The sequence below is a fragment of the Mytilus trossulus genome, chromosome 13, assembly GCF_036588685.1.
Source record: "Mytilus trossulus isolate FHL-02 chromosome 13, PNRI_Mtr1.1.1.hap1, whole genome shotgun sequence".
NCBI lineage: Eukaryota > Metazoa > Mollusca > Bivalvia > Mytilida > Mytilidae > Mytilus > Mytilus trossulus.
The window spans coordinates 14,262,123-14,334,211 of NC_086385.1; the positions used below are offsets into that span (position 1 = coordinate 14,262,123).

The following is a 72,089-nucleotide window of genomic DNA, read 5'->3' on the forward strand; positions in this document are numbered from 1 at the left end:
CATCAGTTTTAAATTTATCTTTTGATTTGAGCTGATCAAGCAGTTTCCAGTATTCTTTTGGATTTGTATTGTACAAAGTGCCCAGTCTATTTATAATCTCTTGGCGGTATTTGCGAGACTTTAGTTTTCTAAGCTTCCTATATTGCTTATTAAGTGTACTAAAATATAAAGATCTAACATTTGGGTCACTACCATATATAGAGCTACAAAAAGCGTTGTATTTTCCGGGACTGACAGACTTGGTTTTTTTTACTGGAAGAAACTGTGGGAATTTAAATAATATCTTTTTGGCTGTCATTACAGGAGCTTAATCGTCAATCATAATGGACAAATTTGTTAATTATATAAAAAAAAAACTTGTAAGTAGGGATATGCCAGAGGGATCAAAGTGCCAGACACGAATGAGCAGGAGCGGATCCAGCCATTTGAAAAGGGGGGGTCCAAACCCAGGGCAAAGGTGGGCTTCCACTAGTCAAAATAATTATGACGTCTGGCAATGCTATCTAATTTTTTTCTGGGACGCCTTCCTATTCAAATGTATTGATCGTCCAAAAAAAGGGGGATGTTCCAACCCTATATAACCCTCCCCTGGATCAGCCACTGATACGCCACAATATAAACCATTTGTAAACACTCATAGTTTTAGGAACAAGGAACAGTATGTCAATATATATGTTCCTGATGGAAACAATCAATTGGAACCAACTGCCAGATAAGGTCATGCATGCTGCTTCTGTAGGGTATCGGGTCCATTTTACCCCAAATATACTTTCACACTCTTCACGTTCGTACCTGGCATGTTCGCACCCAAGGTCTGTTTGCACCCAATTTTAAATCAAATTCCAGTTGAATAATTAGAAAATTAGAATGCAGTTTTAAATACACCTTATCGCCAATCCCGGCTGACCCGGCTGCTTGTACTTTTGACACATACAACAATCTCTTTTCCATTGTGGCGTAAGATATTTTGTTTTATGACGTCAAAATTTAACAGTAACCTGTGTAATATCCAGTAGTGGCGGACAAATAGCGATAAGGTGTATTGCTTTGATGTAAATACTGCATGTATTTAGCTTTGTATGAGTAACATGCACGTTGAAGATTTAAATGAAAAACACGAAAGATAATTGTTTTTAACAGCTTACTTGGCCGCTTTGATGACAACAAAAAATGATAACAATACATAATACACTAACCAAACATGATTAAAATTTATTCAACAAGTCAGAATCTCACTTTATTTTGAAACAATGATTTTTTAAACATGACCATGATGACTAACCAAAGATTTATCAGCCCAAAAAAAATGTTTTCATGATCACTTCAATTTGAGACAATGACAACAAAAATATTTATAGCAATGAACTTGCCAAAACTTGATTACAAAGTTATTAGACACAAAACCAATATAAAAAGGGTGCGAAAGTACAAGGTGGGGAATGTGTATGGGCGCGAACATGTTTTTGGGCGAACGGACCTGGATTCCTTTTGTAGCGGCATTCAATACCGCTCTACAGACACACTGCCCATAACAACAGGGCTCTATATTTGGTGTATGGAAATATTTTATGATCTATATGTCGGTAACGCAGGTTTTATTTGACCTTCACCTTATTTTCACGGTCCATTGCTAAGTTTTAAGTGTTTGTGTTTTGGTCTGTTTTTCTTTATTTATAAGCAATCAATAAGTCAACTATATTTGTTGTATTGAAGAATTGTTAGCTGTACATGTCTGCCTGGCATGGTTCATCGGACTTTGACCTCATTTTTATGGTTCATTGATCAATGTTTCATTTTCTTGGTTAATGTTGAGTTTATGTGACTGTTGAAATAAAGCTTTATATTTAGGTCTATCAAGATAGTATCAAGGATAAGTAAAGAAGGCGAGACATTTCAGTGTGTGCACTCTTGTTTGAAATAGAAATTAGGTCCGAAATATTTGTATGGTTCGTCCGAAAAAAATATTGATTGCGATTTTTTTTCTACGCCGATGAGTTTTAGAAATTATATCCATTATGTTAACAGAATCTGCTCTTGTTATATTACCAATTCCCACGATACTATCATTAAGACCGAGAGGGAAGACTGGATAAATGTCGTCCAGTTTCACCTACGTACTGAATACCGCAACCCAGTTTGTTTCATGTGAGTGAATGAACAATACTGGGGTTTTTTTCAAGTTATATCAGTTTAAAAACTTAAAGAAAATGTGCGACCATTAACCGTGGATCTTACCGTATTGTTATTGGAAAGACAGTATTTTTTTTTTTGGCATGACATGCACTTCGATATAGAATAACATTGAGAATGGAAATGGGGAATGTGTCAAAGAGACAACAATCCGACCAAATAAAAAAAAAACAGCAGAAGGTCACCAACAGGTCTTCAATGTAGCGAGAAATTCCCGCACCCGGAGGCGTCCTTCAGCTTGCCCCTTGACAAATATATACTAATTCAGTGATAATGAACGCCATACTAATTTCCAAATTGTACACAAGAAACTAAAATTAAAATAATACAAGACTAACAAAGGCCAGAGGCTCCTGACTTGGGACAGGCGCAAAAAATGCGGCGGGGTAAAACATGTTTGTGAGATCTCAACCCTTCCCCTATACCTCTAACCAATGTAGAAAAGTAAACGCATAACAATACGCACATAAAAATTTTAAAGGATTTTTATTGTTAAAAGAGTTCGCGATGGTAGTATTTTTAGATAAGCGACTTTGAGGATTCAGACGTGTAGATAGTATACCCTTTGAACGAGTTTAGTATTTAAAATATTTTTCCATTTCTAAGCTTCATATTTCTTTTTTGTTATGTGGATTTTATTGGAAAGGAGCAAAGACTGGCGTTTAGAATATGAATCGGCACGCAATACATTGAATTATGTGAAAATGATAAAACTGTTCGGCTAAAGACGTCAAACGCTTTCCGTCATAAATTACCGATAGGGTATATCAGGGTAGCGACTAAATAGTAGAATGGGGCTGAATATTGAAATACTACCTTTTGATAAATATTCCTAAAGTAATGAACATAGAGAAGTTCTCGCTCGGACACACACTCCATAACTATAATTAGTATATTATAAGAGCAAAAACCTGAAGCTAGGGGAGATACTCTTCTGTCTCCACACGGCATAAAGACAAACTCTGTAAAAAATAAAATTGAGAATGGAAATGGGGAATATATCAAAGAGACAGCAACCCGACCATAGAGCAGACAACAGCCGAAGGCCATCAATGCAGCGAGAAACTCCCGCACCGGAGGCGTCTTTCAGCTGGCCCTAAATAAATATGTATACAGAAGTTCAATTTTCAGGTATATTACCTATAATCAAAATGATATTAAACAATTAACAATAAATAGATACTAGACAAGGAGGCGATACAAATGCCCTGTTGGCAGTTCATACGAAAATGGCCAGTCTTTCAATAACTATTATATAAATAAATTAAAAAGGCAAATATGCAATTCCTATGTCGCATCTAGGGGAATTGTGTATTTTGTTTGCCTTCTGATCATGTACAGTTGAACAGAGTCTTCTTTGAAACTCTGCCTTTTCTGTTTTTTAAATCGGAACTGTAACCGTAGTTATACTAGTATATATAGAGTATAGAAAAATTACTTATAAAAAATTCGTCCAAATTTGACCTTGCATATTGAATTTTCATGTTAAATAACTTTATCTCATCTTCTTTGTTAAGTTTTCTGCTAAATTCCTTTAATACATGTCACCTTCCCATTTTGTAAAAAAATCACATTTTAAGCATTTTTTACCTTAAAATAACGAAGCTGCCAACGGCAAATTGACAAAGCAATATCATCAGGACCTAAAAGTTACGGTTTCGTAGCTAAGACTTGCACAACTTAAGTTGAAAATATCTACAAAAGGTAAGTTCTAAAAAGTTATGGAGTGCTTCGATTTATCAAAAATTATATCAACATGTAGAAACTATTCGCCGTTTCTGAATCTAGATATATAATGGACTTTGGGTCTGTCCTGGCCTGGCAAAACCTGGAGACTGTTTTTCAGTGGTTGTCGCTTGTTGCTAGATCATGTAAATATCCTATTTGTTTTTAGTCCTATAAACTGAAAGCAAATGATTTTGTTTTAATATTAAGATTATCTCCCGTGGTACAGTTGCCGTCAATAATACACTTTTACGTGAAATATTAGGATTGTTTTATATCTTATTTCTGAATTTTGCTTTTCAGGATATAAAACCTCTTGGTATCCTAGACCTTTGCTCTCAGGACAATTTCGGTTATCTTTTAAATAGGTCGAGAACTCTAGATTTTTTGACGTCAGAATATATTTGCATAGTAATTTCCAAAACACAAGGCCTTGAAAAACTGACCAATCGACTCAATGAACTACAATGCATTGTGGGCTACTACGAGTAAACTACTACTAGTACTTAAAACACGTGGAAATAGTGGGAAAACAGTCAACTAATATATTGTCTGGGACTTTTATTTTCAATGTTTTTATTCTGCAAATATATTTAATGTAAAATATATAACGTAATCCTCAATTTGCATGCTCAGATTAAAAAAATATTGTCATTTGTTAACTGGCTTCAAGATTCGACTTTCTTTTTCGCCTTGCAAAAGTAGTTGACTGACCGGTTTTGTGCATTGTTATGAATTGAACCTGCATTAATTTCACGACATGAAACAGTGAATTATCCAATGAAGTGACCACTGTCAAGTAAGAAAATCATTTGAGCTCTTTTAAACCGGTATAATGTCATTCCAAAATCATTTCTGCCTAGAAAACACGAAAACTTTCATTGAAACACTTCTTTCTGTACTGAATGTGTAATTTTTTTTTTATCAGGACCTGAACTAAAAGTAAGAACATCATAATATTCAGTATGCTAAAAATAAGTGTTATGAAAGCGGCAGAGGCGGATCCAGCCATTTTAAAAAAAGGGAGGGGGTTCCAACTACATGTCCCCATTCAAATGCACTGATCGCTCAAAAAAAAGGGGTCCATCCCCCCGGAACCCCCACCCTCCTGGAGCGGGTACGGTATATAGCTCAATTCATTTTTTATGTTTCATCCATTGATAATATCCATTTGTTTCTAATTTCATCACAAAATATACCTTAGAGTTTTTTTTTAGCGTTCGGCTGCTGTCCTGTTGACATATGTAAAATATCTCCAATATCAAAAGTTTCTGGACCATAGTGGGTGCCATATTACCTATTATTTTTTTTCTAAAACGTGCTTTGTATATAGAAATAAGAAGATGAGGTATGAGTGCCAAAATGAGACATCTTTCCAACAATGACATAATTCAGTATATAAGCAGTCATAGGTTCAATACTGAAAAATTAAGTAAGCTATAAATGACAAAAAAATAACTTGTGTAAAACAATCCAAACAACAACAAACAAAAAACCGGCCCAATTAAAGATATCAAAGGAGAAGAAATCTATCCCATCAAAAAAAAATATTGTATAGGAGCCTGTATTTCAGTGGTTATCGTTTGTTTAAGTGTTAATATTTGTTTTTCGTTCAATTTTTTGTTTGTTATATAATTAAGGCCGTTAGTTTTCTCGTTTGCAATTGAATTGTTTTACATTGTCATATCGGGGCCTTTTATAGCTGACTATGCGGTATGGCATTTGCTCTTTGTTGAAGGCCGTACGGTGATCTATAAAATTTATAGATCACCGTACGGCCTTCAACAAAGAGCAAATGCCATACCGCATAGTCAGCTATAAAATGTTAATTTCTGTGTCATTTTGGTCTCTTAAAAAATTGTGGACGGCTGTCTCAATGGCAATCATACCACATCTTCTTTTTTTTTATCATAGGTCCAACGCTGCAATTTTCACAAAACATATAAAATTTTCCACCTTGTCGCACATACATATGGATAACATTATTACAGCGTATTTCCTAATATATGTAGACCAAAACTTTGGTTAGCTTGCTTGCTTTGTTTGTATATTGTACAAAATATAAAATCTACAAGTTAAACTATGCCTATATATATATGATATATTGTTTAAAGATGTCAATATTTATTTAGTTTTAAGCTTGTATAAACAACTATACAAACAAAGCAAGCAAGCCAACCAAAGTTCTACTTTGCAGGTATAAGAAATCAGCTGTAATGATTTTTTTTTTTAAAGTACGAGCCTGTTAAAAAACGAACAAACTGAAACTACAGTTGCTGACTTCACTACCTTGAAAACAACGGGAACAGCTGACAAAAATAAATACTTCTTCGCCTTTTTTTACGAACACAAAATTCAAGGATCACACATTTGCCTTTAATTATCTATACGAAAATTGCTGTACTCGTGAATATTGGCACTGGCTGTTATCGACGGCTTATTCTAACACTAGTAAGTTTTTCTTATGGGTAATTGTGCTTTTCGCTGTTGTTTCGTTGCTCTCTGGTAGACGAATACATGAAATCGCTGTGCCATCATCAGACATGTTAATGGCTATATATCGGGTATTTCAAACCCTGTTTTCTTCGCACAGAAACAACTCTTCGTTAATCTGAGCATGGAAGTAATACTTTATATCACGAACTATAAATGAGGATACACAAAATGAAAAACTGAGCGAAATTGTGATTCCCGCATTGCACGACAAAATGTGTTGTATTTCAGTAAATAACACGTGTTCTTGGTTGATCCATCATGCAATGTTACTCATTTAGTGGATTGGTCAAAAACCTAGGTAAAAATAAATTGCGTCACATGTAAATAAACAATAACATGTGCGAGAACATAAGTATGCTAATTTATGCATTTCTATATAAGGTAGTGGTCCTGACCTGTTTATACCGTTAAAGTATCTTCTTTAAATGTTTGATAGAAATACCAAAACTTTGCAAAAAATATTTGCTATTTTGAGCTATCTTTTACTGTAATCTTTGTTCTGTCTAAGAAGAAATAACATCAAAATTTGGTGCACACTGAGTAATCGGTGTAGCATGATATTTAAAAGTGTGCACCACAAATTTTTTTTTTTTTTGAATTGGACAAAGAGAGTCTAAGAGCTGATAGACAAAACACTGTCAACAAATCAGACGCGGTACATCCAAAATTAAGTAATTCGTTGAAAACTAATTTTGGTCATCTGTCGCAATTATTCAAGAAAAAATATTTGGTCCACACATGATGCTGTGCTGCTGTTGATATTTTATCCCTTTTTTCATTTAATTTACTATTATGTGAAATTAATTCCGAGTAAAATAACTTTCTTTTTCGTTTTTATTTTCACAAATTGTAAATAATTGAGAAGGAGATTTCTTTTCTTTATTCACTGTTACAACCCTAATGAAATTTTAAAACAGAAAAGAATAGCTGACATTAGACTTTTTCTGTAAAATTGTCATTTGAATGCTGAATGAATCTTAGTGCCATAAAATATAAAATATTCCTGAAAAAAGTAACACAACTTTTTTTCTCTGACTGAAAATAAAGAACAACAAAATCATGATGTATCTTTTAAGTAAGTGTTTTCTTCCTTTTTAATCATTGTTGTATTTAAAATTGGTCAACTTTCAGACAGCTATACACTTTTGAAGGGTCAAAATTGAATGTCACTTGTACTGACTCGTCCGTAATTATTTCATGATGTTTCCGAAAGTTGACTTACATTTACTATCTTCTTCGTTACTTTCCCCTCTTTTGTAATTTCCCCATATTTACATGCTCACGTTGATGATTCAGCATCATTTATTGATATATCTGCCAGATTCCGGCACAGTGTAAGTTTGTAGCATATTGACAATCTAAAGAACTTTTTATTGTAAACATATATAACATGTATAGAGATTTGATGACGTATAAAACGTTGGGTAAATGACAATGATGACAAAATATGCCACGTCACCAGATTATTTGTTTTATTGTTTCACAACCGTTTGTTATTACTTGTAAACACATAGAGACAACATTTACACTATAAAAATGTTCTATAAACATTAAAATACCCTTTTTGGTATTTTTTGTATGATTCATAGCACCCCCTCATTTCGATATTTTTAAAGTATGGAAAGCAATTCGTGTCATTATTTACATACATAATTTTTGATACTTGTCGAGTTTTCAACACATTAAAAGCTGTACACACCAGTTTCGACTCGCAGTTATGTTACAAACTTGATATATTGTTAATACTTGTATTTTTATGTGAATGTATGGAACACAATTAGTGTCATAAGCCAACTTTGTATTTTTGTATGTTATGGCAAATCTTTTTGATTGATAGGTTTTATATTGAGTTTTTATTTGTTCTTTCAGCTTTTTACCGTTTGATGTTCACGTTCAGTTTGGAGTTATACTTACCTGTCAACATTTGTAATCATTCATTGAGCACCAGCATACCTTTGTTATTCATGCTACATTGTGTTAATAGAGTGGATTATATGACAATAAATAAAACGGTTATCTTTAATGAAGTCCATTATTTAATGCCCGCAAAGAATAGATGGGAGTCATTACAGTAAAAAGACTAAGGAGATTTATTTGGCTAGTGATATAACTTACCCGGCATTCAAGATGGCTGGTATAGAAGACAATATTGACTCTGCGTCAAGTACTACATCCGAGATGATCAACACTGCGGATACCGATAAAAGATTACGCACACTTACAGAGAGTGGTAAAGAACTTTTTGAAAACAAACAAAGAAAATTTCTGTTAAGAATGCAAATCGTAAAAAGTGACCTTCAGCTTTTAGCAAGAAACATTGAACCGTATTCAAATGAGTTAACATCATTACAGGAGTTAAAAACAGAATTCATGAGTGGAACTGTACGTTATGACACAATTTGTAAAGCATACTTAGATTTTCTTTCGAGGACTAACACTGCTGAAGGCATGGATGAAGTTAATAAACTATCAGGTGAAATGCAAGATTTTACGCAATTTGTGGAAACAGAAAGTAAACGAATGAACACATTCATTAATGAGTTACGTGCTATAGAGAGAGATAATTCCTTAGCTAGCAGAAGTACTAGGAGAAGCCACTCATCCAGAAAAACACATAGTTCCTCCTCTTCATCAGTTCTTGCAAGAGCAAGGGCCAAAGCTGAAGCTGCAAAGGTTAAAGTTCATTTTGCAGAGAAAGAAACTTTATTATTGAAGGAGAAGGCTCTTATAGAAGAGAAAAGGTCGATAGAATCAGCAAAAGTAGAACGCAAGAAGGCCGACATTGAAGCCGATTTAGACCTGCTTTCTCGACAGAAGGAAGCAGCAGCAGTTGAAGCGGAGGCTAATGCTTTGCAAAATGAATGCGATGAAAATATGTCACAAGTGTTGCCTGATCAACCACCGCTTGATTCGAAATCAAAAACTGCCGCATATATTAATCATGTTCAGAAACAAATTAGTTCAATTGAGATCGACAAAGAAAACACTGATGCATTTCATATCGATAAAGAAAACAAACATTCAACTCATATCGATCAAGAAAACACACATGTTAGTGGAACATTAGACCCACACGCAAACTCGTTCATTCCAAGAAAAAATGTTATTGCAGATACGCATGTGTCAGGCAATCATCCTTATCCGAGTGATAGAACTCTTGCTACTGATTTCACACGTTTCTTGCTAAAACGTGATCTCTTAATGTCAAGGTTCAATATTTTTAATGACAAACCCGAGTATTATCCATCTTGGAAGGACAGTTTCATGAAAATAGTCAAAGAGATTGATGCAGATTCAAGTGAGGAAATAGACCTATTGTTAAAGTGGACTGGTCCTAGTTCTAAAACACAAGTTCAAAGTATCAAAGCTGCGAATACTAACAATCCGTCAAGAGCTCTCAAACTTATCTGGGAGAGATTAAATGAAAGGTATGGTAGCCCAGAGCTTATCGATAGTGCACTCAAGACAAAACTAGCAGCTTTTCCGCGCATTACAAACAAAGATTATTTTAAGTTGTATGATCTGTCAGACATCTTGTCAGAGATATCATCTGTGAAAGAAAATGACAATTACAAGGTTATATTTTCCTATTTTGACTCATCAGTTGGTGTAACGCCAATCGTAGCTAAGCTTCCATATCAACTTCAAGAACGATGGACTAGTATGGCCGTTAATTATAACGATAAAAACAAAACAATATATCCGCCATTTCATGTATTTGCTCAGTTTATTCAGCAACAAAGTAAGGTAAAGAACAATCCAAGTTTTTTATATGACAGTCAACAGGCAAACACTGGTTTTAAGGATAAACTACCAACAACAAAAGGGAAACTTAATGACGTTCGTACCAGGAAAACAGACTTCGCTGAAACAAAAAATGAGAGGAGTCAAAGTGTCGATCCTCGTGAGAAATGTTTGATTCATGGTACAAACCATACACTTAATGATTGTAGAACATTCAAGTCAAAGCCAATACAAGAACGTAGACAATTTTTGAAGTTGAACAAATTATGTTTCGGATGTTGCTTGTCAGCATCACATTTCAAACGGAACTGTCCTAACGCAATCAAATGTGGGGAGTGTGGAAAAACAGATCATCCTACAGCACTGCACATAAAAAATCGAGATCAACAGTCTACAGAGCCATCAGGTCATGGCGGGGAGCCTGTTGATGTGGAACATGAAGTTCAAACTCCTATACAATCAGCATGCACACAGATTTGCATGGATAAATTTGGTGGCAAATCATGCGCAAAGATAATACCGGTAGAAGTGTATCGTAGTGACAATCCTGATAGAAGGCTAAAAGTATATGCTTTAATGGACGATCAATCGAATAGGACTTTAGGAAAATCGGAACTCTTCGATTACTTTGGATCAACGAGTGTCTCTGATTTTACCTTGTCAACATGTTCCGGAAAATCTCAAGCATCTGGTCGAAAGCTTAGTGGTTTAGTCGTCGAGTCATTAGATAAACAAACTCAATTACATGTGCCTGACATTTTAGAGTGTAACCTCATTCCAGATTCTAAAGACGAAATACCTACTCAAGAAGTTGTTTTGTTTCATAATCATCTCAGTGATCTCGTGGAATTTATCGAACCTCTTGACGAAGAGTCCGAAATCTTGCTCTTAATTGGACGTGATCTCATTTCTGCTCATCACGTGCTTGATCAAAGAATTGGATCTGGGAATGCGCCTAATGCACAAAAACTTCCTCTGGGATGGACAGTTATTGGTGAAACTTGTCTCGGAAAACTGCACTATCCAGACGAAACTCGTGTTAAAAAGACATACTTACTTTCTTCCGATAGAATATCGATATTTCCACCGTGTACAAGTGAACTTAAAATTGATGAAGTGCGTACACTTGAAGTTAATGAAAGTGCATACGACAACATTGGCAAAGATGTGTTTATTCGCCGTCCTGATGATGATAAACCTGGACTGTCTCGTGATGACAGAGAATTTATAGAATCTATGGATACAAACTTTTGGAAGGACTCAAGTGGTAATTGGTCCGCCCCATTACCGTTTCGACAAGATCGTCAAGTTCTACCAAATAACAGAAATCTAGCATGGAAAAGAGCCAAAGGTCTAGATGCAAATCTTCGCAAAGATCTTCAGAAGCGTGAACATTTCTTCACTTTCATGAATACAATTCTAGAAAAGGGTCATGCTGAGAAGGCCCCACATATCAACGATGATCAGGAACAATGGTATTTGCCAATATTCGGGGTTTATCACCCCAAGAAACCTGGGAAACTTCGTGCTGTGTTTGATTCCTCTGCACAATTTGATGGCGTGTCTCTTAACAATGTGTTGCTTAGTGGACCAGATTTGACGAATAATCTAATCGGTGTTTTGCTCCGCTTCCGTAGGGAGCAAGTGGCCATCATGGGCGATATAGAACAAATGTTTTACAGTTTTAAAGTTGATGAAAAACACAGAGACTATCTACGATTTTTCTGGTACACCGACAATGATTTTGACAAACCTCTAACAGTGTATCGCATGTGTGTGCACGTATTCGGCAATAGTCCTAGTCCTGCTATTGCGTCATACGGACTTAGAAAAACTGCCATGGAAGGAGAAAATGAGTTTGGCTCCGATATGCTTGATTTTGTCACTAGAGATTTCTACGTTGATGATGGTTTAACTTCGAAACCTTCTAGCGCCGAAGCAATTGATCTCATGAAGAGAACTAAGTCAGCTTTAAAATCTATTGGTAACATTCGACTACACAAGATATCTTCAAATGTTGAGGAAGTTATGCATTCGTTTGATAATGAAGATCTTGCAAAGAGTCTTAAGGATCTCGACCTTAGTTCCGATATTCTTCCAATACAACATAGCCTTGGTATGAACTGGGACCTTGAAACTGATACTTTCATGTACTACATCGATAGAGATGTCAAACCGTATACTCGTCGAGGATTATTGTCAACTATAAACAGTATATTTGATCCTCTTGGATACTTAGCGCCAGTAACTATTAAAGGAAAATTACTGCTCAGATCAGTTATGACAGGACAGATCATGTGGGATGAACCGTTACCGGAAGAGGTTTACAACGAGTGGGAATCTTGGAGAACGTCACTATTTGATTTGGAAACAGTAAAATTCAAAAGGATGTTTGTACCTACTTCATTTACTTTAGCGAAAACAAGGAAGATACACATTTATTCAGACGCATCAGAGAAGGCAATAGCCGCAGTTGGTTACATACAACTAGATGACGATAAGAATTTTGGTTTTATTATGGGAAAGGCAAAGGTTGCACCCAGTCACAGTCATACGATTCCACGCTTAGAACTATGTGGAGCTTTGCTAGCAACAGAAATAGGACAAACAATATCCGACCAGTTAGATATACCTTTGTCTGATATTCAGTATTATACCGACAGTAAAGTTGTACTAGGGTACATCTTCAATTCATCACGACGATTTTACAATTATGTTTCAAACCGTGTTGCGAAAATCCACACAGTGTCAAATTCCGAGCAATGGTCTTATGTGCATACAGATGGCAACCCAGCCGATCTGGCAACTCGATCAATAATTCCTTCGAAATTAGAAAATAGTATATGGCTATCTGGTCCGGTGATAAAAAAGGATGCCGATCAAACTATTGAAAGATTTTCTCTCATCAATCCTGACACAGATAAAGAAATACGTCCTGACATTACAACTAGAAAAACAACGAGTCTCGAGAAACTCTCCTTAGGATCACAACGATTCGAAAGATTTGGAAACTGGAAGTCACTTGTTAGATCAATTGCGCTGATAAAGAACTTTCTTGTTAATAGAATCTCAAAGGAAACTAGGTGTCGATTCAGGGATGCAGAGATGTTCGTTGTTGGAGTTGTGCAAAACGAGTTTTTTTCAGACGAAATCGATTGTATTAAAAATGGCAAGCCACTACATGGAAATAGTGCACTGTTGCAGTTAAGTCCATTTATCGACAATGAAGGCATTCTGCGTGTTGGTGGGCGTATCAAAATGGCAAATGTACAACCCGATGAAAGGAATCCAATCTTAATACCTAGTAAACATTGGATTGCAACTTTGATAATTCGTTACTTTCATCAAAGGATAAAACACCAAGGAAGACAATTTACATCAGGAGCAATACGAACAGGAGGATACTGGATATTAGGTGAAAAGCGTCTTGTTTCATCAATAATTTACAAGTGTATAACTTGCCGCAAGCTTCGAAGGCATACCGAACAACAAAAAATGGCTGACTTGCCTGAAGACCGTGTGATCCCTGAAACACCATTTACATCTATAGGGATTGACACCTTTGGACCTTGGTCCGTCATAAGCCGACGCACTAGAGGTGGCGTTGCGAATTCAAAGCGTTGGGCCGTCATTTTTACATGTCTAGTCACAAGAGGTGTTCACCTAGAAGTAGTGGAGGAAATGACTTCCTCGTCGTTTATTAACGCCTTTAAACGTTTCATAGCTATTCGAGGGGAAGTAAAACTAATTAGGTCTGACAGAGGTACTAATTTCGTCGGAGCCACTGACCAACTTGGTATTGATAGTATCAATGTAGAAGATGGACCAATAAAGAAACATTTATATGATAATGGCATAGAGTGGCATTTTAATTCACCTCATTCATCTCATATGGGAGGTATATGGGAAAGAATGATAAAAACAACGCGATCAATCCTCGACTCTATGTTATCTGAACTTCCTGGAAAAGAACTATCACATGAAGTGTTAGTAACATTGTTAGCGGAAGTGTCTGCGATAATTAACTCCAGGCCTTTAACATGTGTACCTACGGACTCTGATGACCCATTACCTCTCACACCTAATCTTATCATCACTCAAAAGCCTAGTGTATTAATTCCAAAGGATGTGTCATTCGATTGTAAAGACATGTATTATGCACAGTGGAAGCGTGTACAATACCTTTCGAACGTTTTCTGGAAACGTTGGCGAGTGGAATACTTGCAAACTTTACAAGTTCGACAGAAATGGACTCAAGAAAGAGAAAACATTCAAGAAGGAGATGTCGTGTTGCTTAAGGACAACCAAGTTAATCGCTTAAGTTGGCCAATGGGAATAGTCACTAAAACATTCCCTAGTGCTGACAATTTAGTACGTAAGGTAGAAATTCGTATAGTGCGTACTGTGGACAAAGACTGTGTGAAACCAGCTTTCTTCATTAGACCAGTGACAGAACTTGTGCTATTGTCAAGGACTTATGAATAGTGTAGTGGCATAAATAGCATGCCAGACGGGGAGTGTACTGACTCGTCCGTAATTATTTCATGATGTTTCCGAAAGTTGACTTACATTTACTATCTTCTTCGTTACTTTCCCCTCTTTTGTAATTTCCCCATATTTACATGCTCACGTTGATGATTCAGCATCATTTATTGATATATCTGCCAGATTCCGGCACAGTGTAAGTTTGTAGCATATTGACAATCTAAAGAACTTTTTATTGTAAACATATATAACATGTATAGAGATTTGATGACGTATAAAACGTTGGGTAAATGACAATGATGACAAAATATGCCACGTCACCAGATTATTTGTTTTATTGTTTCACAACCGTTTGTTATTACTTGTAAACACATAGAGACAACATTTACACTATAAAAATGTTCTATAAACATTAAAATACCCTTTTTGGTATTTTTTGTATGATTCATAGCACCCCCCTCATTTCGATATTTTTAAAGTATGGAAAGCAATTCGTGTCATTATTTACATACATAATTTTTGATACTTGTCGAGTTTTCAACACATTAAAAGCTGTACACACCAGTTTCGACTCGCAGTTATGTTACAAACTTGATATATTGTTAATACTTGTATTTTTATGTGAATGTATGGAACACAATTAGTGTCATAAGCCAACTTTGTATTTTTGTATGTTATGGCAAATCTTTTTGATTGATAGGTTTTATATTGAGTTTTTATTTGTTCTTTCAGCTTTTTACCGTTTGATGTTCACGTTCAGTTTGGAGTTATACTTACCTGTCAACATTTGTAATCATTCATTGAGCACCAGCATACCTTTGTTATTCATGCTACATTGTGTTAATAGAGTGGATTATATGACAATAAATAAAACGGTTATCTTTAATGAAGTCCATTATTTAATGCCCGCAAAGAATAGATGGGAGTCATTACATCACTAATTAAACAACAGTGTGCACATGGTCTGGTTAAAATATCATACATCATATCAATGGCAGATCCAGTCGTTTTTAAGGTTCATCATAAGGAATTGAAAAATATGGCCGTGTTTACACCTCAAAAATTACTATGAGTACAGCCAAACTGGTACATTCAGGAAAGTTTTAAGGCATGGCAGGAACTAGATATATAAAAGTTATATGAAGTCTACGTTTCAGAAAATGAAAAACTTACCTGCATTTTGATGTGCATTTTTTTCCAGTCTGCAGAAGATAGCAAAATAAACAAACACCCGAGTTTCATTTGAGACGGTCCACTCAGTTACACAGTTTAAACCTGTTAAATCACCTATTGTTTACAGGTGTCTATTGTCCATCTATTGTCCATTTAAATCAATACTACTCACAACATTGATTATATGAGGGGAGCTTCTCAATCGTTTTCACTACTTAGTTAATTTTTGCACCTTCTGCAGGAACGAAAAAAAAATGGATAGCAAAATCTAGAAAAGTTACTAATTTTCTGTAACATAAAATGCATTTAAAATTTATATATCTAGTTCCTGTCATCCCTTAAAACTGTTGCAGGTGTATAGGTTAGTCTGTACTCAGAGTAAAATTTGGGGTGTAAATACGGCCATTTTAGCCAAAAGGTTATGATGAACCTTAAAAGGGGTGTTCCTTACCAAGGATAAAAAGGGGGTTCATAACCCAGGATAAAAGGAACGCTCCAACCATATGTCCCCATTCAAAAGCGGGGGATCCCAACCCCCGTAACCCAACCTCCCTGGACTCGCTACTGCATACAACGCGTACGATTTGACATATATACAGGAACTAACATGCATTTCGTTTCGTCAAGTTTCTTTGTCATTTACACAAAATCTTCTTTTATTCATCAACAGCTGGTAACCTATAGTCCAGTCAAACTAAGATTTAACCTCAAACTAATTGCAACAGAAAATGTTTGAGTTCTAATCTATAGTATTATGCCCTTTATATACACAGAAAAAAGTCCCATAAAATCTAACCTGCGGAAAACTCAAAATCAGCATTTTAAATTTCCTATGGAAATTAACATTGGGAGGGGAGATAACTCTTGCAAAAATTAGCCTTTTTTTGTCAGTTTTTGGTAGTTTTTCTTGAAATTTATGTATAGCATGATACTTTGATGTGGTTATAAGTTTGTATTTGACTAAATTATATAATCTTCTGCTCATGAAATGTACAAAACCGAAGTGTTATGGGTAGTTTAATTTTTTTTTTGGTACATTTTTTATTAAAGAAATTGCAAATTTGAAGCTTTGTAACCATTTTGAAAAAATAATGTGAAAATTTGGTATTGTTTATCTCTGTATATTATATTTTTTCAGCAACTTACTTATCTTAAGAAACTTTAAAACACAAAAAGAAGAATACATGCTTAATTATTTTTATCAAATTTGAGATTCTTTACCTTGACATGTTGGAAAATTCAATAAATGGTCAACTAATAAATTACGAAATCTAGATTATAGCTTGATAAAATATATGAAAACACCTTTAGAGTTGTTTGTTATACTCTAAAGACCGCTTAGAAATCAAGAATCAATACATTCTGATGAATAGAAGCGATAAAGTTATAATTTTGTATCAATTTTTATTGATATTTCTGCCTTTTTACAAGAGTTATTTCCCTTTTCAATGCAAATCTCCATAGGAATTCTAAATGGTGATTTTTTTAGTTTTCCTCAAGTTAGTTTTTATGGGACTTTTTTCTGTGTATATTTGGGGTATAATGCTAAAGATCAAAACTTAAAAATCTTCTGTTGCAATTACTTTCAGGTTAGGGTCAAATTTATGCTAGATTGACTGGACTACTATGACACATATTTCAAATCTCCATACCAAAGCTTCTTCTTCTATTTCATGGATATCCTTCCGATTATGGAACACCACATAGAATTCAGTTCCACAGGCACTTGTATCAGGAAAAGAAATACTTATGTAAAACAATCCAACCGAGAAAACTACGTAACGGTATAATGTGTGTACAAAAAAATGAACGCAAAGCAATAGTGTGACATAGCGCATCTTTTGTATGTATTTGGCAGGTGCGTGTTTTTTTTCTTTCTTTCTTTACTTTTATAAAATCTATAAAAACAAAATAAATTATACAACAAAGAACCGTACCTTCCCCGAACAAAACAAGAGATGAGTGTCAGTACCATCTGACGGACAAAAGATTACTTCCATGATTCTCTATAAGACCTATAATCCATTGAGGTGTAGAGACAATTTCAAAGTTTCATAATGGAAGTTAAATTTTTAACCGATCTTTAATTAGTATCATTATTTAAACCAAGAAAATGAACTATAATCTTATCAAATATTAAATTAATTGTCTATACTTATGTAACTATGGTATATTTTTTACCCCCTCCCCCCTTTTCCATGAGAGACGAAAGATGGCAACTGCATATTCAAACTAATGAGGCAAACAGTTCATATCATATACATTCATCAGTCACGTCTCAGTCATTACAGCTGAACGGACGTGCTGGGTCAGCTCTCCTTTACCCGCTATCTTCGATGAGGGTTTATTGTTAGATGTTCAACGACTTACTACTTAAGATGACAGAAATCAATCCATGCCGTACAGATAGACGTAGAAGTTGGCGTACCCGTGTTAACATGCACCCCAAAATCATTGTATCATGGGGAGTGTTATGCCGAATAACGTCCGAGGGCTGTATCCTAGGCTGTTGGGTGATACGACCTTCATTTCACTGCCTCACGGCTTTGGTCCTGATAACGCTTCCTGTCATCTTTAGAACTACGTCCACGATTCATCTACCAGTACTCCATCATCTAGGCTAGCGGGCTGCCAAGCTGACCAAAATAGCCCTGAAAGCAGCCGTTAGTGAAGACGTAACACCAAAATAGTAAACAAACAAAATCAACTCAACAAAACCAAGATGGCGGCCTCCATTCGGCGCCCTTTGCTACCTGTTCCTGACCCACGGCACAAAATATTTAAACGCTCACCAATCGCTTTTACAAATGTTTTACATTGTCATGCCTTTTATAGCTGAATGTGCGGTATGAGCTTTTCATATTATTGAAGGCCGTACGGTGACCTATAGTTGTTAATGTCTGTGTCATTTTGGTCTCTTGTGGACAGTTGTATCATTTGCAATCATACCACATCTTCTTTTTTATATGATAAAGCGGCAAAAGCAAAAAGTAATCAAAATACCAACAATAATAGAAAATTAAATACCAACCCAGAGCAAGAAAGTCTCAGTGTTAGGCAATAACAAGCCAACTGTTCAATAGTAACTACCAACATCATTCGCAGTTACATAAAGTTTCGTAAATTGGTTTGTTTAAGAAATAATTCATGGGGGCTTGAATATATCGTGATTTTACCACGGGTTGGCCCTTTATGACAAATATTTTACCCTGAGCGATAGCGAGGGGTAAAATATCGGCATAAAGGGACAACCCGTGGTAAAATCTAGATATATTCAAGCCCCCATGAATTATTTCGATTCTAATAGGACAAATACGGCAATTCTTTTGGATAGAAGCGCTCTAGGTAGAGGCTGATATTTGCCGTTCCCATAAATAAACGCACCATTCAATTGGCGTAAAAGAACGGAACAAACTGAGTTAGTGACATGCTAAACTATTTACAATTATGTTTTTAGATAGTTTTGGGTGAATTTAATGATAATTTACTTATAAGTCTTATATATTATTTTAAAAATTGGCTTATATCACATTTTAGCATCGTTTGTTTACGTTTTCTAGTTGTGAAGATTTTCGGTTTCAAAAACGTGTTTTTTCCCGTAAAATGCTTATATTCTGACGTCGTTGTTCTATGACGTCGGATAGTTCCTTCATTAAAATACATATGACGTGGGAGTACAATAGGAACAGCCCTATCAATATATTCATATTTTACCACGGGTGTGTACTCAAAGCGTTCGAGGGACGTCATGTTAGAATATAAATTAGGTCGTGTCTTTTGTTAAATTTGGAGTTGCTGTTTGTTGCTGTATATCATATTTGTCAAATTTGTTTTTGTTCATTGTTTTATACAATCACCAGGCTGTCTGTTTTCTCGTTTGAATTGTTTAACATTTGTCATTTCGAAGCTTTTTCTGTCCGACTATGCGGTATATGGGAGATGCTCATTGTTGAAGATCGTACGGTTATCTATTATAGGTGTTAACTTCTATGTCATTTGGTCTCTGGTGGAGAGTTTTTTCATTGGCAATCATACCACACTTTCTTACTTATATATATGTGAGAGAGAGAAAAAACGACATTACATGAATTGCAATGATTTTTGAAGGTCGTACAGTAACCTTTAGTTCACTAACTTCTATGTTCTTCGGTCTCTGATGGAGAATCGTATCATTGGCACTCCTACCGCATCTTCTCATGTTTATATCATAAACAACATTGATAGATTATAAAACATTCTACAGTAAACTGCAGTGCATGGCTAGAGGTATAGGGGAAGGGTTGAGATATCAAAATACTTTTTCCATCCCCACCGCATTTTTTCGCCTGTACCAATTCAGGACCCTCTGGCCTTTGTTAGTTTTGTATGATATTTAGTTTTAGTTCATTTATATTTCAGAGTTTAGTATGACGTCCATTATCACTGAACTAGTACACATGTTTGTTTGTTAAGGGGCCTGCTGAATCACGACTCTGGATACGGTCACTTTTCGCTGTGTTGAAGACATATTGGTGGCCTTCGTTTTTTTTGGTTTTTTTATTTGCTCTTTGGTCGGGTTGTTGAGACATTCCCCATTTCCATGCTAAATTTTATTTCTTAACTTCTTTGTCCTTCGGTATCTGATGGTCGTATCATTGACAATCATACCACATCTTCTTATTTCTATATCATGAACAATGATGAAGGAAATTCGAAAAAAAAAGATAAAATTTTATTTTAAATTTAAAAGTCTAAACATTCTACAGCTAGGCATGTATACACAATAATTTCAAAATGGTCCATCTACCGTAACTCCTACACTCCAAATTGCATATTAAAAAAATTCTCATATACATTTAATTAGAATTTTAGTAAAGTAAACTAAGTAGTTCATTTTCTCTGCATTGGTTCCTTCTTTGTTTCGTCTGCTTTAATGTATCTGTAAACATGAACCGTGGCATTTCCTCCTCCGATCCAAAGAAATCCATCTTCATCTATAGCTATGGATGTTGGTCCAAACATTCCATCTGCATCTGTCAGTAGTAGTCGAAGAAATCGTCCAGAATGGTCCAATAGATGTACAGAATTACTGTTATAGTCCGCAACGAGAACGTGCCCAAATCGGTCACATGCTATTCCTCTGGGATCAAAAGGGCTCATTTCAGTTTCAGGGTCTGGTATAGCTCTTGCAATCGGTGTTCCTTTTGATGACCTGCCTGATCGAGCAGATATAATTGGCTCTTCGAAATCGTCATCGGAACCCCTCGCGGATATAACTTCTTCGTTACCATTGTTTCTAGAAACACGCAGTTGCGATCTACCTGTGTTTTGTGCTGATTCCCTTCCCAGATCGTCTGTTGACTTTTGTCCATAATAGATGGAGTTTATTTTCCCGCTCTTTTCAAATATGGTGACACTGTGACGAAGATTATCGGACACGCATATGTCACCGTAGTGATTCATAGCTACTCTAATTGGATAAACGAACAAATCACCTGATTCGCCGTAATTGATTGCGTCAGCTGTATCCGGGTTTATCTGTCTCACTATGTTGACATGCGCAGGAGAGTACTCGAAATATGTCTTCGATTTCGGTAAACAAACAAGTAAACTTCCTGTCGTAGTTATTGCAAGACCTCGTGGAAATCCATCAAAAACAATAGATTCCACTATTTCCATTTCTTGATTAATTTTCCGAATGCATTTTTCGGCTCGGCACGAGACGTATAATAGCTCGTTCTTGTCACGTGCAATGAAATCTATATCGGAACTTATAAAACATGACTTAATTGTTACACCGGTTCTGTTAATCAGCCTTATCTCTGAGGTCCAGCCAATGGTGACCCAAGCTTCTCCATTAGAAGTCGGGCAAATACAATTAACAACATCGTCACCGTCTGATAGGCGGAATGATATTACTTCCTCAGTCCGAATATAGTCCGGTGATTGTACTCTACTATTTAACATGCCAAATAGTCCCTCCAAGTCTTCGTCAACGACGACACTCGGAATATAATCAATCTCCAGTCTATTTGGTTTGATGAATGTCACAGACGGGTTAATTATTCTCTGCATACGGGCATTTAACTTGCCAGTAGCTTGGACTATCTCAACATCTGATCCACATTCAACTATTTGATTTGCCGCCCGAATCCGCGCTTTGCAGGATGTAATGGCATTTTCAAGTTCTCGGGTCCTTGATTCGATGTAATGTTGTTCGGAATAGGTTTCCTCTTCGACGAAGTAAGACAACCGAACCGACATTTCATCGATGTGTTTATGAAGCCTCTGCGTCTGCGTTACAAGATTTGCCAAAACCTGACCTTTCATAATGGCAATGTTTTTGCTATAATTTTTGTAATCATTATACTGATTATGGAGTGCTGTCGCTGTGTGTTCTGCGTCTTTCAGAGTATTTTTCAAAACTTGCCTCGTTTTCGTAGCACTGTCGGCTAAATCTTCCGTTAGATGATTTTCGTGCACTGTCAGACGACATTTCAAGCATATAGATTGCTGGCACTGAATGCAGAAAAATGTAATTTCTTCTGATTGGTGTTTTGTACAGAAAGCTTTTGACGTTAGATACACGCGTCCTTCAGGGTCTGTCATATTTGCAAGATGATGACTTCTCGTTGATTTGATTTTAAGATGATTTTTACTGCATCCTTGACACATGTTTTGTGCGCATTCAACGCATCTGTTCACTGCTGGATCTTTTGTCTCGCAAATATCACAGTCTGGTCTTTGAAAAACAGCAGAAACAGCTCGCGTGGCTGCCACGTGGATATTTGTGTCAAATCCGTTGGCGCCTTTTTCTGGAATATCTATAGATTCCGTACACAATGGGCAAGGGAACGTGTGTCCTGTTCGTTTGGCATCCATGTAGACCGCTATACAATCCTTGCAGAAACTATCAAAACATGGTAACATTCTTGGTTCCCGAAAGGTTTTTAGACATAACCCACATCTTTCGAGATGATCAATCGGATATTTAAAATCCTGAGGGCTGGTAGCCATTTTGATTGATTGTTACTAGTATTTGATTAACGTCCAGTGGTCATTTCGATGTATTCCCTTATGGCGATCACACGTTGAATGTCTCACACCTAATAAAACATGATTGTCTTTTTTAAAACACGTTTTTACATTTTCACTTATGACTAGAATGAATTTTAAAAATGACTTTCATATATCAGATTTCATATTATATCTTTTTAACGTATATTTAAAACAAAATAAAAGAAATTAATAAGCCTTAATGCGTGCAATTTTTAACAAAGGACCTGAAGTTTGGCGATACAAATGTTTAAGTGCATTGTGAATCAGTTACTTAAGATATATAGATCCGACATATATTCTTTATATGTTTAATGATCATTCTATAGTTTTAAAGACGTCTTTGTACGCGAGCATTTTAAGCAATTTTAGAACTTTTTGATTTTTTAACCTCGGAAATGAAAATTACCCTTTCGAGGCACTTTCTGTCACAGAATTATACAGTGTAACTTGCAAAACCGAACTCTTCGGGACTTTTTTTTTTTTTTTTTTTAACTTTTTTACATGAAAAACCAACTGCCTAATTCATACAATTAGTAAAGACAGCAACTTCTTTTTGTGTAAGTGGTGTTAAACTCCCTCTAATCTAAAACATTGGTGTGTCTTGGAAAAACTATAAATTGACTCGTATAGAAATGGCGGGACTCATTAGCTACACAAAGCATAAACAGGATTACACTGACAGCAATACATGTATGTTCAATACACTTCAGCGGTTAGCAAAAAATATGCATTATTACACTGTGATATTGCTTACTGTTCAGTCACTTAAATGCATTAAAATACACCTCAGGGGTAGGAAGAGTTAAACAAATACCATGAACTGTAAACGGGTAAGGTTAAAGTTGTCTGTATAATTCGATACAAACATGGGATGCTTTATTCATTATTAATCACAAGCTTAGCAAAATATTGTCAATTTCAAGTTTTTTTTTAAAATCATCGTTTCAACCATTTGAACGACAAAATGCATAAGAATATTTTCGGTTTACAGCTAAATTCCTAATGCATGTAAAGCAAAACTTTGGTTAGCTTGCTTGCTTTGCTTGAATATTGTACAATAATTGTAGCTGGTATAACGTTTAATCAAACTTACATAACATCAGGAGCCTGTAATTCAGTGGTTGTCGTTTGCTTATGTGTTACATATTTGTTTTTCGTTCATTTTTTTACATAATAAGTCCGTTAGTTTTCTCGTTTGAATTGTTTTACATTGTCTTATCGGGGACTTTTTATAGCTGACTATATGCGGTATGGGCTATGTTCATTGTTGAAGGCCGTACGGTGACCTATAATTGTTGATGTTTGTGTCATTTTGGTCTTTTGTGGATAGTTGTCTCATTGGCAATCATACCACATCTTCTTTTTTATATATACATGTTAAATTATGCTTATATATATTGTTTGAAGATGTCAATGTTTACTACAAAGCTTGAATTAACGTTTATACAAACAGAGCAAGCAAGCCTACTGGAGTTTTTCTCTACAAGCAGTAGAAAATTAGCTGTAACAGATTTTACTATATAATTATAAAGTAGATTAGAACATGACAAGCGGTTTACACTTTTAAAAGAATTCGAAAGATCTGATAACACACTCTTAGTACTAGTTACTTTAGCGCTCGATTTATTTTGAATACGCATGCTCAATTTACAATCATCTGAATGGTGTGTATTGAGACGACAACCTACACTTTAAAATCATTTAAAGTTTCTTTTCACATTCAAAATAATTTAAATAGTTGCTTTAGTAAAGAAAATGATATGTCGACATGTAATATGATAATCAGATTTTCTTTATGAATAAAAGAAAGATTTAGGGATAAATGATATTGATACTGTAATATAACTGTTTGATAAAGGTTAACATTTTTGTTTCAGTCATTATATATAATTTATGTTTATTGGAGTGAATAATTTAACTGAAACGATGTCTTAAACGAATTTTCAATGAATAAAATTAATTTCTGATTTTCAATTGTTTAATATAATTTACTGACTTCTCTTGCTTATTAAAAATTGTGAATGAGTCTTGTTAAATTGAGATTTTTTTTTATCGAGACACCGGGGCAATATTTCCAAATTACTCATATTAAAAATTAACGATAAAAAAAAATATAGATCTGTCAGACTAAATCACTGTCTGAAAAATAAGCGACATGAGACACCCAACAACAAATACATTTTTTTTGGTTGTACAAAAGACGTCTAGAGAGCAACATACAGTCTCACAAAATCCTGATATTTGACAAACTGGTTCATTTTTGTAACTGAAGGCAAACCTTATTTTCTTTAGATCTACAGACACAGCAACCGGATAAAACTTTCCACATGTATTTTTAAGCAATATGTGTATATATTTATTTAAAAAATCATCCCTAGAGTGACATACATGTACTAGCCATCAGTAAAATAAGATGCAAATAGGTTAAAGATATCAACTTTCAATAAAATATCAATCGTGAAAGGTAAATAGCCATCACAATGATAAGAAAAAGCACGCTTATAAAGAAGAAACACAAGACAGAAAACTTGAATTATTACAACTGATACGCTATTAAAAACTTGGTTGTGCACCAGAGGGGCAACCAGGTCCTGTGGCTTAAAGTGCACCAGTCGTGTTGCTTATGGCGAGTGTTTCATATTAAATCATTAAATAAAAAAACCATCTAAATATAGTGCAGACAGTGAATTTGTTTATCATGGTAACCGTAGATTTGGTTTACAATTACTTCTTTTTTATTGGTCTCGAATTGGTCTGTGGTGTATCATTGGCACATATCACATCTTTTTTCTCTATGTCAATATCCTACTGGCAATCGTTTGTTCGCCCCTAATATGACGTCTAATTTACAATAATGTCTCGTAGAACATCTGACATTTCTTATCAATAACGGACATACATAAAGTTTAACTTTAACTATCGTGATATGTCTTGTCATTTTCTTACATGCATTTACCTTTTAACGGTATTTTTAAAAGCAGATTCTTAGTTATCATAATTATTTTATGCAATATCAATATCGACTATTTATAGTTTAAAGACAGTCTTTTTTGCCTTTAATTATGACCACTATGTGCCTCCGAAACTTAGGTCCTAGTTCGAATTTCAGTTTGTGTGTTTTATAAACTATAAATTCACATAAAAATCCATACATCTGATATTAATTACTCCATTTTTAAAGCATTTAAAAAGTGAATCAAATTAGACTTACACAAATGATTAGGTTCATTAATGTTAGCATTGTTTTTAAACTCTGCCGACATGATTATTGTTCCGTTAAATAAATGTCAAATCTGAACCATTGGTAACAAGCGATATTAGTTTCTTGTTTCATAACGACCGAGGAGATAGAAAGTGGTTAATATTTAAGAAACATGCACTGATCAAAGGGAGAATTAATCGATAAGAGATGGAAAGCCGAGAGCCAAGTTCACTAGGGCCTATGATCCAGCCTGACGCGTGCGGAATCTGCTTGGGGGATTACACTCGTCCGAAAATTCTGCCATGTTTCCATACGTTCTGTTTCAAATGCTTGGAGTCCTACGTTGATAAGACAGGGAGGCTCGGTCGGTTTAGTTGTCCACTATGCCTCGGAGATACATTAATACCAAAAGGTGGGGTGGCAAGATTCCAGACAAACTTCTATGTTAAGGCCGACAAGCTGAGATCTACCTATATGCCGAATGTCCGTTGTGACGTCTGCGAACGACATGATGTTGCCGATAGCCGATGTTTAGAGTGCGACCAGAACATGTGCCCAAATTGCTGTAAGACACACTTGAAGATGACTGCTTCACGCGATCATCATCTCATTGGCCTGTTTGCCCGAGACTCGACACCAAACCTTCGCCACCGCGTTCTAACCAGAATATACTGTGACAAACATCCTGGGGACGAGCTTACATTCTTCTGCAGAAAATGTGATATGACCATTTGTCTACGATGTAAAGTTACGTCCCACGAGAATCACGTTAGTGATGATCTTCAGGAAGTAGCAAGAGTAACACGTGAGCACCTGAATGCAAAACTAGAGGGCGCGAAACTTCACCTTCCGCTTTTTCATGAGCAGCTGAATGATGCGAATCGTTACGAAGAGAACATGGTACAAACAAAAGATAAACTTGTTAAAACTATCAATCAAAGAGCCACTAAATTACACGATAAGGTTGACAAGTTAGCAGCAACATTGATACACGATGTTGATTCGGAATACAATGTAGAAACGGCACGCATCGATAGCCACAGAAAGAAAATAACCCAAGCGTCGAAAGCACTTGCAGGGCAGATACACGCGGCGAATCAAGCAGTCATGTACGGCGCAGATGCAGAAATAGCTAGGAACAAAGATTTACTGGTCCAACAAATGGAAAACATAACAACAACTGCTGAAAGGCTTCAACTACCTAAACTGACTCTAGAACTTAGTCCTAGCATAACTCTAGAAGGGAAGATAGAAGAGTCATTCGGCAGCTTGTCAACAAGACGTCCGCCTGCTGTAGATATTAAGGTAAGTATTTGCTCAAATTAAAGTAATCAAATCTGCCCTACTAGAGGCAAATTTAGTATATATGTTTTCTTTTTTAGACATGTCGTTGTCAGTTTATTTTCGACATGAATTTGAATGTGCTTTTGACCAGTATCTATTGCATAGCTTTTAATTTTACCTTCATCAATCGAATTTTCATTTCTTGAGTTTCGCATAGGTCAAGATTTACTTTCATGAGTAGTATTTTTTCATTATTTTTCAAAATGACCCCTGGCACTTTCTACCTTGTGTTTTGCCTTTTGTTTGACTGATAAAGTGAACAAATAAGGGACCTTATTACCTGAACCATGAACGTACAAGCAACTTTAAAATAGGGAGAGACTAAACAATGTAAGTCCTTTCCTATCAGACAAAAACAAACTTGGCTATGTAAAACTAATAGAACCATGTCCTTTAGCTTCTACAGTTAACTTGTTCTTTATTTTAGCTTTTTATTTTTTAATCGAGCGTCATTAGCGAGTCTTTTGTAGACGAAACGACGCATGGCGTAAGATATTTGATGACTGGTTCCTATGATGAAATTATTTACCCCTATCATTTATTAACGTTTGTCTTGACAGACTTCTGATATTATACATCTATCGCGAACCAAACTATGTTTGTAGATAGAAACGGGTCGAAACAACACACTATGAATATTTTCTATAATTTTAAAGAAGGGGGTCATTAATACGTAAATGACATTTTATTTTATCAAAACTGACAGTTTTTGTCAGAAGAAATGAAGGGGACGAAGTTCGTTTGTGAAATATATCCAATATCTATTTTTTACTATTTTTTTCCATGCCGTTTTGCCATTTTGTAGAGAAACCTTAAGATATCTAATAAAACATGGACTTAGAGTTCCATATGTCACTGACAGTTGCAGCACTTCATTTGTTTTAGATTTTTCTGACATGGAGTATGACGCTATCAAGTAACTGTATTTAAATGTATAGCTATATTTATAAATGTCATATAGATGTCATTATTTTGTGGACTGCATAGGTTTTTTTTCTTTTAACTTAATAATTCTTATTTCATATTTATACTTCAGATTCAAGAAATGGCTGTCTTTCAAGTAGACGACACATTCAAAGTAGTCAGCTCCATATGTCCAGTGGGCGATGGAGAAGCATGGGTAACTTCCGGCTGGAAACCGGAAATACACTTATTCAATGTCTACGGTACAAGATTGAGAACACAATCCGTCGGCAGAAACATCGACTCAATCATTCAAGATAAGTCGAAATCTTTGATCGTAACGTGTAGCGACCAACGTCAAATTCTCCGTAGTCATGGAAACATCGACTTTTCAATCATAGCAACTCTTGGACAACACCCACGAGGAATCGCGTTAACTGAGGACAACGAGCTACTCGTCTGCACTGGTCAGTCGCTAGCTTTTCAAGATTATAAAGATGGTCACAAGAATAAAGTTCTCCGTTATTCTGTTGATGGGAGAATGACTGGAGAGTTCGGAGATGAAGATCAATGGAAATTCATGTATCCTCTTAGAATAGCTGTCAATATGACTGGAGATATCTGTATAGCTGATTGTCAACGAAGATGCGTAACTATACATCGAAGAGATGGAACACTGAAAGCGAAGTACACTGGCTCAGAAACATCCGGTCTGAAAAATAGCTTTGAACCACGTGGTCTCGCATGCGATTCTAGAGGATTTATCTTCGTCACCGACAATGCAAATGATGCTATACATCTTTTAGATCACTCTGGTAAATTCATCCGCCTTATTCTTACATCTAATGACGAGGTATACGGTCCGTATGCAACTGCAATCGATTCTAAAGGATTTTTATGGGTGGGGGCACGTGACGCAACTGTAAAAGTTTTCAAAGTGACTTATATATAACGGACAAAAGTAGATCGGAAATACCGCTTACTGATGACAACAAAGAACGTTTGGTTTTTTTTACCGGACATTATCGATTCGATCTATATTTGTAAATAAATCTGTTCGTTTGTTATAAAAGAGAGAAAACAATGTGAAAAACAAGCGAACTTTGTGATTATTTTAAAACAATATTTATTCATACACATCTTTATTTGCTAGTTCAGTGTCTAATTTGCATATTGACATTTTTCATTATAACTGTATTCTTCTTTTTTTAAGGTAAAGGGTTGTATATGCTCAATAAATTATTAATTGAAAAGGACTTGCCCGAGATAACTTGCTTTATATATAAATAAAAAAAGATATTTGTGGTATGATTATCAAAAGAGTCAAGTTCTCATACAACTCTTTACAAGAGACCAAATGACACAGAAATTAACAGCTATTATAAGTCACAGTACTGCCGTCAAAAAAATATCAAAGCCCATACCTCTAAACTGTGTTCATGTTGTGTATTAGTTTAAATTGACCTGGGAACTAGTTTGCAGTAGCTTCGAGTACTCTTATTTCATGAATTCCGGTGATTTATTTTTATTGTTTTTTCACATGTTGGTTGTGCACCGTATCGAGTTCTTCAGAAAAGTTACATATGTTAATTTTGTCTTTAAAAGTGGGTACTTGATTTATTTTTTCTTCTTTTTTGACACTTGAATACAACATATGAAAAATCCAATCTTTCCAACCCTTCTCTACCGCCAATTTCAATGCAAGCAAATGACCAGTCCCTAATTGTTTTGAAAGTTTAAAGAGAGACGGAAAGAGTTTTATTCTGAATTCGCAAAAAAAAACATAAACTGTTCTGTCCCAGATCCTGCTTTATCCCGGAATTCGAATAGGTGTTAATGCAGTATTCCTTTTGCCTTTTTCCCTTATTGTTGTTTGCATTTAATCAGGATGAATACTGATCTTGAACAGGCAATTTTACTCTTTTAAGCACACTTCATTGAAACCTGGTATCCTCCTGATATTTCGTCAAAAGAATGACCCAAAGGGTCACTTTGATCTTCTTCTGACCGGTGGTAAAACCCTTGCCAAGACATGCTGTTTAAATGTGCGGGATGCACAAGTACACAGCCACGTTCTGTCAGAATGGCGGAGTTAGATCCGATACATCGTGTAAAGATAGAGCCACGCTCTCTGAAAGTTATAAGAATCACTACAACAACTCTTTGATTGGTCCGTGGTTAGTCTATTACAAGACTTAATTCCTGTCCATTCATTTTCCTGTGGCTGTTAAAAACTCCAAACGGCATTATTCTCGTCATCAAAAAAAATTGCTACTGGAATAAGGCAACCAACAAATAATCATTTCAAAATCTGTCACTCTGGGGGAAAGACATACACAACATAGAAATACATATTATCCCAGTGACTCCAATTACAGATTAATTTCTCCACTTTAAGAACACGATTAATATACTATGAAAATAAATAAAGATTGCACAAACGAGGAGAGTTGTCTCATTGGCACTCACACCACATCTTCCTATATCTATATCATGGACTAAAATGAATTATTGTTAAGTACTGCAGGGCGGAATTTGTCTGATTTTCAGACAAAAAGCGTTGCTCAGACGGAAGAGGTAGATAGTTCAGACTATTCCGCATATAAACTTTTACAAGACTTAGCTATAATACCTTTTGTTGCATTTGTTGGCCTAGAAAAGAATTAAGACAGGATGCAAATGAATATATATACAGGAAACCGTAACACTAATGTATAAACATCAAACTATTATTCTTGCGCGTTGAAAATGAAGCGCTGCTCAGAACTGGTGTGGAGGAATATTTAGGTACCATACGATTTTCCTAACCCCAAGCCCTCCCACTCCTCAGTGGAAATAAAATTATGGTCCTCTTTACTTCATTTAATTCTTAAGTTTAAAGAAAGACAATCCAATTATATACCACTAGTCAATTTTAATTAACACACTCTAAGGAACACTTATCGCATTCCATTCTTTTTCTTTCGACAAATGCTTATAAATATTAATATATTCATAACGAAAATAGTGTTGAACGTGGACAACATAAAGAGAAAGGACAGTTCAAAGCAACATTTAAAACAGAATCATTGAAAAAAACATCACGGCTTTTTTTATTCTGTAAGAAGGTACATTTTTGTAAGTATATGCTTTCCCCAATAGATGTTTCGTAAGTCGGATTCAAAGCAGGTAGATCATTTCAGGACTAGATCTAAGATAAGATGCATATTTGTCTCTGAACTTCCAACATGTGGAATACAATGACAGTAATACAATGGCTACATTTTAATACTGCGGTGATGTGGTGATAGAGTAATAGAGCTGTGAATTTGTTTTTTTTTCGGAAAACGTAGATATGTCCTACAATGAGACATGATGAGATCGATATAACTTTTGTCTTTTAATATATAAAAGATGTCCTAATCTAAGGTGTTCATTTATCACTATTTACTCTCCCCACGATATAAAGTACTATGCACATGCAAATTACCTGAGTGTTTCGTAACTTCTAATGAGTTTTTTTTTCTCCTAAATTATAAAAATTTGTAAGGGTTCCGCGGAACCCAGTGTCTCGCCTACTTTTGCTGTAAATCGCAGGCTCAACAAAAATGAGGCAAAAAATCAATAAAAATATTCCTCTTGATACTATCCTATGATTGTAAGAAGGTTCTGTCCAAGTTTGGTAAAAATCTAGGACAGTTAATGAAACTAATAAATGTGTTGAAAACTTTAACTGCAGACTGTATGTAATGTTAACTGGAAGAAAATCTAAGTTAATTTAAAAGTAAAATACAGAAAAAATGGAGTTATCTTTATACAAAATTTACTAACTTATGATCACAAATAAGCTTCTGTCCAAGTTTGGTACAAACCAAGGATAATTTAAGAAAGTTATTAAAATTCTAAAAACTTTAACCACAGAGTGAATGTAATGTTTCCCCGCAGAAAAAAACTAAGTCCATTTAAAAGTAAAATACGGAAAAAATGGATTTATTTTTTTATAAAATTTGCTTCTGGATACTATCTTATGATCATAAACAAGCATCTGGTCAAGTTTGGTACAAACCAAGGATAGCTTAAGAAAGTTATTAAAATTTAAAAAACTTTAACCCCAGAGTGAATGTAATGTTTCCCAGCAGAAAAGTCCATTTAAAAGTAAAATACGGAAAAAATAAAATTTTATTTTTACAAAATTTACTTCTGAATACTATCTTATGATCATAAACAAGCTTCTGTCCAAGTTTGGTAGAAATCCAGTATAGTTTAAGAAAGTTATTAAAATTTCAAAAACTTTAACCACAGAGTGAATATTTGTGGACGCCGCCGACGACGACGACGACGGAATGTAGGATCGCTTAGTCTCGCTTTTTCGACTAAAGTCGAAGGCTCGACAAAAATGAGTATGTGGTATCGTATATACATGCTTTCTTTTATTATTTGTTATCGACTTTGAAACAGTAACAGTGAGTATTCTGAGATATGTTCTAAGTGTCCCTTTCATGTCGGGAGATACAAGTTCCCGACCACGTCCAATCTGTGTTTTTGTTAGATGAACTTCTATTTGTAACCATCTGATGAGTTAAGCTTTTTTCAACTGATTTTCATAGTTCGTTCTTATGTTGTATTCTTATGTACACCACTGTCCAAGGTTATGGCATTGTTGGGATCCTGCTAACAGGTGTAACCCCGCAAAATCTTTATGTATGTGCCTGTCCCAAGTCAGGAGCCTGTAATTCAATGGTTCTCGTTTGTTGCTGTGTTACACATTTCTGTTTCGTTAAAAAATAAATGTACATGAATAAGGCCGTTAATTTTCTCGTTTGAATTGTTTTACATTTATGATTTTTGGGCCGTTTTCAGATGACTATGTGGTATGGGCGTTGATCATTGTTGAAGGCAGTACGATGACCTATAGCTGTTTATTTTTATCTTATTTGTTGTATGTCTCATCACTGATGCCCGAGGCCAAAATTTTTTATAAACAAAAAAAAATGTTTGGCTTTACAGACTAAAAAGACATAAAGTATACATGTAGGTAAATCCTAAATGTTTGCACCTGTCCTAAGTCAGTAATCTGATGTACAGTAGTTGTCGTTTGTTTATGTAATTTGTACGTGTTTCTCGTTTTTTGTTGGTTTTCCTGTTTGAATGGTTTTACACTAGTAATTTTGGGGCCCTTTATAGGTTTTTTTCGGTGTGAGCCAAAGCTCCGTGTTGAAGGCCGTACATTGACCTATAATGGTTTACTTTTATAAATTGTTATTTGGATGGAGAGTTGTCTCATTGGCACTCACACCACATCTTCCTATATCTATTGGCACGAAGATGATTTTATATTATCCAATGAAAATTCGATAACAGTAATTTGTTTGGTGTCTTATGATTTTTGGACCGTTTTCAGATGACTATGTGGTATGGGCGTTGCTCATTTATAGTTGTTACTACAGTATGATTATTATTTTGACGGATATATGTCTCTATTTAGACTGCTAACATTTATTATGTTGATTGTTGTAGATATAGATATCTAAGATAAAACCAACTTATTACAGTAGTACAACGTATGTTTTCTTGATAAATACTTTTTCACTACATTATAACAAATGGAAAATTTCAGAACTAGAACGCATCCATCTATGCTTTATTTTCCTCAATTTTTCAGTGGGAAGACTGGTTATATTGTTGTTCTATAAATGTAAAATATGTGAAAACAAACATTGTGATTATAAACTCATGCCATAGTATTACTTTAACGTTCGGACGAATGTGAAGAAAAACCTCCATCGGTATATAATGATGACTGAAAGAACCAGATTTCGTAATTTTGCCGTGACGTTATTACTGTATCTTCAACTTGGGTGCTTGAATATCCGTTTAACGTCTTCCAACTTTCTCCTGGAGCGTATATAGGTTTCATTATCATCGGAAATTCCAAAATATGTACTTCAGATTATAAAAATGGAAAACAATTTTATTTTTAATTCAAGCATCTTTTCTTTCAAAATAATTAAAATAAACACAGTAAAGTATCTCACAAGGGATCCAACTTCTTTAGCTTCAATATACTAATTTTTTTCTTCATATTTTAAAGTTACATCTACATGTATATTTGAAAATTGTTTTGTTATATACGTCATGTACATCCTTTTGGAATGCTCGTTCTGAATGAGTTTGAACAAGTGAATTCATAAACACATAAAGGAAACAATTGTGGCGTTGAATGTCTCATTTTAATTATTCGATTCACATGTATTATTTGGAATAAGCAATATTCATTTCCAGTTTTTGAAAGATTAAAAAAAGTGCAAGTTCTAAAAAATTGTACATTTCGTTGTGAATAAATCGTTGCTGACGTATACGCAATCCCATTCAATAACACTGGTTTTACAAATTTAGATTCAGTGTAAACTAGAACTTTTCTCTAGTTCCCCTAGAAATTTTTGGCATAATACATGTAAATATTTGACTGAACGTAAAAGCATGTTACTGCTCTTCAACTTCGTACTTTATTTGGCCTTTTAACCTTTTTGAATTCGAGCGTCACTGATGAGTCCTTTGTAGACGAAACGCGTCTGGCGTATATGCTAAATTTATTCCTGGTATCTATGATGAGTTTATTTACAACCACTGGGTCGATGCCACTGCTGGTGGAGATTTATTTCCCCGAGGGTATCACAAGCCCAGTAGTCAGCACTTTTTGTGCTGACATGAATTGTCATTGATATGGTTATATTTATAAATTTACTGTTTACAAATTTTTGAATTTTTTGAAATACTAAGGTTTTTCTATCTCAGGCATAGATTACCTTAGCTTTATTTGACAACACGTTTAGGAATTTTGGTTCTCAATGCTCTTCAACTTCGTACTTTATTTGGCCTTTTAACCTTTTTGAATTCGAGCGTCACTGATGAGTCTTTTGTAGACGAAACGCGTCTGGCGTATATACTAAATTTATTCCTTGTATCTATGATGAGTTTATTTACTGGAAATGCATCACAAACTACCACAAATATTACGCATGAGCTGAAAATGAAATGAAGTTGCCATGCCGAAAATCGTAAAACACCAAAAGAAAAACAGCAATGGACAAAACACTACAACGCATCAGACCGGAGAACAATAACGCCTACAAAAAACGGATAAACAAATTGTATGTATAGATTATAACATGCCCTTTTTCATATTGGCCCTGAGACTCCCATATCGGCCTCGAGGCTTTAGCCGAGGGCCGATATGGGTCGAGGGCTGATACCCGGGCCAATATGGAAAAGACATGTTATAATCTTTTTATCACATATTTAAGTTCTGCAGAAAAGAGAAAAAAACGTAAATTATATCAATTTTATGATAAATAAAAGGTAAAATCTTAAGCAAATTATCACAAACGTGTTGTTAAGGATGCAATGACGTCACATCATTAGGAACAGGGCACAATATGGATATGTCTTTTTTGTCCCGGGCAATTTTGAGGTTATTGCATATGCAAAACCTAATGTATTCATAACAAATATGTGATAATCATTTATATTCTGTTCATGTTTATACAAATCTGTTGATAGGTATAAGTTAGTAGATTAAATTCTAAGAAAAAAAGGACAGCATTGTGTTTACATGTTTATCCGTCATCATTTGTACATCAGATTAACTAATTGGAAACATATATCAAGACGAAATATACCAAAGGGACATTCAATCTCATAAATGGGAAAGTATTAAAAGCATTCCTTTGTATTTGCTAGACATCAAGAAAAAATAACTAAAAACCTGACATTGGATTAAATGGAATAAATATCTATAAATGATAAAAAGGTTACACTGTTAGAATGTACAATTAAATGCATACACTGTTTGGCTTTGTTAATTTTTAATATAATTTACAATGATATCCAAAAATTGTAATCAACTCCTAAAAAAATGATACTGTAACAATAGTTTTATTTTCATGCAACACTGTTATATAAATAGATGAATATGTTTTGTTCGTTCTCTTTTTCCTCCTCTTGTTGTTTTTGTTTCCAACTCTACCAGTTAATTGCTCATCTTTACTACAAAAAGATAAACATATAGGTTACACATTTACGCTCTTATTAGGTGGAACAAGATCTCATTGCATTCTAGTCCGAACATTTACATACACTCTTAACCACTCATATAAGAACAATATATTAATAATTTCATACACAATTCAAATAACCAGTTTCAGCGTCAGTAGGCGAATGAAACTAAAAGATGCAATACTGCTACTGCTATGAAAAGTTAGAACTTATTTTACGTCAAAAAAGGAACATATACAAAGGATTGACAGCATTACTCAAAATACGTATTCTTTTCGCGAAATGCGAATTATGTGTTATTGATTTTATTCTAATGTCAATCACAGTCGATTGGTTTGTTGATTTTGATGGATTTGCAGATGTATCTTAAAGTAAAACACACCCTATGTATTTCAAATAGTTGAAAACTATACAATAAGAGAATAAATAGAATTTCTAACATTCTGTGAATCTCCAGTTGAAAGGTAGGATAATAACGCGTTGAATGTAGATTATTTCATGGGTTTTGCGTTGTTTTGTGTTCTATACTTATGTACTAAACATCATGTATCACAGTGACTCCCCTTTGGTGATTAAAGCATTGTTAGTCAGCCATTGTTGTATTCTTGACGTACCCAACTGGTTTCAAATGACAAGGATTAAAACTTCATTGACATACGAACCCCTTTATAAATCCGAAAGGTCTTCAGTTAATTGCTACACTAGTATATTTAGGGTTTACGTTTTCCTTCTTAATCTTATATAAAAAAAAATAAACGTTAAAAGAAGATTGCATTCATGCTATCATACAAAAGAGAAGAATTTACGTTGTACCTTCAACACAATCCATATTTTCTTGCTGCTATTTTCCATCCGCTGTTACCGCTGGTGTTTGTACTACAGTTTCAGCTGTACGTGAAAAATTATCAATATATATTTGTTAAGATATATATTAACTGTAAAATGCAGTAAAGATCACAAATAATGAAAAGAAATGAAGTTTATTTAACCCAAAATATACCAACTCATATAAAAACAAAAATAACAAGATTGATTAGAGAATTAAATTAAGAAATACTTCATGGGGGCTTGAATATATCGTGATTTTACCACGGGTTGGCCCTTTATGACAAATATTTTACCCTGAGCGTTAGCGAGGGGTAAAATATCGGCATAAAGGGACAACCCGTGGTAAAATCTAGATATATTCAAGCCCCCATGAATTATTTCGATTCTAATAGGACAAATACGGCAATTCTTTTGGATCAAAGCGCTCTAGGTGGAGGCAAATATTTGCCGTTCTCATAACTAAACACACTATTGTTAGAATTAAAGATATACATGTATCATACATATAACTACATGCATATTTGTATAAATCGTAATTACGTGTCTACTTATTTATGTTACAGTTTGCTCTTTTACATATTGATACTTATATATTGAATGCAGCTAGAAGTAGATACAAGTGAAGATATACTAATTAGTCAAGATATGTTAAATATTACAAGTATACACGTGAGCTTACGAATACATTCATCATAGATATCAAGATTGTAATCTTGTTTTTGCAAGACGCGCGTTTCGTCTTCAAACAACTCATCAGTGACGAACGCACGTGTAGCTCCTTTAGGAGTCCAACACTTAATATATCTTTGATGAGTATTTTTACAAATGATTTACCGCACGCATAATGAGTATGTTTTTCAATGCAATGTTCCTCACTATGGTGTCTATATTTGTTCCAATAAACTTGAAATGCATGATATCATATATATTGTTAAGTGTGTCTTATATCTTAACGTCCATTTAATAATTGCAAATGTAAGTATGTTAAGAGGTAAATTTAACTAGAATCTATGAATCGAGACTTCCAAGAGGCAAAAGTGAAATCGTCCCTTTGTAAAAATACCGAACTCCGAGGAAAATTCAAAACAAAAAGTCCTTAATGAAATTGAAAAATCAAAAGCTCAAATGCATCAAAACGAAAACTTAACTGACGCCATCATGAGAAGGTTTACCATCATGGGGTATTCTTTGGTCCGATTACAACGAATATGATCCTATTGTCGTAACTACAATCCCGCCACCAATTCCCATAATGTGACCAACTGTATTAGACTAATCACCGGGGTTTAACTACTAGTGAACATGAGTAACAAGACGGGTGCCCCATGTTAAAATGATCTGATGACACAACCGGAGCACCATATATAAACCCAAGTTTTTAGTCTGGTTTGGGGTTACTCTTTTTTTTTTTGTGTTGTTTTTTGGTGGATTTGCTTTTTTATTTTTTAGACATGGCGTTGTTAGTTTTTTAACGACTTAGTTTGAAGGTCCCTTTAGGAATTTCACTTACTATAAAAGATGGGTTTATTTATTTTTTGACTTTCTATATGCGTACACTCTGGTGGCACCAGTATACGAAACGGCGGTTGATACATGTAACTATAAGAAGGAATTCTACATTTTTTCTGGACGATTAATGTTGATCAATATGGTCTATGTAGTATTTGATCATCGCTCTGTGTCTTCATTTTTGGGGAAATGTTATATGATAGATATACCAAATTGCTTTAACAAATCATATAAAGTAGAGAGCAGAAATAATGAAAATGAATGAAGATCGTTGAACAATATATGCAGAACAGTTCCAAATGCAAAATGACCAAAACTAGTGCAGGATTATTTATCATTAATATAATAATAGTTTTTGGCTTATGTATAGCAATAGAATTGAAATATGCATAAAATGGAGGATGAAAAATTTGGGCGGGAGAAGGTGCAAAGAAATAACAAACTGACTTAAGAAAAATGCACTTCATTTATCTTATAAAAATACGGAAATGAATATCACTTTTGCAATACTCTTGATTTATTTCCGTTTATAGAACTTTTGGAATGAGGAAAACTTGTATTTCTGTACAAATTTGATTTTGCAATGTTGTTGGTTGTGCTTCAGGTGCAACTGGAAGAAAACAAATGAAGATACACTGATTAGAGAGAAATGTTTGTAGAAATATTAACTTATTCAAAAAACGAATATATTATACAAGAAACATGTTAAATAATAACAAGCATACAAATTAACTTGCGAAACAAACGTGTAGGGTATATAATGCTAAGACTTACAACTTTCATGATTATTTTTACTGCAGTATAGAGTAAGTCATTTGACTGACTAAAGGAATATTTCTGACAATGGTACCGTCATTTGATCTAGTTTACTTGAAATAAATGATATCATAGATATCATAGATATCATTTAGTATGCATTATAGCTAAATTTACATTTCATAATTGTCAATATCATGTTGGTTGATAGTTATAGAATATCCGTTTTACCGAGGACAATTCACATGTTCGAATTGTCGAACCACAATCATGTCCCGTTTCCCGTATATTACCTTTTATTGAATTAGACTTATCACCAGGTTTGGGTTTGTACTAAAATGAGCAGCACGAAGGGTAAACATGTTGAGCAGGATCTGCTAACCTTTCCTGAACACATAGTTTGGTGGAATTTGTGTTGCTCAGGCTTGGGTCTTCTTTGTTGGGTTTTGTTTATAGTAGTTTTTCTCTTTGTCTTATTCGTTCCAGGCATGGCGTTAACGTTTTCAGTTTATTTCTGACTTAGTTTCAATGTCTCTTTGTTGTCTTTTTTATAAATACAAAATATATCATTTTAATTTTCCCATTTTGTATTTTCTATTTCTATTGACCAAAACTGAACTGGCGCCTGTATATGAATAAATTAATCCTTGATACCAGGATAGAAATTTTATCTTTACGCTAGACGCCCGATTCGTCTACAAAAGAGTCATCATTGAAGCTCGATTCAAAAATGTTAAAGGCCAAATACAGTACGAAACGACGGTTGTCACAGGTTTCGCAGGTCGCAGGTCTATTTTCTATAAGATCAGTGTTGACCAACATTCTGTGTTTTATGTATTTATTGATTATCGCTCATTGATTTTGTTGTTTACTTTTTTTTCGTTGGTTTTGTAAGGTTGGTATTGTTCGTCAGGGCAGTGACTACCTATGCGGCATGGGATGCAGTTCCTCCCCTAATTTTTCTACAGAATTTTTTTTTTAAAGTAATAAAATTAAATATTGACAATATGTACATGAAGAACTTGAATTTGTATTATAAACAACACAAGTTTAGAGTTTCAACAGTGTTATGATACGTGATATATCACCATTCTCCGGATTTTTGATCGAAAGTGAACCATTTCGGTATTTATTTTAGTTTTTATTTTCGAGTGGCCATCCATCTGTTATTCACTAGTTTTTCCTATGTTGTACGAGAACGCATATCAACCTTTGCTTTCGACCATTTTAAATAAAACTTAACTAATCACATTTATTTAAGGGTTCAATTAATCAGAGGAAGTTCCCTTTGAATTTTAATCTTTTATGATATCGGAACTTCGTTACTAGCTGAATCAGCTGATCGTACGAGAACATTATGGTCAATGCATTTGTCGTTAAACTCTCATTCGCTGTAGTTCTATTCATGTCTGTTCAGCTTTCACAATCTTGAAATTTAAGGTCCTCGATAAAAAAAAAATATTGCGTTCTATATTATCTTGTTTATATGGGGTTTTTTTTAACTTACCGGTTTGATTTCTAAAAAAAATATCTTTAAATTCAGATTATAATTGTTTGCAAAACAAATTACTTTCAGGTTCAAGCAATACTGAAAAGTCTTAAAGTAAAGAAATCGAAAGAAAACGGTTTAATTTTAGCCATTTAAGTGAGGAAAAAAATCGGCGAGGAGCTGCAACTCCAACACCTCTCTGTTGGGGCCGCCAAATCCCTGCCTCCCATGAATTTGAACCCTAGTTACGGCCCTGTCCGTCACTTTTTACGATATGTTTTTTTTTTTATCGATATTCCATATTGTAGATCAGAAATAAAGATCATTGAACAAACAAACATATACAGGACACCACAGATTTCAAAATTATCCCGAACTGTTTGTATGATAAAACATAAAAACTGTCTGCATAGTTGTAGAAATGTATAATTGCATGTTTTTTTTATCATTAACTTTATAATTTGATGCTTTACGAAATGAGATATCACAAATCATTGGATTTATACCTCAATATACATATATGATATTATAAATTTACACTATTTTTTACCTTTTCAATGTATAAGGAAACATTTTGCGAATTCAAAATTCTTTTGAAATTCTTTCCAGAAAAGCGCTTCGGCCGCAATCAATAATTAAACGTGTTGTTTTCAATTTTTCATCAGCTCAATAGTCAGTATTTCGGTACTGACATTATTTAACAAACTTTGCTTAAATTGTCCGTTTATGAATTTATTATAAATTATTAAGGGACGACATCAAAAGATCAATGTAGGATAAAACTTAATTCAGATAGTTTTTTCAATGACCCCCCTACCCCCCTCTTAACTTAACTTGGGCAAAATTGATTGACCCATATGAATATATGTAAAATCGATGTAGGATAAACATAAGTTGCAGCAAGCTTAACCCCCACCCCCAAACTATTTGAATTAAGTTTTTTATCCTTCATTGATCTTTTGATGTCGTCCCTAAGAACCTGAGGTTTCAACTCCCTTTGGCAAAGTTGGCTTTAAATGAATTGGCTATTTATTTTATCTTAATCGGTTTCGGCACTTATAAATGTGTTATACATCTTCGGATTTCAAATGTTTAGCTTTGAGCGTTCCTAATGAAAGTAAATCCAGAAAAGCGCTTTGGACGCAAGAAATAATTAAACGTGTTGTTTTCAATTTTTCATCAGCTCAATAGTCAGTATTTCGGAACTGACATGATTTAACAAACTTTGCTTAAATTGTCCGTTTCTGAATTTATAAATTATTAAGAACCTGAGGTTTCAACTCCCTCTGGCAAAGTTGGCTTTAAATGAATTGGCTATTTATTTTATCTTAAACGGTTTCGGCACTTATACATGTGTTATACATCTTCAGATTTCAAATGTTTAGCTTTGAGCGTTCCTGATGACAGTAAATCCAGAAAAGCACTTCGAACGCAAGAAATAATTACACGTGTTGTTTTCAATTTTTTGAATTAGTTGTCACCACTCACATATTAATAGAAACGATGTAAAAATCGTTGTGACGAAACATACTAAACTTCAAGATAAATCAAAGAAATTGGATATCAATAAACACTGATAAAAGCTAACTTTAGACCACAGTTACCAAAGGATTAATAGGAAAATAAATATCATTTTCCTTATTTACATGAAAAAGATATGTTTGTTATTCCATTTTTTTCATTGTTGCAGTTACTGAACAGAGATTTTTTTAGCAACTTTCAAATTCAGAGTTATTCTGCGTTACTGACATTATCACAAAGAAAGAAAATAACCTGTGCAACGATTTCCTTAATTTTCATTTATCTTTATTATAAAAAAAAAAAACACACACAAATATATACTGTTTTAGTATGAATACAGATATAGTAAATTTAAGTGGTACCTTCAACACCATCAATATTTTCTTTTTGCTGTTTACTATCGTCAGATTCTGGTGGTAATTGTTCTTCAGCTGTCTCTAAAAGTTAATGTTTGATTATTATATTAATATATAAGATCTAAATAAACAAGTAAATGAAAGTTAACAAGAGACAAAATCCTTAATACTAGGACTGTATAATTTACACAAATGGTACCGCTAGATTGAATATATATATATATTTATATATATATAAATGTAATTATAGCCAGACTTAGTTGCACATGTGTTAGCCTTTAGGTGAAGAAAGGTTATATTGACATACTTTAATCTAAACTTACCCTTTGCGTAATCTTCTTCTAAACCTTTGGAAACTGCAATCTCTAAATCAACTGTATAGAAATCTTCACTATTCGTCTGTACAATCATTTTTGTAAGTTTTGTTATACTCGTATCCGTTATTATTGAAGATGTTTGGTATTTTCCGTTTCCTCTATGAGAAAAAGACAATTCTCCAATAGATGTCAAAGACGATTCCGGCGTTTCGAAAAAGATAGCAGTAACTGTCATTTCATCTTCTATTTGTCCATTATCATAATTAAAGAACTCAATCATCATCTCAAATTCTTTTCCTTTCTCAATCTCTAATGGGTATGTCAGTTTTGTGTTTGGGCCATATGCCACAGAAGAAGAAATGTTCCCAACTGAATCTACAAATCGTTGAAAGTCAGCTCCTAAATTTGTTTTGCTGAACAAAATCAGGTTACTGTCACGTGGTTGTTTGTCATAGTGTGTATCTTGTAGGTAGCCTAATCGGTCTGAAATGGTTTCTGAAAGAAGTATAAAAGCTGGTTGATTTTCTGAAGCGATGGTTTGATCGATAAAAGTGCATGCATCTCTAATGGTTGATATGGAACTTTTAACCTCTATTTCTTGTTTAATCAGAAGAGTTTCTTTATCCGTTTTCAGCTTTTCTGCAGTTGCTATTAAGGCATCTTTCCGACGTTGGAGCATGTCAGCAGCTACTCCGAAAATTGCTTCAATTTCTTGTGTTATGTTCTCATTGTTTAATGCAAGCTTGTCTATTTGTTCATTGATATTTTTTGAAAGTACAACTAATTCTTGTTCTGTTTTATTTATTTTGACTTTTTTATTTTGCATCTTCTCAACTTTTTCGTGATATACCGCCTCAATTTCTCTTGTGATATGATTCTGGTTATTTTCTGGTCTATTTGTATGAAAACACAAGCAACACGTAAGGCATATAGGTTTTTGGCATTCGGGACCGTCGCAAAAAAAATTAAGTTCATATTTTGGGTGTTTTTTGCACATTAATGAATGTCTAAATTTTGGTACTTGATCCATTGATAATTGAAAATCATCTAAGCCAAATACTGAATGACCATGGAATGTTTGCATTGTTTCGTGAGCTGTACAGCACGTTCTACATATAAATTTGTGGCAATCCTTACAACGCGAAATTGCTCTGTCGTTGCGGCATTCTTCACATTGAATAACAGATGTGTCGCCACCAGCACGGACAAAATCCAACAGATCCCTTCTTGTATTATCTTTGGGAAATAAATCAACGTTAATATTGTTGACGTAGAAGTCAGATTTACAAAGCGGACAGTTGAATTGTGATTCTTGTATCAATTGTTGCAAACAGACATAACAATATGAATGAAGGCATGGTAATACACGTGGATGTCGGTCGTTGTTATTGAATAGATTGAAACAAACTGGACATTCTAAAAACCGTCTTTGTAGGTCTTCAATGTCAACATTAGAATCGGAACTTTCCATGTGCTAGTAAAAAATCAAATTATTCTAAATACAACAGTATAAGTAAACTTATAATATCAAAATCGTAATCGACATATCACGTTTCATATTTTTATTCTTTTTATATCTTAGTATCTTTTTTGAAATACAGTTTTTGGTCTTTCAAATTACAATGACTAAAACAAGACTAAAAAAAACTTGCAGGATAAAAATAAGACTTTTGGATCTTTTTACCTTGAGAGAAACCGAAAATGCCATTTAAAAACCGAAAGACGAAGAAACAAGTTGTGATAAACTACAAGCTATAAAACCAGGTTCAATCGACCCTTTTCGAAATCAGAAATAGTCAGGAAAATAATAGTTGTTAGTCCATAATATGATGTGTTTGGGCCTTTTATTTTGCCACTTGTTAAGGAACCTTCCTATATGAATTTTTCCTCGGAGTTCGATATTTTTGTTATTTTACTTTCTACACAGACAAAGCAACATGAAGCACGATCTACAGTGTTCAGGAAGAGTAAGTAGATAATGCTCAACAAGTGACATCCTTCCTTTTACCCATGGTGATGAGTCTTATTTAGTAATATTACAATCGAATATAAAAATATGAATGGTTGATATTCATCAATTGGAGCTTATATGTAGTTAACTGTGACTCAATTATTATATATTTCAACTAAACCTTATTAAAATCCATGTATGGTAGCATAACATGTTCTATAAATCAGTACAATTAACAACGTACATAATTAAATTTCAAACATAAAACATTTGTACAATGCAATATTGAAAAAGAGATCTCAATCTTTTTTAAAATGACATGACGACGACGAGGGGTTTTATAACGATCTAAGCTACGCATGAGAGTCTTGCATGGTTGGTCAGAACTTGTATGTTATCTTCTAATTTCTACAGTATAAATGCATCGCATTGAGCAGACATCTTATCCCCTCATGTAAAGTTTACACTTTGAATGAGTAATGACAATATCTGATATGCAATCAGCTACTTTCCAGGAAGTGTTTACTTCTCGTATGTTTTTAACAAGGACAATTGAATACACATTTATGATTTAATTACAGATTCCAGTGATGCTTTAACTTTTCCTGATGAAAATATATCATATATACCTATTCTCGCTACGTTTTTTTTTAACTGCGCCATTCAATGTACTTGTAACTAGTTGTTCTGACGACAAAGATTTAGCGATCCATTAAATAATAAATGCGACTAAAGTTCATATTATTAAAGACGGACAAGATATACTAATGAGACATTAAAACTCTCAGACTCAAATCTGGGCGTGATCTTAGGTGCTCCAGAAGGTATACAAAACTGTCCAGTAAAAACTTTCGACTATTATCACTGTTTCATTTCCGTCGATCAATCACCAGAACTTAAACATTAAGTGAAAGCATGGTTAAATCGTCTGATCTGTTCTTCCTGGTAACTGTAGACTTCATAGATGCAGACGTGAATAAAATTAGCATAGATAAAGTACTTAGTCGAAAAATCAGAACATTTATCATATTTACAAAACAGGCATCATTTTAACTTGTTGTTCGGTGTCAGCCAAAGCTCCGTGTTGAAGACCGTACATTGACCTATAATGGTTTACTTTTATAAATTGTTATTTGGTTGGAGAGTTGTCTCATTGGCACTCATACCACATCTTCCTATATCTATATAATCAGCTAACAAATGTCTAATGAACTGGAAGCTTTAAGTAGATTCTCGAGCAGCTGTATTTGACTTCGATTAATACAACTAAAATTGAATCTGTAACAGGTTCAATACAGAAACAGACAGTTGATAACACTATGATATGAATAAAAAAAATGCTTACGTTAGTTCGATATGATTTTCCTTTCGTTTCTGTTACGTCGTATGTTAAATTAACAATTTGAAGTGAAGAAATACAGAGAAACCTGTGTAAACCGAACCTCTTCGGAAATTAAGATTTTGTTAGGATTTGGCCGATGTTCGGTTTCATCAGGTTCACAGCGCATACAATTCAATATGATGGTGCTTAAAAACATGTTTTAATTTATACAATATTTTGTTAATTCAGGATTCGGTTTAGCCAGGTTTCACTGTAAAACGAACAACATATATGTTGTGTATAAAACCTATCCACTTGAAACTACGTATCTAAGTGATCAAATCAAACAAGTTTGTGGGGAAATTTAAGACGAAGAATTTAAATGCAAATATTATACTGCAAAACAATACCTTTTGATTATTCTAGTATTATTAAATGTTTAGTGAAGCAGGACCAATTATTTAAACATATAATTACATTCCCAAATCTAATACTTTGCACGAGTGATGACAAGGGAAAACTTTTCCATATGTTGTCAAAAGGTTGTAAACAAATATGAATAAGAATGTGTCCAAAGTACACGGATGCCCCACTGGCACTATCATTTTCCATGTTCCATGGACCGTGAAATTGGGGTCAAACGTCTAATTTGGCTTCAAAATTAGAAATATCATAACATAAGCATAAAGTGTACTAAGTTTCAATTTGATTGAACCATCTTCATCAAAAACTACCTTGACCAAACACTTTAACCTGCGGACGAACGAACGAACGAACGGAGCCACAGACCAGAAAACATAATGCCCCTCTACTATCGTAGGTGGGGCATAAAAATATTTGAAATCAATTAACCCGTAAGAAATGGAAATACGTGAATTAAAACGTACATCATTTCATACTTTCATTGTGAAAATTCTGAATACCAATTCTTAAGTTAGAAATATTAAATTTGATCTCAGAAAGACGAGTTGTAGCCAACAAATGTGAACTAGTAACTGAGAAATGTCACTTTATATTGAGAAATTTGAATTTGAAAGTTATGTTGCTAAAAAAGTATACTAGAATTTCTGTAAATTCCCAAATCAGAAGGTTCATTTGATATTGCAGTTTTTGAGGAATGGAAGATTAATGATTGAGTTTTGGGAAAGTCCTACTTCCAGACATTTTTATCAAAAATCTTAATGCGACTTCCTATAATTGTGATACGCATCTAGTCGCATTTCAATAATCTCAGTTCCAACATCAGTGACATTCGAGTTGAAGTATGTTTGTATTTTCCTGAGGTTCGTATAGGAAAGCAGGAGAATATTGTATTGTCGTTACATTTTCATAAATAATCATGAGGCATGACAAAATTGACCAGTCGGAAATATTTGTTACGATTTATTGGTGTTTTCAAGCTCTGTTCTTTCTAGTTGTCGTTCAACATAGTAAGCTGCATGGACGTCGATATTCAACAAACTTTGAGTACATAATGTAGTGCAGAACACTCCCGAACAGTTACTGGACAATGAGACAAGTATACAATAACCTCGTTTAGACAGTTTCTAACGAAAATTCAGGAGAACCAGAAATCCTTGTCGGACACAGGGATAGCCCGGATAGCTATTACATGAACAAAATTGGCTGTGATTTTTATCCTTAGAGAAATGTACGAACAACTCAGGCAATGATGGCTTCTTCCCCGATAATCATATACTTTTGTTTCTAGTTTTTTTTCAATTTGCTGTTATTGTGTCGTCGAGAGGATTAAGTGATCACCCAAACTATAAGAACGCCTTTTCCTTTTCTTAATAATATGACTTTCATGAAAGGTTTAAACTATACAGTAGATATTGACATAGGATTTAAGACAAGGCACGGTATTAAAATTTATATTTCTTTTTATTTTGAGTTTATAGTTGTTGTTCTATGTTTTATGAAATTTCAACTAGAGATGCAAAAGATCTTTATTTCTTCGTTATATTGGACACATTAATTACATAATTCTTTTACAAAAATCCGTATATTGCCAGATCTATCGAGTGCTCCTGAAAACCTCTTTTCAAATTATTAACATCGATTGTATAAATGATCAAATACTGACGTTTAAAATATTGTGTTGCTACCTATTCCATGTTGGCGTGAATCAGATCTGGATATTAGAAATTCCAAAGATCTTTTAAGGTATATGCAATTACAAGATTATTTAACCTTGCAGTACTTTAAAATAATTCGTCTTTTCTACAATTTACACAAGTAGTCCCCAATCCAAATTAAAAGAGAAGGTACAGCTCTGTGTTACAAAATAGAAAAATAGAAAACGTAGATAAGAGTTTCTTATCATTTTGGAGGGATCAATCGTCCTATGTAAAATTTCACTCTGATTCTAATAAGACATTCTCGGAAAATGACATTAACAAGATGCCGCATTTCTGGATTGACAACATATCTTTGACGTTTCGGGGACGTATTCTCCAATAAATGATTGTCATTTTCATGAGCACCAACTGTGTTAATCTACATTTCGACTTGATTTGTTTATATGAAACTGACTTCATATTGGAGTATGTTTGGTGATTTCACTTACAGAGAGCAAATAGTTTGTATTAGCCATTACTGAGGCCTAACTGTTTTCCCCCGAAAACAAGTTCTGTATTACAAGTGATCTTTTCCCATTCATCTCAATTCTAAATTACATTTGGGAATACAAAATATACCTATTTTTAGAATTGAATATATGTTTGCAAATTGTAGATTTCTGTTGTTCATATTGGAATAAAAACGCTTAGTAGTTTTAATTCTATGAAAGGTTTACACAATGTTTAACCTGACTGTTAAAGTTGAATACAATCGTAGGACATACGTTAAACGCAATGAATGACAAGACTAAGACCAAGTGCTTCCTGGCACTTATAAATAAGAAGATGTGGCATGAGCGTCTGGTCTATGAATAACTATTATTTCAGATTATATGTACGTGTCTAATCATTTCAATGGATATTTATAACAAATTCCACAGAAAGTGTCCGGTTATCATAAATTTGTTTATCAAATAAGATTGCAAAAGAATGTGTATATGATGGCTTCAATTTTCATTCAGCCATTATTAATCGAAGGTGTAGAGAAAAGCATTGTTTCTTATATTTGCAACAAGAAGTGTCCTGTTCTGTTGATTAAAGAAAATACATGATGGTGCATTGAGACCTTCTACGTTCATTATAATTTGTTTACCGTCCGTTGATATAACGACCACATTCGACGATTTTTCTCCAACAACATACACGTTACCATCATTATCCACAGTGATGCCTCTTGGATATTTTAAAATTAAGTCATCTCTAAAGGTCCATAAGGGCGATCCTTCGCGATTACAACAATAAACACTGTGAACAGTATAGTCGGTGTAGTAAATCCTGTTGGAGGAAGCATGTATGTAGGAATACCACGGTAGGTAATTTCTTATCACGCAACGTATATCGTAATCAACAGTATCAAGTTTGTAGATACCAAATTTTTCAACACAGACAAACAGCGAGTCTTGATCATAGGCGATTCCAAATGGACGACCAAGAATTTCTATGAACTTTATTTGACTTCGGGTCTCTAAGTCTATCAAGGCAATACCTGGGTGCAAGGTTGTCTCTCCAGATGTTATAGCGACAGTATTTTCATTGACAAATGTGAAGTCAAACGCCTTAAAATTAGTCCGTATCTTAAATTTCAAAGTACCGTCTGCTGCAATATTCAGCATTTTTTCAGATTCTTAATCAGTAAAGAACAAGTCGTCATGTATTGACATGCAACAACCTCTGATTTCTATTCCGCCAATCGTAATCTCCTTGTGTAGACTCAATTGTACGATGTGGCTGATTTTTTCTACCTGTGTTACTTTCGTTTGCATTTCATTGATATTTGTAGTCAAGCGCATATCTACAAGATAAAATTGGCAAATGTTGAGGTACATAAACACCATAAGATAGTAACAAGGGAAATCCACCATCTAAAAATTAATAATTTACAAGAGCAAATGAAAATCATCTGTTTTTATCGTAAATGTTGGTTTAAAGCTTTCGGTTAAAAATATAGATATGAAGATTCAGGAAAGGTCAGTGTTTATTGTTAGGTTTAGCATGATTTAAATTCAGGTCAGCAGTATGAATTTCTTTAGTGTAAATACTGAAGTCGTAATTATTAAGAGCCAATATATCATCCAAATATCTAAAAGTGTTATCACATTTTTGTATCAGATGTTGTGTCGATGGATCTTTGCTGATTTTTGTCATAAGTTGTTACTCATAACAATACAGAAACATGTCTGCAATAAGTAATTCACAGTAAGTCCCCATTGGAATTCTAATAATTTGATGATATATGAAATCCCCAAAGCGAACAACAATTCCAGTGCACTTAACGTATCAAAGCAGGCCCAATTGACACAATCCTTTAAAAACAATCGAGAAGAGTTTGAACATATATATGTAGCATTCCGACACGTGTCAATCCACCCAAACATATTAAATTCCAAATACATATTCATCTGACGTCAATAAACTGCAAAAATATAATTATCTAATTGCTATATGGCACCAAAACGCGTTCTTTTTGTGAACGCCCAAACGTGTTCAATCCTCAAAACTTGTTCAATCGAAGCCTAAGCATCACCTCTTCATGAACGCTCAATTGTTTATTGGTGTTCATATTTTAAAAATGCCCAAACGTATTCTGCCCTATGAATCTATTTGAGAATTGAATGCCTCTTTTTGTAAATTCATTGGGTTGACCGCAATACATTTAGTTTGAGGCGCAGAAGCGCTTCATTTTAGAAATGTACGCACGTTTTAAAGTGGTCACATTTTGGCGAATAAGAACTAATTAAGCTTAAATTAACCATGGCGTTGTCAGTTTATTTTCGATTTATGAGTTTGACTGTCCCTCTGGTGTTTTTCTTCCAATACAAGTGGTATTTGTTCTGTGATTTTGAAATGAGAGTTATAAGACTTGTTTAAGCACAGGTTTCATAAAAATGAACAATACTAATTCGAACGGATTTTACAAATAGAAAAGTTTCATGTTAATGTGATATAATTTGAGGATTTTGCGAAACAAGCGAATTTGGGGGGAACAGTATGTTTCTAATTATTTCCCTTTTTCAACAAGGATAAACTGTCCCTTCCAGAGCACCTACGATTAACCCCGGTTTCATAATTGTACAAAACATACTATATTTCAAATCTTTTTTGAAAAGAGTTTCAGTGAGGAATTCTATCATTCAGTTGTCAAAATGTGTCGATATTTGTTAAGCTGTCATCGTGCTTTTGGTAAATGGTTTATGTAGAAGTAATCTTAATTTAATGTTTAAAAAAAGAGATATCTGTAAAATTATAATATAGACCGTATTTTTTGCTTACATTATTTATTGGACTTTAAAAAAATTGACATATGTAAGAAAATTACCATCAACACATTCTTTAATTTGTTCCAGCTCTTTAATGTCATCATCATCATTGTATACCATTGAGTGTTGTTCTCCAGAAACATCTAAACGATAAAATGTATACATTTATAACCATTTATTAAGATAATGTTTCTTAATCAAACCGATTGTATATTCAGAATCATTATAATTTCGTTTTAAGTCAAATAACAGTAATTTTCAATATGTGCCTTTAATTTTAAATGGCCCAATTTTTTATCGAAATAAAATAGGGTTTTGAGTATACGAATTGTAAAAAGTGTTGTTTTGAAAATGTACAAGACAAATAATTTGTATGCTATCTCCACCAATTATTGCTCTTTATGTTTATATTTGTTTGACTTTTTTTTGATCTTTTGAAATTTTGATCTAAGCGTCGATGTTGAGTCTTATGCAGAAAAAAACGCGCGTCTGACGTATTAATATTCCATTAGGATTTAGCGTATCGTAAGATATTGGAACTCGCTGTTCTATAGATACATCTAGACGTAAAAACTGTAAGTAAATTCACAACGAACAAACACAAAACTCAATATATCAGTGCAAAGATACAATGGAATCTTTAACGCATTCTTTTTCTATCATTGGTCATTCTGATGACAAATTGACTTCATGAAAATAGATGAATTTCGTGTTTTGTGTACTTCTTATTCTTTTTTTGCAAATTATCGTGTAGGTACAAAAAGGTGTGATATCAAACTGTGTTTCTAATTCGATTCAGAAACATGATTATCAAGCACGAATAAACTCACCATAGATACTTGACCTTATTTGTTTAAACTTAAAGGCAAATGACAAATTAAAGTACGAAGTTGACAAGCAATTAGGACCACAAATTTCAAAAGGCTTTTCGAAAAGACTAATATTGTATCAAAAACAAAACACGTCAAAATAAACATTTTGAACTTACTTTGTTTGTCAGGAACATTCGAAATAAAGAAACAGTTTAAAAAAAACTAAGGGTTCAATTATTTATATTTCACAGCATAAACGTCCTTATACAAATAACAGTTTAAACGTTTTATCGATGAATTCATTGCATTTGTTGTAGATGTAAATAAACTCATCATAGATACCAGGACTAAATTTAGTATATACGCCAGACGCGCGTTTCGTCTACAAAAGACTCATCAGTGACGCTCGAATCCAAAAAAGTTAAAAAGGCCAAATAAAATACGAAGTTGGAGAGCATTGAGGACCAAACTTCCTAAAAGTTTTGCCAAGGTAATCTATGCCTGAGGTAGAAAAGCCTTAGTATTTCAAAAAGTTCAAAAATTTGTAAACAGTAAATTTATAAATATAACCTTATCAATGACAATTCCCGTCAGCACAAAAAAGTTCTGACTACTGGGCTTGTGATACCCTCAGGGAAATAAATCTCCACCATTAGTGGCTAATTTATCTCATCTGAACTATATGCACAATAAGATTTCACAGATAAAGAGCTCTTCAAGTAGATACCCTAGTAGCGAGTTTTATTTTTTTTACTTTATGTTATCAGATACATGTCTAAATAAATGATATTTAGGAATGACACACACCAAAATAGTTTTAATTGTACCTTCAATAATTCCATTTTGTTCTTGTGTATCTTTCAAAACCAACGAAGCTTGTTCTACAACAGTTTCTTAACGGAATAAAGTTAAAGATATTAAGTACTTAAATATCTGATAAAAAAATAACAATAAACCATTCGACTAAAGGAGGAGCCAAACTTACCAGAGATAGAGTCAAACTCATTAATTTAAAATAAACTGACAACACCATGGCTAAAAAAGAAACATAGAAAACTAAAGACTAAGCAACACGAACCCCACAAACTACACGGGTGATCTCAGGTGCTCTGGAAAGGCAAGCAGACCAAGCCCCACATGTGACAACCGTTGTGTTGCTTATAAAACGTACAGCATATTTTTGAATTTCCATTTTTAAATTGTAATGACATCTGAGGCATTAGAGTGCAGTTCATTTGGCAAAATAAATGACTATCGTAATGTCCAATCAAGAACTGTTCACTGCGCCCAAGAGAGAATAAAAATTATCCCTATTTGTAGGATGAATTATCTTCATCCTCGCTAGTACACAGCCCTCATTTACAAATGAGTGTTTCCAAATTACTGGTTATCTAGTCATCAGCATTATGTAATTTGATGAATATCATTGTGATCCTAGAAGAGTATACACAAATATAAACAAGTAGATATTGATTGATATAAAATGGATGTACTTCAAGAGTGTGCGTTATACACCCATGCTTTTTTTTAAATCTTCTTGAAAATGAAAACAATTATAAATTTACACACGAATCTTTTAAGGTGTTACTTTCTTGAGGTGTGCCTATATTGTCAGAGTTATAAAATACAGATAATACATTTTTGTAAACATTGTATAGGAAAATTGTTTAGCAAAGTAAATCGTGCAAATTGCAGAATATCAAAGCAATTAAACACGTATTAATACATGATATTTCAATATTGCATTTATCGTGGAAATGTATGCATAATAAAAACGAGCATGAATTAATGACAGTTGATCAGAACTAAAATACACATAGTTAATTTTGCGGCATTTGATATTTTATCCTGGACGAGAAAAGTCTGTTATTCTTTATCTCACTTAAACCAATAGCTGTTGCTGTATCTCAGCCTCAATATAATGCAACAAATGAGAATCTATACGTGATAAGTAATTTATTCAATATGGTGTGTATTTCGACTAAAACTAATAGCTCCACACCGTGATGCGAAGCAAACACTACTATAGAGGTGTGCCTAAATTGACAGAACTTATAAAGTAAAGATCATGCACTTTTTGTTGTAAACATGGGATTATATAGTATTTAAGCAAAACAAACCGTGTGTATTGCAGATTAACATGGCAAATATTCACGTATTAAAAATTGATTTCAATACTTAATTTCAGAATATTCGAATATTTAAACATGAAATGACAGTTGATCGGAACTGATATACACATAGTTAATTTTCCGGCTTTTAATGACTTATCCTGAACGAGAAAACTATGTCATTCTTTATCTGATCTAAAACAATGGCTGTTGCTGTATTTCAGCCGCATCATAAAGTAACCAATTAGCGATCACTAATTATTTCACGATGGCGTGTATGTCCACTGAATCTAATAGCTCCGCACCTTGATGCGAAGCAGAAAAAGGCAGATCATTAATTTGAATTCAGATAGCCAATTATAGAAAAATAATTTTTCCAACAGACAATTCTATCATTTGCCAAAACTTTATTAATTTAAACAATATTTTTTTTTGTCAAAAAGTGCACGAAATATACTTATACAATATAAATACAGGGATTTGGAAACAAGAAAAACTTATATAAATCCGTCTCCCTTTTAAAAAAATTGACAAAATTAGGAACATAGTATAAAAAATTCGTATAATATAATTTTCAATTCTTATTTAACATGTTTATATATATAATTACGCTGTGGTTTGCCCGTTAATCAGAAGTCAGTTTGATCGAAAAATGTGATCAACTCATTCTTTTATAATTATGGTCCATGAAGCTGAGAAACGTATAAATGTTTCGAAAACAAGGCAACTTTAAATAAAGTTTCAACATCTTAACCGACATCGACATAAAATTAACTATTATGGACCAAATCTCCCTGTTTCTAAAATAAATCTTTTCGTTTTCCTCGTCACTGATAAGTTCACTACCTGATAATAATGTTTGTATATTATATATTGGCAGTGTAGAAATGGTTTGTGTCCTGATGAGTCTATAATTATGACATTCTAGCAAATAGTGTTTGCTGTTCTCAACTTGCCCATATATACAGAGGCTGGAAAGAATAATATTTTTCTGGAAAAGGTGTTCATTTAAGCCACTGCAGTTCAACCGGAGTCTGGTGTGAAGTATTTGGCTTTTTCTTTAACCAGCATTATAATATTAAGGAACTTTCTTAGTATCTCGATTTATATAATTTTTAAGTGTAAATTTTTATGTATGACATCTAAAATCTTCTGGAAGACTGTTCCATTCACGAACAGTTGGTAGGACAGAATTTTGATAAAAGGTAGTTCTACAGTTCATATTTTGAACATTAAATGCACTCCTAGTATTATAGTTTTAGACTTGATAAAGTTGTGTTGAGGTACGAGACTACAAATGGTGGCTCATGGTTGAAGGCCGTACGTTGGCCTATAGTTGTTGATGTCGGTGTCATTTTGGTCACACATACCTATATGGTCCAAATACTCATATGCTCTGGCCTATTAATAAGCAAACGAGTATTATACTCATACGGTCCGACCACACGCGTACGTTCGGACCATACGTGTTTGATCGGACCATATGAGTATACGCATATGGTCCAAATACTTACATCACTTAGGTTTTTTTCAAGTAAAGTAACCAGATAAATGAGTCTTTTAGTTTTTTATGTCACAGGAAAGAAAAAGCTAGTTTACGGTTGCCCTTACAATATTGTCAGCAGATAATATCAGGGGTTTTTTCTTCATTTTCTGGCATTGCAGCGCAGTATTTGTGTAATCCACGTGCATATGTATTTAATAATCTGGCTGCAGCATCATTGCCTCATTTGACCCAATTGTAAAACGTGCAAAATCTGGAAGGGAATTTTGATTGATGGCGATTAAATTTATATTGATAATGAGATTGTTTTAGCATGTGAATATCCTTAAAGGATAGTGTATATTAGTTTGTTGCGATTTTGTAAAATCATGATTAATAGAGGGTGATAAAAATAATGACTGAAAGTCATTACATTGAATAAGTTTTACAATAACGGAATGTATACACAATGTCTTGTTGTTTTGACGCCTCAGCAAAGTATAATTTATTCTTATCGATACATGTTAACATCCAATGATCCAGCAGTAGGCCATAAAAAACTACCGCATAAATATATAGAATATGAGGCAATTACCCCTCAGAAATTATCATCGCGGCTATTCTTTAAAAAAACATATGAATTACTCTGAAATGTTCATGAATTAAGAGTATTATTTATCCTTTTCATATATATTTTCGAAAAGAGCTATATGCTTATAGATTGGTGCACCTGAAGCGCGTTTCGTATATCTAAGACTTGTGGTGTTCAAATAAAAAAAGCTAGAAGAACTAAGGACAGAGTTGAACTAAGCACAGAGTTGAAAGTCAATGACACCACAAATTTTGAAAAGCTGTGCTAAATATAGCTAATGTTAAGTGTCCATTGTGGTAAAAAAAAATATTTAATAGATATGGAGTAGTAGTAATTAAATTGTTGGTAAATTGTAAATAAAAAAAATTATTAAATCAATTATATTTCATTCAACAATGCTGACGACTTTGCTCATACAGACCAAATATACACGTCCACTGTCGGTGTCACCACACAAATGATTGCAACTACCCATCAAAGATATCGGACTTATAATTTGTAGACCCAAAAGTCCATGCATCTACACAAGAATCAGCGGAGATGCTTATATCAAAACAGACTAAGGTCCAGATAAAACACAAAGTTGTAAGCTTTACAAATGTATAAAATAAAGAAACGGTTTTGTATGTATTAATCAATCGTCTATTAAGTATAATCCACAATGATTTTCAATATACACAAGTTACGTACGTAATAAATGTGTTGCGATATTTTTTGCTCAAGAGAAGAAAACAGGTAAATATGCATAACCAAGAAACAAGTGATCAATATGCAGGAGTTTTATAATGACAACATAATTGTTGAATTTGGCGATTTTTTTTAACATTCATTTGGGTTGCGTTGCAATATCTTAGAGAGTTTGCATGCATTTTGCCACATTCATTTTTTAATTTATGTTTGGTATTTTTATTATTTGGCGTTTTACCAAATACGACAGCTTAATAAGCGGGGTAAAACAACTTTTGATTTTCTAATCATTCAAAAAAGGACAAGTTCAATTTAAAACATTCCAATCAGTGGTAGCTATATTTAATGATTACTGTTTATCGTATGAAACAAATTGAAAATGGCTGTACCTTTAAGTAAGGAAATGTTCACAATTCTTCTGTCGTCTTTCAAATATTTTTATATATATATAAGACGTGATCTTGGAATGATCAATATCAATCAATCTAATTTTGATTATTTATATATAACAGTAGGCAGCACTTCGGTGTTGACATGAATATCAATTACATGGTATTTTTTATAAATTTTCTGTTTACAAAACTTTGTATTTTTTGGAAAACTAAGGCTTTTCTTACCCCAGGAGTAGATTACCTTGGACGTATTTGGCACAACTTTTTGGAATTTTGGGTCCTCAATGCTCTTCAAATTTGTATTTATTTGGCTTTTTAACTATTTTGATCTGAGCGTAACTGATGAGTCTTATGTAGACGAAACGCGCGTCTGGCGTATAAAATTATAATCCTGGTACTTTTGATAACTATTAAAAGTTTATACAATTTAATTCAATTGCAGACAATTCAAGATTTCGTTTCTATTTTGATTAATAGGTGTTTTAATTATTTGAATTCATTTAAACTGATTCGTGTAAAGCATGGCACTGTACAATTAAATGTAATTTGTTTGACATCATAACTTTATATTGTAGAGAAAGGCAGTTTGCTTAACATTTGCAACAAGGAGTTCTCTTTTTCTGTCTATCAAAGAAAATTGCAGATGGCTCTCGGAGACCATCCTCTTTATTCAGGATTTCCTTGTTACATTTTCCATCGTTTGATATAATGACGACATTTGACGATCCATGTCCGATAACAAACACGCTACCATCATTATCTACTGCGAGGCCTCTCGGTATTTTCAAAACTGAATCATCTTTAAAAACACAAATACGTGAGCCATTATGATCACAAAAAATTAATACAATTTTCTTTTAATATTTATAAGCGTCCTTATTTGTACGTACATAGTGTATTTGGGGTGTACTCTATCAATGCGCTTCACATTTCCAACCAGGGTTAAATTATGACGTCAACGCTATTAAATTTAATTGATGAAAATATTCCGAAAAGAAACAAAAAATTCAAAGCAACAATCAAAATTTAAACAAGATTTGCATTTTTTTAAAAGCCTTAGAATTGCAATTGCAGTAAAAGCAAGCATATAAAAAGGACGTACCATTCATAAGGTAATAGTTATACCTTTGTATATATTTCAATTGGTCCAAAACGTCTTATCCATTTGAATAGATTAAGTATATAACAAAAATTGAACTTTAATGTGGGGTGGGAAAACGGCTGATAAATAAATATGTAAACAATTTGGGTGATCTTAAACATGTGTTAGTCGTATACATTTTGTCTCAGGAAAAAGTATGGAAGCCCATTTATACATTGATAATAATAGATATCTTACATATCCCGCCATTCATATACAAAGTAAGTATGCAAACTACCACCGTTCTTCTATCGGATTTGTGTACATAATTGTTTTGACGGCAGCTTTAGGAGAAAAATGTAAATGTAAAAAAGCAATTCAACGTTAGACACTCTTTAATAATTCATTTCACGTACTTGTATCCAACAACAAACTGCAAATTAGTGCAGACACATAAAAGTAAATATCTCATATGATTTTTTTTCTTTCGTACTAGTAATAAACAACTAGCTGACAAATTAATGCAGAATCGAAAAAGTGAATATTTCATAGGAAATTGATTCTTGTAGATCTTGAGTTTTACCCTTTACATTGATGACAATTGTGTTTGTAACAAGTGTTTGTGCAGAGTGAATTAAAAAGTAAAATCAACAACAAAAAACTGAATCCTGATGAAAATTCGAAACGGAAAGTGGCTTATCAAAAGACAAAATCAAAAGCTTAAACACATCAAATGAATGGATAACAACTGTCATATTACTGACTTGGTACGGGCATTCTCTTATTTAGCATACATGTATGTGATAAAAGTAAGACGCAATAGCTTCTGAGTCTAACGCACTTTTCTTAATATACCGTTAGCAGTCACGCTGAAATTCAAAAATTATAAAAATTATCAAGATTCAAACATCATAGAATCTTTATGAACAACGGAATTCAAAAAGGAATACCCTAAATCCACCAAAGGTCGAAATTGCCTTCGGGAGTTTGGACCAAGGTTACTTGACAATTTGTGAATAGATCATTAGAAAATTAACTGTTTAGCGGCAACAAAACTATGTTAAAATTGTTTTATATCAATGTTTAATGAATATATAACAAAAAGATTGTCGTAAATTTTGGACAAAATGAAGTAGACAGAAATTATTTATCATTGATCAAACATGACCGATTGATATATTCTATGTCAACAAATATAAGTCATGTACTAACATTTGTCTAATGCACTATTTGGTTATGATTTGATAACAGCTGATAAATAATTTTCTCTAACTCTATGGAAATTTATCCCTTTCCGAACCCATTGTATAAAAAAATTTAATCAACGTGTGGTTGCTAGTGATCTCAAAAGATCATTGGATGATTTTAAGGGTCATGACCTTTTTAGCCAACTGAATGAATCAAAATATGATAACAGGTGTTAATGAAATTGACAACTTCGTGCAATGTGAAAGGCACTCGAAGGGGATTTTTGGTTAACAAAAAAAGAAAATGTCTTTTTAATCATTAGAGAAACAGATTCTTACATAGTTACTCGTGGATTATCGGATTTATCCAATCTCGATAGTTAAATTATAAATTTTAAAGAACTCGCCGAGGCGGCTCTAACTTTAAAATTGATAATTTAACTATCTCGATTGGATAAATCCGATAATCCACTGGTATCAATGTAAGAATCTATATGTATCTATCTGTTCGCAATAACGTTGCTCTCTTATTACATATCTATAAACAAAAAATGATAATCACGATTTTGGACAAAATTCTTTCATTGAAGGTTATCGATTGTGTCTGATTTATGTTAATAACAATCAACTTTAATGTATCAACAAAGACAAAATGAGTCTTCGTGTGTCTAATACACATAAGTTTTTTTTATTTGTACTAACGTGATCAACATGATTGGTGCCGTCTATGATGGAGGATCAGCTTTCTCTTCTTGAGATCACCACAGAGTGATATGTATATGTATATTGTTGTTTGTCTGTTCGTTCGCTTTAACCGTTGAGTTTAATTTTGATTTATAAATTTCCCTTTGATATAGTTCGTCTCGACTTTTTGATATCGTCCTTTATTTGAAAACGCTTGTACCAAATCAGGACTATGACAGTTGTTGTCCATTCGTTTGATGTGTTTTATCATTTGATTTTGTCGTTTGATTCTCCGTTTTGAATTTTTCGCAGAGTTCAGTATTTCTGTCGTTTTACTTTTTGTTTTTTACTGTCATACAAGTGTTAAATCCAGCTTTTTCTACATATGAAAATGCATGTACCAAGTCAGGAATATTACGGTTGTTATCCATTCGTATGATGTCTTTTATGTTTTGATTTTGCCACTTGATTAAGGATTTTTTTTCCAGTATTTTTGTGATTGTACTTTTTAAATAAAGTCAGCGTCATTGTTTTGGAAGTTGCACAGTTCGGTTGATGTTCTATCAGGTAAACATGCATACTTATAACATGTATAATTCATAGTGATATTTAAAGCGTGTTTTGCAACCATGAAAATGGAATTTGTATTTGTGTGTAGATTTTTTTTTCATGAAATGTTCCGATCCCAGTTGTTAGTGCGATATTTAGGGAAATGTTTTTAAAATTTGTTTGAGCATCACAGATAGTATTGTGTATACGTAAAGCGTAAAAATACAAAGTTTCAATCCTAGTATCTATGATGAGTTTATTCATTGAAATTTCCACTTTATAGGAAAATAAGGATAAGGTCACCTAATATATGTCTAGCACATATTCACGTCGTATCTCTTTTCTCATATTAACATATTATTGTTAACATAGGAGACAACAATACTTATATTCAAAGTTACTTGAAAAATTATTTGAAATTAAGTTAAAGTATAAAATTAATAAATTTAACATTTGAAAATGAACCGGAAGTTGTGTCTGTTGTTCTTATCTCAATAAAAAAATCAACATTGTAGAGAAAATTTCCAACAAGAAGTTCCCTTCTCTGTTTATTAAAGACAATGGCAGATGGACTACGAAGACCATCCTGTCTGGTCAAGATTTCCTTGTGATGTTTCCCATCTTTCGAAATAATTACTACATTCGACGACGCATACCCAACCACTAACACGTTTCCGTCATTATCTACAGTGATGCCTCCCGGGTTCTTCAAAACTGATTAATTTTTAAACATCCAAACATGTGATCCATTGCGATCACAACACACTACACTGTGATCATTGCTGTTAGTGTAGTAAATTTTGTCGCCAAAAACAGATACGTAAGAATTAAGTGATAATTTACGACCAATCAGATTTGTGGTATGATTCACAATGTTTATTTGGAATATACCTATTGCGGCAACACAAACAAAAAGGGAGTATTGATCACGTGTGCTTCCGTATGAGCGACCTAGAAGGGATCGATAGTTTGTTTTGATACGTTTCTCAAGGTCTATAATATAAATACCGGTCTTCTTTAATGACTGCCCAGTTGTGATAGCGACAGTTTTCTTATCGATACAGACTATATCAAAAACATCACAAGGATCAAGGGTCATGTTGAACTTTAATGTTCCATCAGACGATATGACATGAAGCATTTTTGGACTGCAGTTATCAATAAATGGAAATTCGCCTACTTCTGACACACAACAACCCTTAACTGCGCCGCCGTATTTTTTCTGTAGAATTAACTTCACATCGTTTATCGTTTGTATCATCCCTACTACCCTCAACTGTACCTGCCTATATTTTGCTCGGTAAAACTCGAAGTTGTTAGGTCCGACTTTGATTTCAGTTGATCCAAAATGCTTTGGTGCGTGCAAAATACTTTGCACATCTGTGTTTACCTTGAATACAAGATCACAATGCTCGAAACCTTTTGCCTCTACCAACGAATGCAAATATGCTTCATATTCGTTTACTTTCACCTCAATTTCTCCTATTCCAAGAAATATTTGAAGATCAGAGGCACATTGTTTAATGCTTTGGAAATTTGAATGATATTGACTTATAATAACTTCCTTGTCTTCGATTGTCGATAATACTTTCTGAATATTCTCCTTACATTGAACCTCCTTCTCTTCGAGATCTCTTAGAACTTGTTTTTCAAAGGCATCTAAATGTCTGTTTAATTCAACTCTTATCTGCTTAATTGTTTTAACATGTTGCGCTTTTACTTTTTCTATGTAAGTACAATTAGTTTTCTGTCTTTTTTCATTCTATCGATGTTTTGCAATAAGTCGTCCAGCCTGGATTCCAGGTCTAGAAAATGTCCAGAGGTCTTGACATTGTTTGTGACATTCTCAAGAGTAGTGACGTTGCATTTGCGATGGTCATTGATGCATGACACACAAATAGGTAAGGCATGTTTTACACAGTAGTGTTGATATTGTTTATTGTGATATATACATGATTGTTGTATATCAGCTGTTACTGACGGAAGTAACTTGTGTTTAGAGATTGGTATGGGTTTATGACTTCTTGTGGCCTTCATAACATTGTGATAGTTTGTTCACTCGTTACAAAGAGCTTCTTCACATTCAGGGCACCAGTGTTCCGCTGTCTTCGTTGTCTGTCGAAGTGAACATTTTCCACAAGTAGTAGAATTGGAAGCCATGGTGTACAGGGATGGGGTAATTAAAAATGTAATGGTAATTAGGTGTAATGCATTACAATTTTCCATGTAATTGAATGTAATGTGTAATTGAGCATTTTTTTAATTACATGTAATGGTAATTTAATTAATTACATTGAAAAAAGCATGTAATGCTCAATTACTTTTGAATTACATTTCAATTACATGTACTTTTATGGTGTTACAGTTAAGGATTGTGTTTAATAATATAAATTGTAAAATTATATGTATTTTTCAAATATTAATATCACATACTTTTTTAATATATGAAGTTTGTAATTTATTCTGAAGTTTTTATATCATTTATTTGACCTACAGATTTTTTATTTATATTTTATAGTTTTAAAAATGTGATAATCATTTAAAGGGGTTGTTCTAGTTTTTAAGAAAGACCTTTAACTAAATAGATTGATAAGTAATAAACACCTTGTTAAACTAAAAAAATAAAATGTGTCACTGTGAAACATCTTTCTGAGACAGTTCATTTAGAATTTAAAATCACTGCATACAATCATTTTATGAAATTAGTATACACAAAAGGATTATAGAAATACAAATTAACAGCTGTAAAAACAAACCGCAATTAATCAGATTAAAATGTCCAGTTGCAATGCCATTATTACAGATATTTTATCTAATTAGCAAAATATTGCTAATATTTAGACATTATATACATATATTTTCAATATTTTGACAAGCACACTTTTTAATATTTTTTAAAGTAAAATAAAAAAATATTTTAAATTCATTTATAATTTCTTTATTCATATTATGTTTAATTCAAATGAGTTCATTTCTGAGATGTCAAAATACCCCTTGATGTATTGGCAAGTTAATAGGAACAAATTCCCTCTCCTATCAATATAATGATATTCTAATCATAAAACTTCCATGTCCTGATCGAGCAATATCTTGCACACGTTACATTAGATCCTGTCAAAAGACTATTCACAATTGCTGTTTTCAGACCAGAAGATTCGGATACGTTTAAACTATGCTTACATGAATATTTTACACATGCATCATATAAACATGTAAAATATTGTTAAAAAATATCATGATGAAATGTAATGTGTAATTTAATTAATTACTTTAGTAAAGTAATTGTAATTTAATTAATTACATTTCAAAATCTGTGTAATGTGTAATTAGTGTAATTGACCATTTTTGCAATGTAATGTGTAATTTAATTAATTACATTCGAACGTAATTGACCCCAAGTCTGATGGTTTAATCTAAGAAAAAAGAAATACAAAAGCTCAGCTATTGTGTTTTTATCTGTATTAAAGGCTTTCTTATATGCTATTAAAATATATTTTAGATTGTGCTGTCATAGGTTTTGAATATTTTTGAAAAAATACGGATTGTTTAGAAGAAAAATAATAATACCTTATGGTCTACCAACCAATGCATAGAGGAGGGACGAACGATACCAACGGGCATTCAAACTCATAGATCGAAAATAAAAAGACAACGCCGTGCTGAAAAAAAAGACAGAAAAATCATAGTGCACAAGACACAATATAGTAAACTGAAGACAAAGCAACACGAACCAAATCAAAAACTGGGGTGATCTCAATTGCTCTGCAGGGGTAAGCAGAACCGTCTCATATTATTACAAACCTGGTAAATAGCCTCATGTTGTAGGTTCAATTCATGAACAGGGATCAGGATTGTAGTTACGATATTCGAAACATACCCGATATTATCTGTGATTCGGATATTCCATAGCGGTCAACAAACTCTTGATATCAACCGTAAAATTTAAGAAGGGATGATTTAACTTCACTATTTAGAACTTTTGGTTTAATGTATATTCATGGTATACCGCAATCTTGTATTGTCAATCGCAGTACAAATTATGTCTAGTTATTTCTCCAATTTGCAAATTTTGAGATAGATTTGCAATTTAATGATTACATTGTATACTGTTTATTTATATTAGGAAAACTAGGTGACATATTGTATTATTCAAAATATTTAAACAAATATTTATTTAATTTATTTTTTTTTGGCAAATGAGCCATTTAAGGAAGATAATTTTTTCAGTAAAAAATATTTAATGAAACCTATTAGTCCTGTCAATCTAGCATAAATTCAACCCTAACCCGAAAGTAATTGCAACAGAAGATTTTAAAGTTTTAACCTTTAGCAGTTTACTCCAAATATACAAAGAAAAAGGTCCCATAAAATCTAACTTGAGGAAGACTCAAAAATCACCATTTAAATTTCGTAATATGGAGATTTGCATTGAAAAGGGAGATAACTCTTGCAAAAAGGCAGAAATATCAATAAAAATTGATACAAAAATATACATTTACCCCTGCTATTCATCAGAATGTATTAATTCTTGATTATATTTTTTTGCGGTCTTTAGAGTATAACAAACAACTCTAAATGTGTTTTCATATCTTTTATCAAGCTATATATAATCTACATTTCGTAATTCATTAGTTGACCATTTATTGAATTTTTCAACATGTCAAGGTAAAGAATCTCAATTCAATAAAAATAATTAGGCATGTATTCTTCTTTTTGTGGTTTAAAGTTTCTTTAGATAAGTATGTTGCTGATAAAATATAATATACAGATATAACCAATACCAAATTTTCACATTATTTTTTCAAAATGGATACAAAGCTTCAAATTTGCAATTTCTTTAATGAAAAATGCACACAAAAATAAAACTACCCATAACACTTCGGTTTTGTACATTTCGTGAGCAGAAGTTTAAATATTTTAGTCAAATACAAACTTAGTAACCCATCAAAGTATTATACTTAACATAAATTTCAAGAAACCAAAAAAAATGACCAAAAAAGACTCATTTTGCAAGTAAACTCCCCTTCCAATGTTAATTTCCATAGGGAATTAAAAATGCTGATTTTTTAGTTTTCCTCAAGTTTGATTTAATGGATTTTTTTCTGTGTATATAAAGGGCATAATGCTTTAGAAAAAAACTAAAACATTTACTGTTGCAATTAGTTTGAGGTTAAATCTTAGTTTGACTGGACTATATCTCCTCACAATTTATTTCAAAATTCTATCTCATAGAATTTTTTTATGCACCCAATTGGGGTTTTTTCATGAACAATCTAAACAAATTTGGGGAACGACTCATAGCATGAAAAATATTATATTTTTGAAAAAAGCTTGGTAAAATCTTCATTTTGTCAAATTTTAAGAAAACTATGTCTCAAAAAGTTTATACTTAAGATCTACCTTAAATGGTTCCATATGAGCGGCAAACCTCTATCAAGAAATCATGATATGAAATATCTGCTATACCTTTTAGGAGCAGCTGATATCATCTTGTGTACTGTTGTTTGTTTGCTTGACTTTTTCTTTTAATGGCGTTGTCGTTTTATTTTCGACTAATGAGAATTTTTGTATCTTTCACCTGTCTTATAAAATGCTAAAAATGAAAAAGACAAACAGAAAAACAATAGTACACATGACACAACATAGAAAACTAAAGAATAAACAACACGAACCCCACCAAAAACTAGGGGTGATCTCAGGTGATCCGGAAGGGTAAGCAGATCCTGCTCCACATGTGGCACCAGTCGTGTTGCTTATGTGATTACAAATCCGGTAAATAGTCGAATTCGGTAGGTCACATTCATGAAAGGGAAGGGGATTGTAGTTACGACGTAAGGAACATATCCGATATCATTTGTGAAACGGTTATTCCATAACGGTCAACCAGCTCGTGATGGCGTCCGTAAAATGTACGAAGGGATGATTTCAACGTCACCATTTGGAACTCTTGGTTTAATAGCTTTCCTGTGAGCAGCAACCCTCTATCAAGAAAATCATGATAGGAAATGCAAGCACGGGAATATCTTATCAATTGGGAGATATAAACCCCGTATGCAGGTGCTGCTGGAATGTTACTTAGAAATGGAGAGTTCACAATTGGAAAGCTGAAATCATCTCTTTTGTCGTAAAGTTTTGTTTTCTTTTAAAACATGATATATATTTTTCATCGATGATACAGTTAGCGTCAGCTCTCAGTTATTTCAGAAATACTGTATCACTTTGAGAATTAATAAAATGTAATATGATTGCCAATAAGATAAAATTCCATCAGCCCGAATTGAATAGACGTTAACACCATAGGTGACGTAACGGCCTTAAATAATGAACACAATCTATTCCACATAGTAAGATATAAAATGCATGTATCTGTCAACACTCATGGTGAGAGTTTTAAACCAGTAAGTGGAAGGTGCGTTCGACTTCAATCTTAATTGACACGTATTGTGAGTATTCCTGGCGGTGGGCGGTAGTTCTCTTCTGACATTGTGGCTTCCTCCACCTATAAGTTTTGTTTGCCAAGAAATAGTCAATAGTTGTGGTAGTGAGGCTAAGTACCACTTAAATAATCAACCGTTATTGCAACAAATGAAGAAAAGTTCTATTAATTTTCAAAAAAAGATTATTAAGTATCAAATTTTCAAAAAAAGATTATTAAGTATCAAATTTTCAAAAACGTTGGTTTTTGTCGCAGTGTATAAATATCTGTTTTGAATAAATCATTCTCGCCAGCTCACTATTAATAGTTTATTTAATCCATGATAATTTAAAAGTTCAGCGATTTATTGGTGTTTCTCGATGAATTAAGAAGGCATGCAAGTCGTAAGGTGTCAAGAGCATATTCTTTTGATTTCAATGACAGTTGTTATCATTTATTCAACAATAAAATGCTGGGTATATCAGTATACTATCATTGTATTCTTTTAAAGCGACTTTATTTCTCAAAAAATAGAACAATGGTAGTTTCATGTATAAATGCACTTCACTTCACAACCAGTTTAATGTTTAGGACGTCATCTGTAAAAATATATATAATTTTAAGAAATAATTCCACCTTATGTAATAATGCTGTATTTTGATTGGATGAGAACCATGGTATTTTTTTTACCAATTTCTATGAATTGAGATTTTCTTTTCTCTGCCGGGGTATTTGTCATTATGGAATTCCATGTACCGGGGTATTTGCTAGCAAATACCATGGCAGACGGGGAATACCCTAGCAAATACCATGGCAGAAGGGGAATACCATGTCTAAAAATAACTCAATGAATTATTTCCATTCTGATTTGACATATTCATGGTCATTCTAAATATACGGTTCCAGATGAAATATTAAGGATAAAAAGCATCATTAATGAATGACCATGATGAAGTAAAAATTCCGCGAACCTGTACTATGACGTCATAAATAAAACTCAATGAAAATGAATTGTCAACCGGTCACATAAAATTGGAATCCACTTGTATTACGTTCACTCAAACTGATGAACTAAGTGAAGTAGTCCGCCGAGAACCAGCATATTATCATAAAAAGGTCAGCTAGTGACTATACATAAAAATATGATTATACGGCTCTGGAAATTTGTACCTCTCAACCGGTATTTTTGGCAAATACCCCTTGTGAGCATGATATATTTGTATACAATATTACGAACATTTTTTTTTTTCGAAATCAAACCGTCCCAAAAGATATATGATATAAACAGACATTAACAACTATAGGTCACCGTACGGCCTTCAATAATGAGCAAAGCCCATACCGCATAGTCAGCTATAAAAGGCCGCGATAAAGCAATGTAAAACAATTCAAACGAGAGAGCTAACAGCCTTATTTATGTAAAAAAAAAAATGAACGAAAAACAAGTATGTAACACATAAACAAACGACAACCACTGAATAAATATCTATCATAAGAAAACAAATTGAACAATTTATGATATTTACCATAATATGTCAAGTACTCTTACACATCTTGTCCATCTGAATACATGTAGCAAGTACAAATGTTGAACTTTAATGTGGGGTGTGATAACGTCTGACTGATAATTATGGAAAGCTATTTGGGAAAACTTAAACGTGTGCAAGTGGTAAATGTTGTGAATTTAGAAGTAAGTATGGACACCTGTTTAACTATAAATCTTTATAAATTCTTAATTAACCTATCATAGCATTCTTACTTAACTATGCAGACTACTTTTGTCCTTTTATAGGAGGTTTTGTTCATAGCTGTTATTTGCAACTTCGGTAACATTTTATTTTTAATGTAACGAGTTCACTGCTCGTCCTACATGCATTTTAATATTCCATTTCTGAGTATTTAAAGAAAAATTGAAAAATAAATGCAGAAACTAATAGTTCAAGTTTTTTTTTTCAAAGAAGAGAATTGTTTCTGTATAGGTTGTCATTTTAAAAAGCTTAACAATGTCTGAAGTCTGCAAGTTTTTCTTTTCATTTGTGTTCAATTTGTTTATTTGTTTTCCTGGATATCCAAGGTAACATATGGAAATTGTATAGCAGACTGTACATTTTGTTTTTTCTCTTTGTTGAAGGCCTTAAGGTTGTTTACTTACTTATGGGTGTTTAAACTACCTTGACAGGGTAATAAAAGAGTCCTCGCACAGTTGGTTTCCTATAACCATTTTTATCTACTTTATTTATGGTCATATCTCCTTATTTATAGATATATAAATTTTTGAAATACTAAGGCTTTTCTACCTAAGGAATAGATTACCTTAGCTGTATTTGAGAAAACGTTAAGGAACTTTTGGTCCTCAATTCTCATCAACTTCGTACTTCATTTTGCCTTTTAAACATTTTTATAGACGAAACGCGCGTCTGGCGCGTATATATAAAATTGTAATCCTGGTATCTATAATGAGTTTGTTATCATACCTTTAGCAGGTATGTGTCACTTGGTTACCATAACCTACAACAATTAATCGCAGATACAAACTAAATCTTACTTGAAATATAAAGTATAATGTATTTTTATATAATCATAACGGTACCTATTAGTCGGCACCAGAAGGGTATTTCTACTATAAGTATTTCTTTAGTAATGATCGAGGCCAAAATATTTGCGAATCAAAAGCTTTAAAAGATAACAGAATGACAGATGTATAATAAATTCAAAACAATTGTTCATTTGTTTGATGTGCTTTAATTTTTGAATATGCTATTTGATTAGGGACTTTCCGTTTTGAATTTTTCTCGGTGTTCAGAATTTTTGTGATTTTTTTTTATTATTATTTATCAAAAAAAATAAGTGTTTTCCTCAAACAAGTTCGATCTTATCAACATTATGAATCTGATAATAAAGACCACAACGGAATTTGTGCAGAGAAACACTTATTTCATTCATATAATTGCTATAGTCGCCGTCAGCTGAAATTCGTAGCGGTTATCGGTTAAAATAATCTAAACTATCAATCGCGTTCACTCGAGATATAGTTTTTCTCATTCCAATCATAAATCGCGAAAAGAAAAACCACTACTGACCTACCTTTTAAGTCATCGCACTGTTATAAAGCTGACTGTTGTGAACGTTAAATATCGCGGCAGTATCTATTTGTAAACGTAACGTCGTTCCCGGCATATTTGACAGTTGCCGATTTAACGTTACGAAATTCCGCCAACATGTGGCGTTCGGATAACATCTTTGTTTTCTAGCTTGTTATGAATCCTACATTTCTCTAGTTACTTGTATTTACATGCTTCATATTGTTGAATCGGTGTCAGAACTTATGACATCGTGTTTGCTTTCTTGTTAACTCATATTTATGTACGTACTGACAGTTATTTACATGATAAACCTTGACCGGTAACGAACTATATTCTTACACGCAAGGATAAGGCGTGCTAAGGTCTATAAAAACCGGAGCTTTCTTATAACGAAACGAATTTAAACAGATCTTCAAAGATTCAAAGAGGTAATTTTGCATACACAAAAAACTCATTCAAACGTTTTAATCTATTGTATTTCATTAACATGTATTTATTATTATTGATAATAATAATCTCTTGAGTGATGAAATAATAAAGATGAGACAAGAATTAGAGGCATTAAAAAATGAAAACCTTCAGAAATCATATGAGAGTGATGAAATGGTAAAGATGAGACAAGAGTTAGAGGCATTAAGAAATGAAAAACTTCAGAAATCATATGAGAGTGAAGAAATGGTAAAGATGAGACAAGAGTTAGAGTCATTAAGAAATGAAAAGCTTCAGATGAAGAACATGAATACTCAACATTTCACTCAGATTAAATCTGACCCTGTTGTCAGTAGTCACGATAGTTATGCAGAGACCCAACAACGTTCAATAAATTCCTGCAACAATATTACATTGCCAGAGACCCAGTAACGTTCCACACATACATACATCGATACAACATTGTCAGAGACCCAGCAACAACCATCATATCCATATGCTGATACGACAATACCTGAGATCCAGCATCGTCCAAACTATTCGTGTACGAGTACAGTCATGCCTGAAATCCAGCAACGTCCAGACTACCAGCAGTATCCAAACAATTACTCAGTACCAAACTGGTTACCTAGGCAACAGAATGGCAGACCACAGCAACAGTATGGCAGATCACAGCAACAGCACCATAATCATGAAAACTCTAAGATAGACAATGGGAGAAGAAACAGAGTGCCATTTTACAACGGCAGAGATCCTTGGAATGCCTATTTTATGCAATTCGAGCTTATTGCAGATATAAACAGATGGGATACTGATACTAAATCC

General features: G+C 33.5%; 4 protein-coding genes and 2 long non-coding RNA genes across 6 annotated transcripts; 3 read left to right on the forward strand and 3 right to left on the reverse strand.

The window, feature by feature from the left end:
- Positions 1 to 7,587: 7,587 nt before the first annotated feature.
- On the forward strand, positions 7,588 to 8,434 carry LOC134695461 (uncharacterized). Its single transcript, XR_010102770.1, has 2 exons — positions 7,588 to 7,745; positions 8,281 to 8,434. It is a non-coding gene; the product is annotated as an uncharacterized LOC134695461 (long non-coding RNA).
- Positions 8,435 to 12,391: 3,957 nt separating this feature from the next.
- LOC134694767 (uncharacterized) lies at positions 12,392 to 15,526 on the forward strand. The gene is made up of 2 exons (XM_063555820.1): positions 12,392 to 14,836; positions 15,373 to 15,526. The coding sequence occupies exon 1, from the start codon at positions 12,436 to 12,438 to the stop codon at positions 14,638 to 14,640; it is 2,205 nt and encodes a 734-aa protein (XP_063411890.1). The 5' UTR covers positions 12,392 to 12,435; the 3' UTR covers positions 14,641 to 14,836; positions 15,373 to 15,526.
- A 5,053-nt stretch (positions 15,527 to 20,579) lies between these two features.
- On the reverse strand, positions 20,580 to 22,932 carry LOC134695276 (tripartite motif-containing protein 2-like). Its single transcript, XM_063556496.1, has one exon. It carries the CDS (start codon positions 22,807 to 22,809, stop codon positions 20,683 to 20,685), a length of 2,127 nt encoding a protein of 708 aa, XP_063412566.1. The 5' UTR covers positions 22,810 to 22,932; the 3' UTR covers positions 20,580 to 20,682.
- Positions 22,933 to 26,157: 3,225 nt separating this feature from the next.
- Positions 26,158 to 29,524, forward strand: LOC134695277 (E3 ubiquitin-protein ligase TRIM71-like). Its single transcript, XM_063556498.1, has 2 exons — positions 26,158 to 27,358; positions 28,434 to 29,524. Exons 1-2 carry the CDS (start codon positions 26,261 to 26,263, stop codon positions 29,250 to 29,252), a joined length of 1,917 nt encoding a protein of 638 aa, XP_063412568.1. The 5' UTR covers positions 26,158 to 26,260; the 3' UTR covers positions 29,253 to 29,524.
- Positions 29,525 to 35,916: 6,392 nt separating this feature from the next.
- LOC134695279 (uncharacterized) lies at positions 35,917 to 42,875 on the reverse strand. The gene is made up of 3 exons (XR_010102742.1): positions 42,800 to 42,875; positions 37,148 to 37,222; positions 35,917 to 36,325 (listed from the first exon to the last, which is right to left on the reverse strand). It is a non-coding gene; the product is annotated as an uncharacterized LOC134695279 (long non-coding RNA).
- Positions 42,876 to 42,900: 25 nt separating this feature from the next.
- On the reverse strand, positions 42,901 to 44,596 carry LOC134694106 (E3 ubiquitin-protein ligase TRIM56-like). The gene is made up of 2 exons (XM_063555101.1): positions 43,117 to 44,596; positions 42,901 to 42,914 (listed from the first exon to the last, which is right to left on the reverse strand). The coding sequence occupies exons 1-2, from the start codon at positions 44,579 to 44,581 to the stop codon at positions 42,901 to 42,903; spliced, it is 1,479 nt and encodes a 492-aa protein (XP_063411171.1). The 5' UTR covers positions 44,582 to 44,596.
- Positions 44,597 to 72,089: the final 27,493 nt, after the last annotated feature.

What these genes read in the sequence shown, in the direction of transcription:
- LOC134694767 (XM_063555820.1), top strand. Translation starts at nt 12,436, where the DNA reads ATGACAGGACAGATCATGTGGGATGAACCGTTACCGGAAGAGGTTTAC.
- LOC134695276 (XM_063556496.1), bottom strand. Translation starts at nt 22,809, where the DNA reads ATGGCTACCAGCCCTCAGGATTTTAAATATCCGATTGATCATCTCGAA.
- LOC134695277 (XM_063556498.1), top strand. Translation starts at nt 26,261, where the DNA reads ATGGAAAGCCGAGAGCCAAGTTCACTAGGGCCTATGATCCAGCCTGAC. An exon ending in CGCCTGCTGTAGATATTAAG is followed by an intron (nt 27,359 to 28,433) that starts GTAAGTATTTGC and finishes TTTATACTTCAG; the next exon opens with ATTCAAGAAATGGCTGTCTT.
- LOC134694106 (XM_063555101.1), bottom strand. Translation starts at nt 44,581, where the DNA reads ATGGAAAGTTCCGATTCTAATGTTGACATTGAAGACCTACAAAGACGG.